Source organism: Lacerta agilis, chromosome 14, assembly GCF_009819535.1.
Source record: "Lacerta agilis isolate rLacAgi1 chromosome 14, rLacAgi1.pri, whole genome shotgun sequence".
Taxonomy (NCBI): Eukaryota; Metazoa; Chordata; class Lepidosauria; order Squamata; family Lacertidae; genus Lacerta; species Lacerta agilis.
Window position 1 is genome coordinate 32792692 of NC_046325.1, and position 72089 is coordinate 32864780.

At 46.4% G+C, this 72089-nt stretch overlaps 1 protein-coding gene across 1 annotated transcript; it reads left to right on the forward strand.

Moving 5' to 3' along the window:
* Positions 1-28275: 28275 nt before the first annotated feature.
* NXPH3 (neurexophilin 3) lies at positions 28276-48231 on the forward strand. The gene is made up of 2 exons (XM_033170974.1): positions 28276-28502; positions 46905-48231. Exons 1-2 carry the CDS (start codon positions 28446-28448, stop codon positions 47646-47648), a joined length of 801 nt encoding a protein of 266 aa, XP_033026865.1. The 5' UTR covers positions 28276-28445; the 3' UTR covers positions 47649-48231.
* Positions 48232-72089: the final 23858 nt, after the last annotated feature.

Consider the following 72089-nt stretch of genomic DNA (forward strand, 5'->3'; position numbering starts at 1 on the left):
ATCGGCCCTGAGTGCTCACTAGAAGGACAGATCCTGAAGTTGAGGCTCCAGTACTTTGGCCACCTCATGAGAAGAGAAGACTCCCTGGAAAAGACCCTGATGTTGGGAAAGATAGAGGGCACAAGGAGAAGGGGACGACAGAGGATGAGATGGTTGGACAGTGTTCTCGAAGCTACTAACATGAGTTTGGCCAAACTGCGGGAGGCAGTGAAGGATAGGCGTGCCTGGCGTGCTCTGGTCCATGGGGTCACGAAGAGTCGGACACGACTGAACGACTGAACAACAACAACAATGGAACCAAGAGGGGGCGTGGAGGGATGCCGACCAAAAAAATTATGGTTTAATCTGGTTATGGTTTTATAAGGTGGTTCAGTGATTGCTCATGAGTAACCAGCCTGACTCAGAGGTTCCTAAACTAAGTTTCTTCATTGTGCAGATATGTACAGTGCAGCAACAAAAAGTAAGCCTAGCTCATCCTTCGGCAGAGTCCGGGAATGACCCCTTCCGGTTCTTTGCCCAGCATAAAAGCCGCGGGATGCGGAACCCCCGCCTACCCCCTCTGCGTCCTTCCCCCCTGCGCAAGTGGGGAGACGGAAGAGGTGTCTCCCCTCCAGCCTCTGCTTGGTGTGCGGGCTCTCCTTCCCTGTTAGAGCCCTGACTCCTACTTCCCCGTCCCGTCTCTCCCTCCCCACTAGAGAGATCACTGCCTTCCTCACTGGAGGAAGATGAACTGCTAAGCAGTTGGGGCAGGGGCTCGCGACACCGATAAAGCCCTGGCCACTCTTTGCCTTGAAGTGAGGGCAGCACCCTGACAGGTTTCTTTCGTTTTGTTATTTTGGGGAAATCAATAAAATGTTACCAAGGATTAGGAACAGGTGACAAATTGACCGTTTTGGTTTCTCTCAGTTTCTCCTTCTCCCATCCAGCCTGCTGCTGCATCGCATGCCTCCAAGCTCAGAAACAGAAATGATTTCCTGGAGAACAGGGGAAAGATGGAAAAGCAGATCCAGCTCAGAAGCAGCTATTCTCCCACCGCTCCTGAGAGCATTCCTCCCCACCAACCCTGGCGCACATCGGAAGCGGTCGGAGATGGAAGGCCTTTGCCCCAAAAAAACCATTTCCAAAGAATATAAGCGGCTCAGATGACTTATGGGTTAGAAGTAGAAAAAAAAATTGCAGCAAAACATGGGAAGCTTGCCTTCTTCGCTCTCAAATTTCTCAGCCCATTAAGCCAGGCTCATGTTTTTCTCAAGCTGTCCGGCCTTCCAAAACCAACTCTGCAAGGAAGGTAAAACAAAAATAAAAATCAGCCGAAAGAAAACGTGGGAAGGAAGGAAGTTTGGGGGGGGGGAGAAAGCTACAAAGGCCCTTGAAGACGGGTAGCTGCTGGGTTCAGGCTCCTTGGAGAATTTAGGGACTCCATCCATCCCTGTTCAGGGAAGTTTTTAATGAGTGATATTTTCATGTATTTTTAATCTTTGTTGGAAGCCGCCCAGAGTGGCTGGGGAAACCCAACCAGATGGGCGGGGTACAAATATATTATTATTATTATTATTATTATTATTATTATTATCCAGGTACAGCATCTCCTGTCACTGCAGAACTGGACTGGAGAAAACCAGAGTTTGGAACTTCTCCCTTATGGCCAACTCTGCTGGAGACTTTGCAGTGGCTGGATCTGGCCCACCTGAAAGCAAGGAAGCTGGCTCTGAAACAGAGGGAGGAGCTCCAGATAAGCTGGCGAGAAGATGTTGGGGGGGGCGGAGGAAAGAGCGGAGGAAAGTAATCACCCACACAGCTGTTTTCGCCATATGCCACGGGGAAAGAGAAGGGCAGTGGAGGGGGTGAAGCAAAAGAACGAAGCAGCCCACGCCCAGCCCATTTGCAGGGAGCCAACACAATGCAAAATACTTTGTACAGCTCAAAGATAGCTCAACTGTGTTCCCTTTACCAGTGGGATGGTGGCTCTCAGGAGGATTCCAAATTACCACTGCTTGCATTCCTTTCCCGGACTCTGTAGGAACAGCCAAGGTCCATCAAAGCTCATCCAAATAGAAGGGCTGTAGCTCATTGGCAGAGGATCTGCTTTGCCTACCGAAAGTCCTAGGTCAGGGGTCAGCAAACTTTTTCAGCAGGGGGCCGGTCCACTGTCCCTCAGACCTTGTGGGGGGCCTGACTATATTTTGAAAAAATATATGAAGGGATTTCTATGCCCCACAAATAACCCAGAGATGCATTTTAAATAAAAGGACACATTCTACTCGTGTAAATACAAGCTGATTCCCGGACCGTCCGCGGGCCGGATTTAGAAGGCGATTGGGCCGGATCCGGCCCCTGTGCCTTAGTTTGCCTACCCACGTCCTAGGTTCAATCCCAGGCATCTGCAGGTAGATTTGGGGAGGGTTTCCTGGCTGAAACCCTAGAGAGCCCCTGCTAGTCAGTGCCCTAACCCCTAACCCCATTGCCACTTTACAGACCCTCCAAGTGTCCCTATTTTCCAGGGACAGTCCCGGGTTTACAGAAGCCCGTCCCTGTTTCTGATGAGATCCTGGAATGTCCTGCTTTTCCGTAGGACGTCCCTAGGTCCATCGGAGAAATGCCGGAGGGTATGCACTTATTTATGTTTGAATCAGAGAGAGGATGGAATTTGAAAGTGCAAGCAGCAGAGGATAAAATCCTGGCTGCAGTTTATTCATATGTTATTGGAACAAGAGGGTGCAGGGTGCAATGAATTCATTTGGTTGGCTGGCTGGCATCCGTCTGCCTTTGGAGGGTGAAGTCAAACCACCTGCTGAGGCTGTAGAGATTGAGACATGTTTTGTTGTGGCTGGGGCAGATGAAGGCATCAGGATGTGCACTGTGGTGTTTCTTCTTTCTGCGCTCCTCCAAGTGGTCTTCGCCAGCCTTTGTGTCACATTTGCAGACGTCTTTGTGACACAGACTGTGCTGGATTTACGTATAAGCTAAACAAGCTGTAGCTTAGGGCCCCACTCTCTTGGGGGCCCCAAATATATATATAGTTTCTCCCATCCTCAGCCTAAAAGAATCCCTCAGTTTCAAAATTCCAAACACAAAAGAGGAAAGCCACAAAGCTGGACAGCTGCTGGATGCTGAATTCTTGTCCACATTTTCATTTCAGCTATAGAGGTGGAAGCCCTTGCGATTTTAAGGCCTTGTGCTTATTCCTGCCTGGTTTCCTTCAAAGGGCAAGTCGCTTCCCAGGTCTGAAGGATTAACAGGACACAGACCCCCCCAAAGTCCGTTTTTTTTTTTTTTTTTTTTTTTTTTTTAATGAACAAGGCAGGCTGCCGTGCCTCACCAAACACACGTTTCACAAATCGCTCCCCTCTCCCTCGGCTCGAGGAGGAAAAACGTGACCAAATAAAGCCATCAGCTGTTGTGGCCTCCACCAGCTTCGACATCACCTGAGGGAAAGCAGACTCTGGGACGGTCTCTCGATTCCACTCTGGCTTCTGTAGAGGGATCAGGGCCGCCGGTGTCAGAGCGTTTATTGGGATATAAAAGTCTCCCGAGCAGCAGAGAGGAGGAGGAAGGTGTCCTGGAAAACATCGCTGCACAGAGCGTAACAGCTGACACATTTCCAGGGTTGGTGCGCAGAGTGGATGCCCGATTAAACTGACTCAGCCCGAGCGGGGGCCACTGGGAGGTGAAACAGCCACAGAACCGGGGCACTGTGGGAAATTTAGATCCAAGCTGCCCAGTCCCTATCTCAGCACGGCTATGGCTCATCTCCGCTGCAGGCAAGATCGCTGGTGCCCGCTGTTGTAGGAGAGGAGCCACCAAAGGAAGCGTTCGTGAGGGCTCTTTCGGACCTGGGGCTGGCCCTGACAAGCATCGTCACAAGCTCCTGGATGCACTGACATGGATGAGTGTGGCAGGATTCAAATTGCATTAAAAAAGAGAGAGAGAGGATACTGATTAGCAGAAAATGTGCACGTGCTAATTCAGGAACAGGGAATCCTTTTTGGCCTGAGGGTCACATCAGAGACAGATTTAGGGGAGTGTTGTGTATTAAATAAGATATTCTGTCAGCCGGGTAAAGTAATGTTATTGGTCAATTTGAAGAGTACAATCACAATCCACAGCCTGATTGTGTCCCGCCGGAAAGTTTGAATATTATTGGTTCCCGCTAAAATGTATCTTTTCCCTCTGTCCCAATGTGTCTATAAATAGAGCTTTCCCTACCCCCTATTCCCCAGTCTTGTCTTATCCCTTATAATAAAGAGCTGTTCACTAAGAAGTGTTGCTGGACTTATTGCTACCAGAACCCACGACACAACATGGAGCACAATCAATTCACCCACCCTGGGCACTGTGCCGAGGGGACACTTCAAGAATGACAAATGACGGAAGGCAAGAGGCTGAATTTTGGTGTTGCACAGGGCGGTGTTGAAGTTTAAAAGGCCCAAGTGGCCACTGGCCACCTACCCTTCTGCGAGATTGCAGCCTGAGGGGGGGGGGAATGCTTTTTGATGGGGGAATCACACTGCAAAATTGCAAGAGAGCATGGCAACCAAAATGCCCACCGTTATCTCATGATTACAAAAAGAAGAAGAAGAATGTCTCTGTTTTTCTGGGACACTTGCAAGGTATGTTTTAAGGATTCGGTCCACCTGCTTTGTAGGTTTCCGTTAAGATTTTAGAAAACCCTACAAAACTAATTGAGTGAGAGGGAAGCCAGAATGAGACCAAAGAACTTAACATCCACACATCCCACAGGGGATGTTAGCACCTCCAGCTATGTGCTGCTCCAGCCAGAGAAAACACAGCAGTTTCTTGTGCTCATTTACAGGTTTACAGGGATGGCGGGGAAACACACAGTGCTAATTTCAAGGCCAAACCACATTCGCTAGAGAACCAATTTTCTTTCTTTCTTTTTAAAGAATCAGATCAGGCTACTTCTGCTAAGCCTCTGGTTCCTGCCTCCCACGCAGCCAGGCCCAAATAATTAACTTCTTTGCACCTCCAGGCCTGCAAGATAATTCAGACCAAATTTACATGGTAACGAGGTGTCCCCTCGGAACGAAGCCATGCCACTGAAACAATTCGGCGGACACCTCCGCTCCAACCATTCCCTGCTCAAACGTTTCAGGACAACCCAACAGCCACATTCCTTCTAAGGCTGTACAGAATATATATATAAAATGCATTTTTTTACCAGCCTGAGGGTTTTTGTTTGTTTTCTGTTTTGTTTTTACAATTAAGCAGTATTTAAATTTTATGAAACAAAAAAAAAATAGAAACGAAGGGGTCTGGGGCATGCAGACATTTTTTCCCTATTTTGTGATGTTTCAGTTTATCATAATTGGAGGGGGGGTTGAAGCAAAACTGACATTTTACATGCCAATGTAACCTGCTTCTTCCTCTACTTAGCTTATATTCATTGTCTTCTTGGAGAAAAAAATATTTATTTCCTATGTGGAGGACTGGCAAATAGCACCCCATCAGATGGCATCATTGCTGCAGCTAGGAGATAAACATTTCATGGCAATGTGAGATCCGTTTTCAGGGCGCTTGCGGCGATGACTGGCAAGGTGGAGTTTCCTGGCAGTTCTCGGAATGCTGTGCCCAGTTCGGGTACCTCATTTTTTAAAGACATTGACAAACCTGGCAGAGGAGGGCAGGCAGGATGACAAGAGGGGTGTGGCAAACAAGGCCTACGAGGAACGTGGGTGGCGCTGTGGTCTGAACCACTGAGCCTCTTGGGCTTGCCGATCAGAAGGTTGGCGGTTTGAATCCCCATGACGCGGTGAGCTCTGGTTGCTCTGTCCCAGCTCCTGCCAACCTAGCAGTTGAAAGCACGCCAGTGGAAGTAGATAAATAGGTACCACTGTGGCGGGAAGGTAGACAGCATTTCTGTGTGCTCTGGTTTCTGTCACGGTGTTCTGTTGCGCCAGAAGTGGTTTAGTGCTGCTGGCCACATAACCCAGAAAGCTGTCTGTGGAGAAACGCCAGCTCCCTAGGCCTGAAAGCGAGATGAGTGCCACAACCCCATAGTCGCCTTTGACTGGACTTAACCATCCAGAGGTCCTTTATCTTTTACCTTTTATAAGAAACGGTTGAAACAGCAGGGCTTTTTCAGCCTGGGGAATACTGGATTAAGGTGTGACATGAAACCAGCTTCAACAATCTGAAGAGTTCTCCTGCAAATGACAGGGCAGACCAGTTCCATCTGTTGTCCCAGAGGTTGGAACCAATGGGTGGAAATTGCAAAGAAACAGATTTTGCAGAATGGTTACGAGAAACTCCCTAGCAGTGGGAGGTGTTGGGTAGTAGAACAGATTGCCTGATAGGCGATGGTGCTCTCCTTTGCGAAAGGTGCTTAAGCAGAGATTGGAGGGCCACCTGTCAGAGATGCTGCAGTTGCACAGTTCCTGCACTGGGCAGAGGATGGGTCTAAGGTCACTTCCAAACCCATTAATTCTAAGTGATGCCTTTTATTCATTGAGCCTGTTTGGCGTTCCCATACACTCCCAACTGTCACTATTTATCGGGGTTCACCCCTTTTTTCTGGAAAGGTCCCCGGAAGTTCTCCATCCCTGGTTTTTGCCATGTTCAAACACCAGCTGAACCACAGGTGAGATGTTCAAGGAGCCCAGGAAAGATGTCGAACACACGCCGCAATGAAACTCACCTTGAAGGCTGAGAAATCAGGATAGATGGTGGTGTGCATGTTTGGGACATCCTTTGAATGCTTCAACCTCAAGCTGGAGCCATTGTTGTTGTTGTTTTTAACAAGAATTTATTGGTTTTCCACATCAAAACAAATACAAATACAATAAAAAACAACAACAACAACAAATACAACAAGAAAAACAGAAATAAAAGAAAATACATACCTGGAACACCAACACTTCATACATTTAATTAAAATCTTATTTCAAATCTAATTAAGGGGACTTCCCCCGTTCTCTCCTCTGCTTCCAGTTCTAATTTACTTTAATAACTTTCTATCTATTTCAACAATTCATTCACCTAAATTCATAATCTTCATCTCTAAAATTTAAGTCAATTAACATCAAAATATCAAAATATAACTTCTTAATACAAATCTTAACTTCTTATAGCCTTATCTATCTCTTATTCCACTAAAACTGTTGCTGGTATTTCTAATTCAAACCTTATAAAATATTAATATTCTTCTTTTAAAACAGTCCAAGTATCTCATCTCTAATCCAAAACAAAAATTTTAACACTCTGACTTCGGGGTACCATGATGAGCCATCCTGATTACACATCTAAAAATTTTCACCCTACCCCTCTTCTTCAAGCTGAAGCCATTGTTTTCAAGAAGACCTGAGAAGATGTTGGACCACAGACCAATATGATATGTGTATATGTGTTTTGAACGTGGAAACAGAAGGAAGGGAAGTTCATGTGTATGTTCAGAATTAAACCCTCCTGGAAGGCAGAAGTGTGTGTTCTCTCTCTCTCTCTCTCTCTCTCTCTCTCAGCTTTTGGGTAGAATATTACCAACATCCTTCTCCTTAGGGGACCACAGGACTTGATCTCCTTCCGCAGGGCATGTAAGACAGAGCTATTCTGCCTGGCCTTCAACTTAGCCTGATCCTTCTTCCTTTTCCCTTCCCCTTTTTCTATGAAGAAACCCTACTGAGACCCCACATTAATTTTCTCCCCGGTCTCCTTGCTGTCCCTAGCAGGATTAATCTGGCCAGTTAGCCCTGGTGATGCCACATTTATGTTGTTCTTAAGCTGTTTTTAAACTCGTTTTTAATCAATGTTTTTTATGTTTGTTGTTAGCCATCCTGAGCCCGGTTTTGATCGGAAGGGCGGGGTATAAATAAATTATTATTATTATTATTATTATTATTATTATTATTATTATTATTATTATTATTATATCTTCGCAAGTGAAAGTATTGAGGGTTTCGCTTTAAGAAGAAGAAGAAGCAAATCTTCTATTTAGACCAGGGATGGGGCAACCTGTTGTCCACTAGATGTTGTTGGACAACGGTCCCAATTGTCCATGATTGTTGGCTATGCTGGCTGGGGCTGATGGGAGTTGGAAGAGCCACAGGTTCCCCATCCCTGATTTCGGGAGGAGGAGGTTTTCAGAGGGGGCCCCACCACAGCCTGGGAAAGTGAGGGAGAGAGACAATGAGAACCATATGGAACCACGGAAAGGGGAACTATATAAAAATGGTGGAGTGATTATTTAGGGGAGGTGGCAGACAGCTGGAAGAAAGCAGTAGTGGAATACAGGTGTCGCCCTTGGCAGCCGTGTTTGCTGCGTTAAGCTTAGAGACGCTTTTCAACGGAGGGAGTCAGGAAGCCACTTCCACCACGATGCAAGTATGGGGAAGAGAAGGAGATGTTCTGCAGGATAGATGGACTGAACCTTGCTAAGGGAGTCAGGTTTTTAATGGAGTTGGACTAGGGACATTTCAAGCATCCTACCGGAAGACAACCGCAAGGAAAGAAAACGGGGTTTTCCACAAATCAAGTAAGTCAGAATAGTTTTAAGAGCCACTGGATTTAAAGAACATAGGAAGACCCCTGATAGATCCAGCCAATGACCAATCTAGTCCGTCATCCTGTTCTCACAGTAGCCAATCAGATGCCTGTTGGGAAGCCTGCAGACGGGACCTGAGTACAATAGCACTCTCCCCTGGAAAGCACTTGCCCGTTTCTGGCTACCACAAGAGGCAGTTTGCTCTTCCTGCTCAGTTCCTGTTTGCACTTGTTCAGCCTCTTCTGCATCAAACACACCCCATTAAACATAAAATAGTTTGGAGATTGTATTTAAGCCCAGATTAAATCAAATAAACAAGGAACATTCGGTGTTACGTTGGAGGGAATGCCAGGAAACCAGGAATTACATTCACATGTGGTGGGGGTGTAAATATGTACAATTTTTCTGGCAAATGATTTTTAAGGAGATAACAGAAATCACTGGGTTAAAGCTGACCAAAAGTCCAGAGGTAGCATTATTATCAATTTACGATGGGGTGGAAAGTTCGCAGGCTAGGAAGGACTTGCTCACAAATTTGACAGCTGCATAAATTATGATAGCTAGGAAGTGGAAGGGGCAAGCAGAATATAAAATGGAAGAATGGTATAAAGAGGTGTGGGATATAGCCATTAATAATTTAACATGTGCCATTAAGGTAAGGCGGGGAATACACAGGAGAAATTATTTTGAGGAGATATGGAGGGTGTTTGTAGAATTTGTACTGTTAAAACAGAAAGGTATCAAACCATTGCAAGAGGTGTTGAAATTTTGGGAGGTTGGATAGTTACAATGGAATGGTCTCAGTGGTGGGGAGCACATTTTAATTCTTATTTATTTATGATTATTACTTTGTCAAAATAAAAAATAAATAAAATAAAGAAGAAGCAAAAACATGCCTCCATGTACCATTTTGCAATTCTGTCTCTTCTCGCTCTTTTAGATGTGGCAACCATTTTGTGACTGGCACTTTCTCAAAATTAAAAATGTGCCCACTTGTGCCCAAAGGTTGGTTGGGCTAATGATTCATAATATCTCCCTGGTTGTCATCGTCTCTGGTGCCTCAGATCTAAAGGGCGACAGAAGAGAAAGAGAGACGAAGAGAAATTCCTTTTGGACACCCCTTCCCAATCCATCCATCTATCTATTTATACCTGCACAAACAAAACACACATAATATGGACTGTTTCAAATCTAATAAACAGGATTGCTTTTAAACCATCAAGATGACTGCACAAAGTGCTTTAGGGCAATTACAGGGGTTGTGAGATTTAGTCAATCCCTGGACCCTGTTTTGCAGTTGGGTCAAAGAGATTAGCCAAGCTGGGCAGGCAGCTTTGAAGAATAACCAGGGGGGCGAAAGGTCTTGTGTCAAAACCATGGTTCCAATTTGTGGGTCTCCTCCTAGCATTTGTTCAGTTGCTCCCGCCCACCCAACCCGCACTGATCCTGTATCGCACATGTGCACACCTCTCACCTTCACCGCAATCACAGGCTCAGACCGAGGCTTAGAAACCAGACTCTATTGATTAGAGCTGATTTGCTGATTTGCAACTTCTGACCTCTCGGGGTTAGATCGTGAACTCTAACCAAAAGCGAGTGCGTGCATCTGCGTGGGAGATTAACAAGAAGCCAAAGGGTTGGGGGAGGCAGAGGCAGAGAGAGGGGGGCGGGGATAGTTGAAAGTTAAGCAAGAAACTGTTTATTACCAAGCAGTCCCATAGCAACTTGGAAACAAAACACTTTGGTAAGCAGGTGAAGATGGTAAAGTGACTCTTCGATCAGATTTTGCCTGTGGGCATCTCTCAGGACTGACCAGGGATCTGCAGTTACAATATGTAGGGTACGCCCACAGGGATATCCTGCCTCACTAAGAACTAGGGGTGAGGGAGAAATTCATTTCAGTTCACATTTAAAGGCAAACTAAATTGCACTTTCCAGAACAATGCACCAAACTTCAAAATTTGCACTTCTCTGAATTTTGCGATACCATTCTCCATGCATGTAATGTGTACAGAAATGTGTATATTGGAGTATAATGAGTGTATATAAATGCAGGTGGCGCTGCGGTCTAAACCACTGAGCCTCTTGGGCTTGCCGATCAGAAGGTCAGCGGTTCGAATCCCTGCGAAGGGGTGAGCTCCTATTGCTCTGTCCCAGCTCCTGCCAACCTAGCAGTTCGAAAGCACGCCAGGGCAAGTAGATAGATAGGTTCCACTATGGCGGGAAGGTAAATGGCATTTCCGTCACAGTGTCCTGTTGCACCAGAAGCGATTTAGTCATGCTGGCTACATCACCTGGAAAGCTGTCTGAGGACAAATGCCTGCTCTCTTGGCCTGAAAGCGAGATGAGCACCGCAACCCCATAGCTGACTTTGACTGGACTTAACCATCCAGGAGTCCTTTATTATCTTTATTAATGCATATACCATTGAAAATAACATGCATAAAGAAACACATTATATTAGGTGAGATTGCTTTGCAAAATGTGTACATTAGGCAAAACTGCATAGAATAATGTGTGTCCTGGGATGAATTCACAATAAAGAAAAGAAGAGGAGGAGGAGGAGGAGGAGGAGGAGGAGTTTGGATTTGATATCCTGCTTTATCACTACCCGAAGGAGTCTCAAAGCGGCTAACATTCTCCTTTCCCTTCCTCCCCCACAACAAACACTCTGTGAGGTGAGTGGGGCTGAGAGACTTCAAAGAAGTGTGACTAGCCCAAGGTCACCCAGCAGCTGCATGTGGAGGAGTGGAGACACGAACCTGGTTCACCAGATTACGAGTCCACTGCTCTTAACCACTACACCAGCACTGATGAATATTCACAATGGGTCCCCCCCCCCTAATGCAAACTGATTTGGAAATGTGGAGAAGTGAATTTAAGATTGAAAAATGAGAATCTTGAGAGAAATCAAGATTGACAGATTCACCCATCCCCACTGAGAACAGAGGATTACATCATTTAACCAAGCATTACCTTTGAGCTACGGCTTAGTCTCAAATAGGTTATGGTTTTCAATGCCAGGGAGCCAAACATGATGTATGGAGTGAATTTTTCAGCAAAGGCAGGCTGTTTTCCTGTTCCATTGGATAACCACAGCCTACTAGGTCTGAGTGTGGCGGGCAGGCATCTTCCAAGTCAGAAAATGTGTTAATTGGAATCAAATTGACACTTAGAACACATGCAGCACCTCTGAGCATAGAGGGCCCCTGAGCATGTGAAGAGTGCTTTTCCCTCACACCAAAACAAAGCAAAGCAAAAACAAAACACACACACCTATGCAAACATGCGCCCCATCCTCATTACAGAACGTTATTTTTAAGGTTAAACAGTGCAACTTCCAGATGTTATCAAGCCTCTGCAGGGCTTAGATTTGCCTATGTTGCTAAACAAATTAACAACTGGCTATTTGAAGCTTTACAGATACAGTAAGTTGTCTGGGGAGAAGCTAATACCAAGCACTTGATGTCCCCGACGCCTGCAAGAAAATATGCAGGTTTGCAAAGGGGAGGTGAAAATGAGAAGGGGAAAGGCCGGGTGGGGTTTTAACATCGACCCTAATCTCCTTATCTAAGGGGCCAGCCAAGGAGGTGTGAAAGTTCAGTTTCTGGGACCCACCTCTTGGCGAAAGGGAAACGAAAACTCATTAGAGTGTTTGTTCTCAAAACAGCCCTCTGGGCCATCTCTGCTCCGCCAGAAAACTGAGACTCACAAAGCTGATCCCCACAGATCAGAAAAACGTCCATGTCACTTAAATGGAGGCAGATGGACTGTGTCCGTCCGTCGGGCCTCTCTGGGAGCCCCAGAGCCCCTGAAGCTGACAGGAGTCAGGAGCTTTGGGGAAGAGTGACGGGTTGAGCCATACCCAGGTTTTGAAAGCTCAGGCTCTTGTGAGGGAGAACAAGCCAAGGCAGTTTTGTGCCTCAAACCGTACCCCAAAGTGGTGGCTGGCAGGCAGTGGGGGTGGAATTGTGCAAAGATGCTCTGACAGCTCTGAACAATGGTCTAGGACATGGGTAGGCAAACTAAGGCCTTCTCAATCTGGCTTAAGGACTGTCCGGGAATCAGAGTGTTTTTACATGAGTAGAATGTGTCCTCTTATTTAAAAAGCAAACTTTTTCAGCAGGGGGCTGGTCCACTGTCCCTCAGACCTTGGGGGGGGGGGGGATGGACTATATTTTGGAAAAAAGAGAGAAAAAATCCGTCCGCCCCCCAACAAGGTCTGAGGGACAGTGGACCGGCCCCCTGCTGAAAAAGTTTGCTGACCCCTGGTCTAGGAAGAATGAGATCCAAGCAGTGCGGCCAACAATCCCAGCACACTGCCAAAAACATTTAATTGACAGGCTTCCTCGCTGCCATGAGAATGTGCAAACGTAAAGCAGGCTCTCGCCAAATAAAAACGAGCGCTTTCAACATACTGTCAGGGAACTGTCCCCGGCGCAGCGCAAGGTGGTGGAAGGGCTCTCGGGATGCTGCAGAGAGCCCCGGTCCCACCTGAACAGCAGCACCTCCTCTGGTAGCAGAGGGAGCAGCGAGGCTTCCAGCGGGGAGAGGCAGGCTTTTCAGGGTATGGAGGGAAAAGGCTCTGAGGATGCTGGAGAGACCCCGCACTCCTCTTGCTCAATGGGCGATGGTGGAGACACGCAGCTTCTGGCGCCCCAAAAGCGCCGAGGGGTGAAACGAAAGGATGGGAGGTGGGGTTTCTGTATACCGAAGCTCTTTTGTTGGGTTCAGAACCGGAAGGGGCCATTGCCGGATTCTGACGACGCTTGATACAGACATGAACTTATTAGCTCTGCACTGTACATAGTTTGCACAATAAAACTCTTAAAGGAAACTTGGAGTTTTGCCTGCTTACTCATGAGCAACTAACAGAGAACCTTACACATACCTTAAACTTTCTCTTCACTTAAGGGTTGTTTAAAAAAAAAAAGATGTGCTGAACCAGAGGTGGGGAAACCTGTAGACCCCCCAGTTATTTCTGGAATGTAACTCCCCCCTCCCTTTCCCAGGCATTAACACAAATTGGGCTTAAATAATTAAAAATAAATTAATTTATAATTTGAATTATGGTGCTGGAGGAGACTCTTGAGAGTCCCATGGACTGCAAGAAGATCAGACCTATCCATTCTGAAGGAAATCAGCCCTGAGTGCTCACTGGAAGGACAGATCCTGAAGCTGAGGCTCCAATACTGTGGAGAAGAGAAGACTCCCTGGAAAAGACCCTGATGTTGGGAAAGATGGAGGGCACAAGGAGAAGGGGATGACAGAGGATGAGATGGTTGGACAGTGTTCTCGAAGCTACCGACATGAGTCTGACCAAACTGCGGGAAGCAGTGAAAGACAGGAGAACCTGGTGTGCTCTGATCCATGGGGTCACGAAGAGTTGGACACTACTAAATGACTAAACAACAATTTAAAATGATTTTTTAATTTAAAAAATCAGCAGTTAAAAAAGCATACATTATAAAACAAAATTACATATTAAAATGCACATCAACTTTACGTATCGGGGCTTTGACATGCACACACCTGATTTATCTATTATGTTGGGTATGTTGGTGGATGCATTTTAAGTTTCTGCAGCTAATAATCCGAAACCCAAAGAAGAAGAAGGTTTGCAATCCAGCATGTGAAATTCAGAAGAGGTTGAGCCAGAGATTCACTATCTACTACTGTGCCCAAGATCAATGGAAGTAAATTTCTGCTGCCCCCCAAAAAATCCTACAAGAAGCATAAATTAATAATAATACCAAAGTGCCACAGAGAATTGCTACTAAAAAAAGGAAAGAGCATAAACAGGCAGGTTTCATACAGAAAGGGCACAGCTGGCAGCTGTGTGTGGCACCGCAAGGGATGTTGTGAAATGGGATTGGTCTCTACAAGCCTTTGGTGTGAAGCCAAGAGTTTTGACCAGGTTCTCTCTGTACCGGAACTTAATTTAAATTGGGGCTCCTTAGGCCGCAGAATCTGTTTTCAGTGCCAGACCTCAGCGTTGAAACAGACAATGGTTAATGTGGGGGGTAAGTGGGAGCAAGGCCCCCTCCATCGGCTGGGCTGAGGGAACCAGCTCCACTTGGTTCCTCCTCTTCCTCAACTGTTTGCGAACAAGTTGGTCGTCATGAGAACTTTGCAACTTTAAGAACCAGTGTCTCTCAGTTTGCTTGTTTCCCTCTCCCCTCCTCATCCCGTTTTCCTTTCGCGCCTGTCCTCTAGATAGTCCTTGCCATCAGATCTATTTCATTTCTTACTGGCCTTATGCAAACCACTTGGGAGACTGAAAGGTGTGGTAAAAACACTTTAAAGAAATAAATATGTTCCATTTCTTTTGCATAATCCAGTTCTGGGGTGTGTTTGTGTGTGTGTGTGTGTGTGTGTGTGTGTTTGGGAGGGGAGTTGCCTAATTCAGCCTTCTGCCTTCCAAACAACCTTGTGTGGACTTCAGAAGCTGGCAGCCTCTCAAAGCTTCTTTTAGCCCCTTCCCTATTTCCCTACACATCCTGGTTAAATAGAGTGGCTTTCTGCTGCCCTCTACTGTTGTTCTTATCCAAAAACCAAGGACAGGCTGCATTTTTCAGTTGCAGCTAGGGTTTGGAGACAAAATCAGTTTCCGTTTGCGTTTCAACATGCACCAAATAATTGGTACTTTCCAAAACAATGTGCAAACCAAAACGCAGCTGTCCTTCGTACTTCTCCAAATTTTGTGGTACAGTTCTCCAACCTAAAGCACGTCCCTGTGTACGCTAGGGGAAAGTGTTTGTAAGAGGTGCATATTAGTAAAAAATAGCACACACCAAAGTGTGTGACATCTGGGGCAATATTTTGCAGGGTGAGTATGTTGACGAGGCCATTTCTCTACACATACCTGTAAGTAATTTGCAAACGGATGCAGGAATACTGAGGAGCAGGAAAATGAGAAGGTGAAACGCACAGCCTCGTCCGCCCCGGTTTGCAACACAGTGGAGTCAGGGGGTGGTTTAATCTGCACCATATGGGATCTGTGCCTTTTTCTCCTACTAGGCACAGAGGGCATCTTCATCTCCTGTTGTGGGCAGAGCCGGCCCACGCACGAGGCAAGGTGAGGCAGCTGCCTCGGGCGGCAGGATCCACAGAATCAGCAGAGTGGGCCTCCTAGGAATGCATCTACTGCTGCTGCCACTGGAGGCTGGATCTTCCACTTCCTATAGACCCCAACACTGCCTCTATAGTAGACTCTTGGTGAACAGGAGGTGCTGCTGCTCTCCTCCCACCCTACTTCCCAATATAGATCCCAATATATATCCCAATATATTTTTTCCCCATTCCCTTGTAAGATTTTTAAATTATTTCCCCCCATAATACAGTAAAATTTGAAATAGAAAAAGAAGGAAAAGGGACAACAGAAGTAAGGAAAGAAAAGAGAGAAAGATGAATAACATAAAGAAAAGAAACATCAGAAAGAGATGCAAGAGAAGAACTTCCGATTTTCAATCTGCTGGTTATATATATATAAAACCAGCAGATAGAATATATATATATATATACACACACACACACACACACACACACACACACACACATACACACACACACACACACACACACACACACACACACAGAGTGGTGCCTCGCAAGACGAAATTAATTTGTTCTGCGAGCGCTGTTGTATAGTGAAAATTTCGTCTTGCGAAGCACCAACGGGGGAAGAGCAGTTTGACCGGGGGGGGGGGGTAATCGGAAATTTTTTCGTCTTGCGAGACAGCCTTCCGCTAGCAAATGCCTTTCGTCTAGCGAGTTTTTCGTCTAGCGAGGCATTCGTCTAGCGGGGCACCACTGTGTGTGTGTGTGTGTGTGTGTGTGTGTGTGTGTGTGTATGAATATACACACACACATATACACCTTCTGTCCATGTGGACATCTGTCTTCTCCACTTTCGGTTAAACAATATTTCTTTTAAGCCAAGGTGTCTCGAAATCACTCATTTCTTTTTCCTACGGAAAGTCCAAGGCAGGTTCCCTAATTGCTAATATTAATAATAAATGCTAACCATATTTTATCTTTTAACTTTACCTCTGTTAATCCCCACCACCACCAGCATTACTCTATATTGGATAATACTAAATTCTTCCACCCGTATCCCCATCAAAGCCTCTCCACTGTGATCACGCATTGCGTCAGTATTCAGTTTTTGTTTCTCGTTATAATCTGCTAGTTCATGTCCAGTTCCGTAGGTTCCGTTTCATTTCCTGTTGTGTTTCATTTCATAGAATCATAAAATCGTAGAGTTGGAAGGGTACCCCCAAGGGTCATCTAGTCCAACCCCCTACAATGCAGGAATCCCAAATAAAGCATCTATGACAGATGGCCATCCAACCTCCAAGGAAGGAGAGGCAACAAATGCATGAGGGTCTTGTTTCACTGTCGAACAGCTCTTGCCATCAGAAAATTCTTCCTGATGTTTCGCCAGAATCTCCTTTCCTGTTGCGTTTACGACAGCATCCCGATCTCTTCCTCTGGGACCTTTCATTTTCATTTTTTCATTCTCTCTTTCCAGAGAGAGCACCATCACTTTAAGAGCATCATTCTCTGGATCCACTCCGGATCGGATGCAATGTACTTACTCTCTGCTAGAAGTAAAGAAAAGCCAGGACTGATTGAAAGGAGTTGGGGCTTAAAGTACAGTGGTGCCTTGGTTTTCAAACGTAATCCGTCCTGGAAGACCGTTCGAGTTCTGAAACATTCAAAAACTGAAAACACCTAGGCCTCAGAATCTTGCCCTCGGTGGAAGCCGTATGGCATGGGTAAATCAGTATACAATAAGCAGCACAAAAACGGCGCATACAAATCTACCAAACCATTCCATGTATTGAATTCTGTGCGTATCATCTGATTGGACCTATTCTCATCTATATCTACAGGAGCCTAGCTAAAGGCATTTAAAGACTGAAATTGTCCTGTTGTACTAACTTGAATGAGTTTTCTGTTTGTGGCTTCTTTGTTTGACTTTTTGCATTGCTCTCTTTTTGACTGGACTACCAATATAGGATTCAATACGTGGAATGGTTTGGTAGATTTGTGTGCGCCGTTTTTGTGCTGCTTATTGTATACTGATTTACCACGAGTATTGGCAGCACAGGTTTATTTTTCCAGTATGACATGAGTAGGCAAACTAAGGCCCAGGGGCCGGATCCAGCCCAATTGTCTTCTAAATTCGGCCCGCAGACGGACCAGGGATCAGCGTGTTTTAACATGAGTAGAATGTGTCCTTTTATTTAAAATGTATCTCTGGGTTATTTGTGGGGCATAGGAATTCATTCATCCCCCCAAAAAAAAAAATATAGTCCAGCCCCCCACAAGGTCTGAGGGACAGTGGATCAACCCCCTGCTGAAAATGTTTGCTGACCTCTGCCATATGGCACGTTCGACTTCTGAGGCATGTTCGAAAACCGAAGCATGTACATCTGGGTTTACGGTGTTTGAAAACCGAAATGTTCATCGACAGAGACGTTCGAAAACCGAGGTGCCGCTCACTGTACCTGAGAATGGACCTGAGACCATATAACTCTGCAGTCACTGTTATGACCTACTAAGTCAGGGGTGGGAAACCTGTGACTCTCCAGTTGTTGTTAAAACTATAATTCCCATCAACTCGGCTCACCGACCATGCTGACTGGGAGCTGATGGGAATTGTAGTCCGACAACATCTGAAGGTCCCCAGGCTCCCCACCCCTTCTCCTAGTAGAAGAGGTTAAAAAAAGAGAAAAGAATGTACAATGTATATTTAAAAAATATATTTAAAGGAATAAATAATAATCCTATATAATAAAGTCCAAGTGTCTCTGCGTCCAGTCCCTGTGTCCGTGGGTTTGCGCTACTGCGCATGTGCCCCACAGACAGCCCTTGGGACTTGGAACGCAGAGACACTTCGGGACATGCCGGCTGCGGAGGCTGCGCCAGCGCTGGGCACGGGAGAGAGCAGGAGACTGAGCAGCCACTGCGTCATCGCGCTGCTAGGGACTCGCAGCCACTGAGGAGCTCACGGCGCCAGGGCTTGCGGGCGGCTCTCGCCTTGCCGCCCTTTCTCCCGCTCCCGGGGGAGACGCAGCTTCCATCTCCCGTTGCCAAGGAAACGGTCCGGGGGAGAGACGCCAGAGCAGAGGCGTCCCCCGCCTGCGGATCCTGCATGCCGCCCGGCTGTTGCCACCGGCGAAAACGGCAATGCTTAGCCCCTTCCTCCCCCATGCGAGAGGGAGTAATGTCGTCCGCTGGCCTGGAGCGAGAGGGAGGTGGTGGTGGGTGTGGCCGCGGAGAGGCCACACCTCTCCTCCGGGGATCCCCGCCCACTTTCTTTGTCCATCTTGAGGTCCTGTGAGGGGGCTTCGAGGGCAGGGAAAATGGGGGTGAGGAGCGGGGTGAGGGGAGCCCTGTTCTAGTGCCCGTTAATTTAACGGGTTTAAACCACAAGTAAGTAAATAACAGTGGTGAGCCAGTGGTGGCTGCAGGGTCCTTCCTGGGAAGCACAGCACCAAAGCTGTTCTGGGCTAATTTCTAGACCCTCCAAGTGCCCCTGTTTTCCAGGGACAAGCCGTCCCAGTTTCTGAGTTGATCCTGGAATGTCCCCCTTTTCCTTAGGACAGGGGTCAGCAAACTTTTTTCAGCAGGGGGCCAGTCCCTCAGACCTTGTGGGGGGCCAGAATTATTATTTTTTTAAAATCAACAAATTCCTATGCGCCACAAATAACCCACAGATGCATTTTAAATAAAAGCACACATTATATTAATGCAAAAACGCCAGGCAGGCCCCACAAATAACCCAGAGATGTATTTTAAATAAAGGGACACATTCTACTCATGTAAAAACATGCTGATTCCCGGACCGTCTGTGGGCCGGATTTAGAAGGCAATTGGGCCGGATCCGGCCCCCAGGCCTTAGCTTCCCTACCCATGCCTTATGATATCTCTGTTTTCAGTGGAGAAATGCTGGAGGGTCTGGAGTTATACAACGCCTGAGCCAAGGAGATGAGTAACTATACCACCTTTTGAAGAATTCTGACGGCAGCCCTGGATAGGGAAGTTTTTTTATTAAAAAATTAATGGTTTATCGTGGTTTTTATATACAGTCGTACCTTGGATCCCGAACGCCTTGGCTCCCAAACAAATCGGCTCCCAAACAATCAAAACCCGGAAGTTAGTGTTTCAGTTTTCGGAAGCCGAACATCCGGCACGGCTTCCATGGCTTCTGATTGGCTGCAGGAGTTTCCTGCAGCCAATCAGAAGCCGTGCTTTGGTTTCCGAACATTTTGGAAGTCGAACGGACTTCCAGAACGGATTGTGTTCGACTTCCAAAGTACCACTGTATTTTGGAAGCCACCCAGAGTGGTTGGAGCTAACCCAGTCAGATGGGTGTGTGTAATAATCATCATCATCATAATGGAAGAGGACGGTCCTATTTTCATCGGACAAATGGGGGGGGGTATGCAGTTTGCAACTTTAACCATGAAAGTGTTAGGTTTTAAAAAAAAACTTTTCCATCAACTTTGCCCATAAGAGGGCAGCACCATCCCAAGGAAAGTAGCGGCGGAGGAAGCAAAGGGGAGATTCAGAGGGAGAAAGGGAAATGGGGAGAGACAGGGAGGGAGAGAGGGAGGGAGAGAGACTTGGACACGGGTCAAACAAGCATGCCAAGCTCATTCTGCCATAACTGGGGCACCTCCAAGAGCATCCTTGGCCATTTGCTGCTGAGCCTTCAGTCATCATAACCACTAATCTCAGCCTTCCTTCACTTCCTGTTTGCTCTCGTCTCACTAATGTCTCAACAAATGAAACTGATATGTAGAAAATGTAACTTGAAAAAAGAGACATTGCACATACTTTTGTAAACCAAGAAATCTTTAATAAAAAAAACATGTTTTTATGTTTTTGTAATTAAGGAGGTCCCTCCAAAACCCAAGCAGAGAACACAGAGCAATTCCTTGCAGAAAGAATGGTAGGGCAGATGCCCCGCGCTGAGAGGGGCCACAACATGGCGCCCGTGGGCACAGCGTCAGCCTCAAGGCCTCTGACTGGTGCCTATGGAGCCTCTGAACTCCCCAGGCGCGCTGCCCCCCTTGGTCATGAGGCGGTGAGGGTAGGTACAATGTTCTCCTTTGAAAAGTGCATAGGAGGAGGAGGAAGTTGGAAAAGCGACACTCGGTCCCACTTCCTCTTTCAGCTCTATGTACCTTTCGGGGTTCAGATTAATTCTACCAGATCCAAGTTTTACCAGATCCCTCGGGAAAGCAGAGGGTGGGAGCATGTGTGGTGTAGTGGTTAAGAGCGGTAGACTCATAATCTGGGGAACCGGGTTCGCGTCTCCGCTCCTCCACATGCAGCTGCTGGGTGACCTTGGGCTAGTCACACTTCTCTGAAGTCTCTCAGCCCCACTCACCTCACAGAGTGTTTGTTGTGGGGGAGGAAGGGAAAGGAGAATGTTAGCCTCTTTGAGACTCCTTAGGGTAGTGATAAAGCGGGATATCAAATCCAAACTCCTCCTCCTCCTCCTCCTCTTCTTCTTCTTCTTCTTCTTCTTCTTCTTCTTCTTCTTCTCTCGCTCTGCCTCTTGGAGGGAGGGTGAAGAGACAAGAAGGAGTGATACCTATTGCAATTCACTCAAAAATCCAAAGGCGATCCCCGGGCATAAAAAAAGGTTGGTGACCCTTGTGCTAGATAAGCCTTGAACATCACAACTTGTTTTGGATCTTGGCTTCATGATCCCATCTCAACATTATTTACCTCAAAACAGCCAGCCACTCTCTCAAGCCACAATTCCCAAAGTGCAATAAAACCAAGGAACATCAAGTTGTGTGTGTGTGTGTCTTTTAATTGCATAACTTTCTGCAAACGTCACAGAGTCAGGTTGGAAAGGAACCCACACGGGCCTCAAGGCGGGCAATCCTTCTTCCCAGGGAATTCTGGGAATGGTAGTTCTGTGGGGGGGGGGGTATCCTAACTGCTCCTAGCACCCTTAACAAGTTACACTTCCCAGGATTCCTTGTGGTGGGGCAGGGGGGGGAGTAATGACTATTTAAAGTGGTATAATACTGCTTTAAATGCATAGTGCGGATGAGGCCTAAGACCCAGTTGGCTTCCTAATGTGGAGCAGGAAGAGGATGCCATCTTCTTCTCCTTCAACTCAGGCAGCAAAATGTCTTGGGGCTGGGTGACAAAGCAACTTGACTGATCCTGGGTGCTATACAGTGGGGGGGGGGCTGCCATTTGCTGCCTTGCTTCAACAACGAAATGTACTGGGGTACCCCTGCCAGCATGTTATCCCCGAAGAGAGAGAACCGCCAACCCTACAACACTCTCTTCACCTTAACAAAACAGCACTCTGTCTGCGCTCATTAATAAATTTAAAAAGGAATCTTCTTATTACTCTGCATGCCTCAAGCAAGTTTTAGCACTCGGGCTGAGAGTACAAATTAGAAAAATTTTGAGGAGGGAGGGAGGGGGGAAAGAGCTTTCATAATATTATATATTTCCAGCACTTGTGAAAGCATTCTTAGAGGAAGGCTGAGGCTGCAAACATACCATTTCAAGCACATTTGACACCACTGCCTCCCTCAAAGGTGCTGAGAATGTGTTTCCAACAGCATGGGCTCATTTCTGACCATGTAGAACGGTGCCCGTCTGCCCTACTCTCACGGAGCCCAGTCCTTTACTTGAAAGGCTGCCTGGTGCTAAAGAACAGGAGAGATCAGGAGCCTTGAAGCTGCCCAACAGCAGCATCCGAGTAGCAGAATGAGCAGCCACAGAGGTCCAAGTCCTCTCCAGTAGGGATAAGATGCCTCACCGTTTCTATTTAGAGTAATTGCATTCATATCTGAAGCTATTAGCACATGCAGGATTTTGCAAATCCTCTGGCCCACCGAGCCAATCTTGGCCCCTCGGGGGATCCAAGCTGACCCATGAAGTCATTTCCTTCCCCCCCCCCCCCAAAAAAAACTACGCTCACCTGCCAGTCAGCTGGTGTCACTGGGTTATGACAGCTGATGGGCAGGAGGGCAGAGTTCGGTCCTGCTGGGGTCTGCTTCACCAGGGCTTTTCCTGCTGGGAACGTACTGGCAAAAAAGCAGACCCCTGCATTAAACATGAAACGAACCCTCTGATCATCAGCTGATGAGCGGAAGGTTCAATCCTTTCTCTGCATGGAACAGGCTGGCACGAAGCCTCTCTCCTCCCAACCCCAACTTTAGCAAGCAGGCGTGGCCACCTAGCTGTTCTCAGATGATTCACCCAGCTGTCCAACTTGTCCCATGAGGCTGGAGGGGGGGGGAGATAAATATCTGGCCCGCCAGGCCAAAATCGTGCCCAATCCCTGCGGTAAGGAGACTGCTGGACATCAAGTCTCTGTTCAGGGCATGGAGAGAAGATAGCAAGCTATTCATTGGCGTGGGAAGGGGTTGGTGTGCTGTCTTGGTGTTCCTTTCCCTCATCCCTGCCTGCAAATGATCAGTGTTGTTGTGACACGTCTGAGATGGCCGGGGGGGGGGGTTAGTTTAGATATCTTGTTCCCCAAAATAGGAGCAGCCATCCTGCCTCCATCTGAGCCAGGAGCCTTATTATTTATTATTATTATTATTAAAATTATTATTATTAAAATTTGTATACCCACAGGTCTCAGGGCGGTTACAACATCACCACAGAGTCAATTTCACAATCCTAGCCATCTCTACTCAGAAGTAAGTCCTGTTGAATTCAGCGGGTCTTGCACCCAAATGAGTGGGGCTAGGACTGCAGTACGAAGCTCTTTTGTTCAGAAAACAAGGGAATGTGGGGTGGGGGTGGGTGTGAAGTGTTCCTGAGCCTGTGCAGAGTATCTCTGGTATACAGCTGAAAGCTACATACACACAGAGAGAGCTGGGCTTCAGAGGCTTCAGGCATTGTTGACTCCGTATGCTCTCATTAAGAACAGCCTCCGAATTAAGAAACGTCTCATTTCCTCTCTCATTTCAAAATTCCTTTTGAGAGGAATGAGTTAAACCCCCCTCTCTCTTTCTCTCCCTCCCCACCCCTATTTTCTGTTTACTATATACCAGTTGAACCCGGTCACCACTGAACGCTTCTCCGAGCTGAAGAGCTTTAAAAAATCTCTCTTAAGGCCACCCAACAGGTGAAATGGTTTGTGATGAAATATTGCACCAGCCGCCGTCGCTGGCTCCCTTTCCAAAGTCTATCTCTGGGGACCATCTGGGGGGAAAGAACAGCAGGTGTAATAGGCCAGCTAAAAATGGCAGACAGGTATTTGTGTGTTATTTCTGTGACCGTGCCGACATAAAATTAAACCTTCCAGAAAAATAAATAAACCCTCGCCAGCTGATATTTGCCGGCAAAGACAGAAAGGCTCTGGTCAAGGCCAGCTTCGTCGTCAAAATACTGCCTCCTTCTCTGCAGTCTCATTTCTAAATTGGTGTTATAAACAGACTTGCCAACATTTTGCTGGTCCCTTTAGCACACTACCAATGCCCATATATCGATGGGGAACCTATACGTCCCCCAGGCATCCCCATCAACCCTGACCATTGGTCATGCTGGCTGGGGCTGATGGGAACTGGAGTCCAACACATTTTGAGGGTCACAGGTCCCCAGTTCCTGCCCTAGAGTTCACCCCAAGCTTTTCCTTTTCCGGTACTCAGCCTTGTAAGCTGCGATCTCAAACCGGAGACCTGCCTCTAAGCACGTGCAGAGTATTTTCCAGCCCTCGCCAAGGTAGCAGCGAGCAACCCACCGCTCCCTTCCACCACTCCAATATCTGGGATTTACGGGCAAAAGCTCCCAAAATCAGAAGGCAGAGGTTGAAAACGTCGAGAGCTTAAGCAACTTTGCGGTGCAGTCTGGTTTTTTATTTGCGCAATTGATGTGCACGTCTCCAACTGAAAAGGGTTTCTGAGGCTTAGCGATGGGGCCGGTTCAAAAACTCAATGAGCGCATTTATTGAAAAGCAAGAGTGATGAATTGGTTTGGATCTGGCGTAGGCCAAACCATTTGGGTTTGTATTACCGGTATATGCTTTTGACTGATTGTCTTTGTAGCGCCGCAAAGCCCTTGGCCATATAATAAAACTTGACTAAATTAAACAACAACAAAAATGTACTATCAAGCTGTGAAGTCATTTGTAATATTCAACGGTCTCTAGAGGTGCGACGCAATTAGGCTGCAGGTAGTTTGTCTGGCTGCTCTAGGAATGCTCTCTCTCTGTATTCCTCTTGCAGAGAGTCTTGTGCATTTCACAGCTGCACTGCAGGCAGAAATTAAACAGGGACATCTTTCTCCTCTCCCCCCCCCCCAAAAAATCTCCATGTAGGGAAAGGGTCCACCTTCTGAAATTTCACCTGGAATGCAGCTGGCAAAGAAACTAAAGCCTCTGCCGTACAAACAGGAAGCTGAATCAGGTCATTGGTCCATCTAGCAGAGCTTCTTCTGCACCAGGGATGGAGAACTGGTGGTCCTCTGGATATTGCTGACTACAACCCCCACCAGACCTTCCGAGTGTCCCTATTTTCCGAGGGCAGTCCCAGATTTACAGAAGCCATCCTGCTTCTCCCGGAATGTCCTGCTTCTCCTTAGGATGTCCCTATTTTCATCAGAGAAATGTTGGAGGGTGTGGAGTTATGCAACCCCCCGAGCCAAGGAGATAAGTAACTCTACAACCTTTAGAAGACATCTGAAGGGCAGCCCTGTATAGGGAAGTCTTTTAATGTTTTATAATTTTATATATATATGTTGGAAGCTGCCCAGAGTGACTGGGGCAACCCGGTTCGGATGGGTGGGGTATAAACAATAAAATTATTATTATCATTATGGAATAAAAGGTAAAGGTAAAGGACCCCTGACAGTTAAATCTAGTCGCAGACGACTCTGGGGTTGCGGTGCTCATCTCGCTTTACAGGCCAAAGGAGCCAGTGTTTATCCGCAGACAGTTTTTCCGGGTCATGTGGCCAGCATGACTAAGCCGCTTCTGGCGAAACAAGAGCAGCACATGGAAACACCGTTTACCTTCCCGCTGGAAGTATTTATCTACTTGCATTTTTGGCGTGCTTTCGAACTGCTAGGTTGGCAGGAGCTGGGACCAAGCAATGGGAGCTCACCCCGTCGCAGGGATTCGAACCGCCGACCTTCTGATCAGCAAGTCCAAGAGGCTCAGTGGTTTAGACCACAACGCCACCCGTGTCCCATCTGTCATTATGGAATAGGATGTATCTATTTTCATCGGAGAAATGTTGGAAGATATGCCCCACCATCCCTGTCTGGGGCTGATGGGAACTGGAGTCCTGCAACATTTGGATGGCCACAGATTCCCTAATTTCCTATCTGCGCAACTGTTTCGCAGCAACTCTTCAAGATTTCAGACTGAGGCCATTCCCAGGCCTCCCGGAGGACGCCAGGGATTGAACCTGGGACTTCTGGCATGCAGAGCATGTGATGCACCTCTGGGCATAGCTGTCAACTTCCCCCCTTTTTAAAGGGAAATTCCCTTATTCTGAATAGGATTCCTCGCAAGAAAAGGGAAAAGTTGACAGCTGTGCCTCTGGGCTATGAGCCTTCTCAGCGATAGAACATCTACCTAGTCAAGACGGTCGCTTCATCTGATTATGCCGATCCTAACCTAGTGGGCATTATGTTATGTGGTGCAACTCTTTGTGGCTTTAAAGGAAGATTAGACAAAATCATGGAGGCTATCAATGGATACAAGCCATGACAGCTATGTTCTACTTTCTCTGTCAGAGGCAATTTGCCTCCGAATGACAGCTGCTGGGAATCACCATTGGGTAGAGGGACTGTTGAACTCTGGCCCTGCTTACAGGCATCTCATAAGCATGTGGTTGGTCACTATGCGAACAGGTGGGCTCTTATGTGGAGGGCAGGACTCGAACCATTGACTTCAATTCACAAGAAAGGAGATTCCAGCTAAACATCAGGAAGAACTTCCTGACAGCAAGAGCTGTTCAACAGTGGAACGGTCTCCCTCGGGAGGGGGTGGACTCTCCTTCCTTGGAGGTTTTTAAGCAGAGATTGGATGGCCATCTGTCACGGGCACTTTAGTTGAGATTCCTGCATTGCAGGGGGCTGGACTAGATGACCCTTGGGTTCCCTTCCAACTTTACAATTCTACGATTCTGATCTTACTAGGGTGTGTATATACAAATTAATCAGCACAGTCCCTTGGGACAAGTGGCTATGGGGACTTTCACACTGAGCTTCTGAACTACTTCTGAAAATGTACTACTCCACCACCACTGGGTTAAGGGCAGCCGAAGGCAAAGGCTGGTCTCACATCTTCATATAAATTCTTTAAGAAAGTCCATAGGTTGCCTTCCGATGGAGGTACAGTGAGGGAGCTAGAATCACGGAATTGTACACAAGGGTCATCTAGTCCAACCCCCTGTGGTATAGGAATCTTTTGCCCAATGTGGGGCTCGAACCCACAACCCTGAGATTAAGAGTCTCGTGCTCTACCAACTGAGCTATGGCAAACAAAACAGATCTGGCTCCCTATTATTTACGTGTATTAAAACACAGACACTTTGTCACTTGCAAAAGGATGCTGAACCAGGCGCGGTGATGTGGGGGAGGGGGGGGAGACGAGGGACAAAAACACAATTAAAAATCAATGCAATTAAAAGCCAGCTTAAAACATTAAATGAGAACAGAGCAGAACCTTGAGCGGGAGGAAGGCAGGGGCTCAATCAATACCAGATCAATCAATCTGGGGGAGCAATTAATACTGGAAGCACATCACATATGGCCACAGCCTAGCGGGAAGTTCTCCTGCATAAGCTCCATTGAAATGACTGGGAGCTGTGGTATGAGGGCTAACCTGGGAGATGGATCGGGACCCTCTGTTCAGAAGTGGGAGGCAGAAAGCAGTGCTCAGATTTTCCCTCGCAGATCCCAGGCGCTGCATAAAGTCACCCTGGGATTCAAGATGGGCAGGATGCAACCGGGATACATCATTTTAAAAATAAAAGACTGGATGTGGCAGATCTGAAGCCTGCTTGTGAGTCATACAGTCTGCCCCAAGGGCTCTTGTCTTTAACCTCACACCCAGAGCAGCTTTGCACATTTTTAAAAGGTACCTCCCCCCCCCCCTTTCCTTCTTTTATCTTTGTTTTTATCGAAAGGTTTTCATGGAGACAAAGGTACATAGAACATCTCTGTTTTCAGGTCAGCTGCTTTGAACCTTCCGAAACCAAGGACACAGCCTTGCCCTTGAAAACAGCTTCTGGAGTCTGCCCCTGACTCAAATTAGGAAGTTCTCTTTCCTCCTTGCCAAGCATCACCTTGCAACAACACGGCCCCCAAACCCCCTGCTTTCACATCCTAAAAGCAAGCTCCGGCCACAAGACCCTAGGGCCATCATCACACACACGCATACATACACCCGCACCCTCCTCGCTCTTGACCTACCTCCTGAAGCTGTTCTTTCCAGGATGCTGGCCTAAACTGGGCAGGGCAGAGTCTTCTCTAGGATGCTGTTGCCAACTTTGGAGCTCTGCGCTGAGTTTCTAAGTTTGCCAGGCAGGCAGGCAAAGGGTTAAGGCAGGGCTCGTCGGCTCCAGTGGTGGCACCTGTCAGTGGGAGGGAGCTAGTGGAGAGAGGGAGAGAGAAAAAGAGCGAGGGACTGGAGTGAGTTTTGCCAGAGTCTCCGGCAAAGCAGGGAGCAAGACGGGAGGCAGCCCCATGGAGGTCTCCAGCAGCTGCAGAGGTTGAGAGAGAGGGGGGGCTGCCACCGGCTCCTGCTTCCTTTTCTCTTTTGCCCATCCATGCCTGGCTGGAAAGAGGCGGCCAGATGGAACCTGGAAAGGGGGGGTCCTAGGAAGACAGAGGCCAGATTATAAGCAGCAGCAGCAGCAGCAGCAAGGAAGCACAACAAGATTTAGCCAGATATCGATAAGAGGAGGGGAAAGGAGGAGGAGGAGAGGCTGAAAAGAAGATGCAGCTGACACGGTGCTGTTTCATATTCCTCATCCAAGGGAGTATCTATCTGCTGGTGAGTGAGCAACGGGCAAGGGAAGGAGGTGAGGTTGCGGGGCGGGGTGGGGGGAGAGAGAATAAGGATAGTGCCATGCCCTTGGCGGTGCCTGAGAGCAAAGGGGGCGGCTTGTGCAAAAGCGACGCTTGAAATTAGTATGTTCCAGCAGTTTTGCGGTCTGCTGCTTCCGCGTAGCACTTCTTAGCATGCACTGTGGCTTTGCCTGGGCTTAACAATTGTCCTCGCATCAACTTTGCCAGGCAGGGTCGGGGCACAGGAGATTTGGGGAGGGGGGTCGAAAGGGCATCTAGTCAAACCCCATAAGGCAGGACTATCCATCCAGATCTGCCTATCAATTAAAGGTTGCCATTTTCCTTTTCTTTAAGGTCCTGATCTAGGGTTGTAAACAGGTGCCTGGTTAAGAAAAGCGTCACCTGCTGAATCTCTTCCTTAATTGCTTGTCTGTTTGAATCTCTCATCGCTTGTTGGTTTAAATTGGTTAAGCACCCCGGAGGAGAGTTCTCTGGGCAACGTGCAATAAAAGTTCAAAATGAGTTATTTTAAAAAAAATGACAAGGAATGCAGTAAAAAAAATAAATACCGCAATAAAACACAAAACAGCGTTTAAAGATAAGAAATAAATCCTAACAACTCCATTTGCGCGCACCTAGTCATTCAGAAAGCTTGCACAGTCTTACAAAGCTATCTGATCACTTTTTGTCTCATTCTGGGGTCAGATTCTGCTCAGTAATAGCTTTGTGGCTTTATGTCAGGCTGTAGTTAAATGCACTGCAGGGAGGAGAGAAACGGAGAGAGAGAGAGACAGAAGACAATTTGGCTACCCCTGAAACAAACAGATACACCTTGAAGAGGCAAACAGGTTGCACACCCAAATAAATAAGCAATTCTAGCTGGCTCAAGTAGGCGAGCCAGGCTGCAAGTAAGGAAACCACACATGACAGGGGGAGAAGGCTATGTCATATATTCATTCGCAGGCAACCTGGTCCTGGGGAGAGAAGTGCTAGCAGTGGCAAGCTATATCAGATCCTAATTACAAACAAAATCCATCCTGCAAGTTTCCCCAAAGGAAACTGGAAGGCCACCAAACAAACTAGCTCTACTTATGGCAATCCCTTATGGGGCGAGGAAGGCAGAACTCAGGGGAGTGAAGATTCCTCCCAAATCCAATGGGGACACAAAGGGAGGCAGCTGAAGAGAAAATAATAAGAGATGGTTGAGGTCACCCAAGTGAGCTTTCTGACGATGGAAGGATCTGAACACAGGTCCAGAGTCTGTGCCGAACCTGATCGACTCTGGGCTGGTAGCAAATGATCATTCCCCCGCGCCCGCAATATGGGCAGGTTCCCCACTGACCCCTGTTTAAAACGGTTGCCAAAACTTACGAAAACTAATTAGCAAATCAGGCCTCGGAAACGGCATGGGTTTTAAAAAACGATGCAGCAGGCTTAAGAAGATTTTTTTTTCTGGTCACGCTATCCCAATGCATGTCTGCAAGGTTCTGGTTGTTGTTATTGTTGTTTAATCCTTTGCCCGGGGCTGTGGAGCTGTGTGTTCAAGAGGAGCTACTCACCCTTTGGTTGGCAGGAAGGGTCTAAGAGAAAACCTCTGCTTGGGTGCCCAAAAGGTGATTTCTTATATCATTGTTACCATGCCCTGCAAAAAAACAAAAATAACCTCCCCCCCCCCCCCCGATTCTGAGATTTATGCAAGTAGCATTTATATTTAAGAACCTGGCAGGGTGGATTGGCATAGAAGGGTGAATAACAATTGGTTTCCAGCGGGGGAGCGGGGAGCGGCAAAAATAGACACACCCTCCATTTAATCTCTGAGCCCATTGAAAAACAGAAGTTTATCTCACTGGAATAGTGGGTGGCCACATGTAGCAAACCTCATCTCCTGGACAAGATACCAGGAACTCTTTCCATTGCTCTTTGGGGTACTCAAAGCTCCTACCAGCTCCCCCGACTAGTCATTTTGTTGTTCTCTGCACAGAGGGGAGGGGGGGAAACCCCACACATTTCGTGTCCACAGGGAAACAAGTCCAGAGTTTTCTTTGGCAGCAGAGTGCCCTTAATCCCTGCCGAATTGGCACAGACGCATCTTCCTCCAAATACTGTGGGCATGGGGGCTGGCAGCTGCTGGGCTGAACCGGGTTGCCTTGTCTAGAAGGATGCTGTGGTTGCTCCTCGCCTGGTTTCTTCGCCATCCAGCCACCCCACCCCTCGTAATGCATTTTCCTTCCTCTCTTAAAAATAAAAAATAAAATGGTTACGCCCTATGCCAGTCAACAGGGCACTTAAAAATCCATATGCTTGTCAAGATATCGAATTAGGACGGTTCTGTGGTCCTCTCCTCCCTACTTAAAAAGGCGGTTGTGTTTGTTTGTGTTAATTACAGAAATCAGAGTCGGCAGGCACCAGGGGTAGGTTGCCTATTATGGTGAAGCAGAGGTTGGAAAGCTTTGGCCCTCCAGCTGAGTTACAGCTCCCAGCCTCCCATCAGCCCCGGCAAGCGTAGCCAATGGCCAAGGATGTTGAGAGTTATAGTTCAGCAACAGCCAAAGGCCTTATAGGCTTCCCCATCCCTACAATAAACATACAAAGCTGGCAGGCGGTTGGTATATTCAGTCAAGTATCATCTGCTCTGACTAGCTCAGCGGGTGATGTGTTTCCTTTTCCTTGGGGAGGAAGAAGAAGAAGAAGAGTTTGGATTTGATATCCCGCTTTTCACTACCCGAAGGAGTCTCAAAGCGGCTAACATTCTCCTTTCCCTTCCTCCCCCACAACAAACACTCTGTGAGGTGAGTGGGGCTGAGAGACTTCAGAGAAGTGTGACTAGCCCAAGGTCACCCAGCAGCTGCATGTGGAGGAGCGGAGACGCGAAACCGGTTCCCCAGATTACGAGTCTACCGCTCTTAACCACTACACCACACTGGCTCTCTGGAATTGTGGTGATCCAAAATTCAACTCCCATCGCTCTCGATCATTGGCCATGGTGCCGGGGGCTGATGGGAGCTGTAGTCCAGCCATATCGGGGAGGGCCACTGGTTCCTCCCACTCCCTGTCCTGTACACCTTACTTGCCTCATATTGAACCTTAATCCAATTAGCAAAGTACCGTCTCTACCAACTAGCATTCGCTCTCCGGAATTTCAGATGGGAGACATTCCCAGCCCAGTACCCTCCAGCATTCCTCAGATGAAAATAGGGACATATACGACATGATGAATAAACTGTATTAGTTGATAAAGAGAGATTAATTCTACAGTGGTACCTCAGGTTACAAACACTTGGGGTTACAGACTCTGCTAACCCAGAAGTAGTACCTCAGGTTAAGAACTTTACCTCAGGATGAGAACAGAAATCGCGCGGCGGCAGTGGGAGGCCCCATTAGCTAAAGTGGTACCTCAGGTTAAGAACGGTTTCAGGTTAAGAACGGACCTCCGGAACGAATTAAGTACGTAACCTGAGGTACCACTGTATTTGATCAATTGGGAAATGGTTAAATAAAAGTCTAAGCAGGAATTGAACATGCACAGTCAACAGAAAGAGAGAATGGATGGGAAAGTATTAGAAATTAAGCAAATGTACTTTATTGTGAGCAGTAAAGGAGGGAGGGGAAAGAAGCGTCTTGAAAGGGTGTGTGTGGAAAGTCCATTTTAAAATATGTGTTAAATTTGAATTGATTTGATGTTAATCTGTTAAAAATTGGGAAATTAATAAAAATTAATAGGCAAAATAATAGAAAATAGGGACATGTTCTACATTAGTGTGCCCACTCCCTTGCATCTCCCCACTCTGAGGCTGGGGCAGGGATGCAGATGCAGCAGCTGAAGGAAGGAAGGAAGCCGGAGTCAAGTGATCAGCAATCCCTTGGTGCCCCTCACAGCCATGGTGGCGGCCTTGCAGACAGGCCCTGCCCCCTTTCCTCTCCCACCCGCCACTTTCTTGATGGAAGAACGACCGACTGAGTAGTGGGGAAACAGTAGGAAACTTTCTTCAGGGCATTCCAGTGACCCGGATCTTGTTTTTTTCATAAAAACAGGAAGTGACGCCATATTGAGTGTGGCGGGATGGGGGCGGGGAGCAGGGAGCATAGATCTAAGAGACGTGTTAGAAGGATGCACAGATCTGAACTTCCAGTATCACGTTGAAACGTTGGACTGAAGGGAAGGCCCCTTGGGAATTTGGGGCTCCGTGTGAAAAAGTGAGAAGCAGGGTTTTCGTGGCGACATATTCGGGGAAGTTAGAGGGCGTGCAGCCTTGCCTGGAGATACTAGGGGCTGGACCCCAGGGCTTTCTGCATGCCCCCTTCCCTGATTCAGAAATATCCATGTAATAAGAGCTCCGGCTCCCGGTTTGGATTTGATATCCCGCTTTTCACTACCACAACAAACTCTCTGTGGGGTGAGTGGGGCTGAGAGACTTCAGAGAAGTGTGACTAGCCCAAGGTCACCCAGCAGCTGCATGTGGAGGAGTGGAGACACGAACCTGGTTCCCCAGATTACGAGTCCACCACTCTTAACCACTACACCACACTGGCTCTCGGTTTATATAGAGCCCTCTTACTTTCCCAGATCTTGGGGCGAGGCCCTATGCTTGGTGCCCTCTCTCATACAGGTGCAGTGAGTTACCACATAAAGGAGAAACAGGGGGGGAAATTCCTTCCAGTAGCACCTTAGAGACTAAGTTTGTTATTGATGTGAGCTTTCGTGTGCATGCACACTTCTTCAGATACATAAAGGAGGATATTTATAGGAGAGGAGAGTCAGTCCTTTGCCCTGGAATTCTCCCATCTTTGCCAGCTTCTAGAATCTAGAATCAGTTGGGAGGGATCTTGGAGGTGATTGAGGCACAACCCACCCTGATCAATGGTGGATCTACAACACAGGATCCCTGATAGGATGACCGCCTAGCCTCTGCTTAAATACTCTTGGTGAAGAAGAACCTGACACCTCCTGCTCCACCGTCAAACAACTCTTGCAACTAGGAAGCCTGACACTCCATGCCATGCAAAGAATCCTGGGAATTGTAGTTTCCCCCTCACAGGGCTCCAAATTCCCAGGAACCTTCACAAACTACATTTCCCAGGGTTCTTTGGGGAAGTAAAGGTAAAAGGTAAAGGGACCCCTGACCATTTAGGCCCAGTCGTGTCTGACTCTGGGCTCATCTCGCTTTATTGGCCGAGGGAGCCAGCATGACTAAGCCACTTCTGGCAAACCAGAGCAGCGCACAGAAACGCTGTTTACCTTCCCACTGGAGCGGTACCTATTTATCTACCTGCATTTTGACGTGCTTTTGAACTGCTAGGTGGGCAGGAGCTGGGACCGAGCAATGGGAGCTCACCCCGTTGCAGGGATTCAAACCACTGACCTTCTGATCAGCAAGCCCTAGGCTCTGTGGTTTAACCCACAGTGCCACCCGCGTCCCTCCTTTGGGGAAGTAATGTGCTTTAAATATGTGTCAAACATCCTTCAAATTTATGGTGTGCGTCTGCCCAATGTTTAGTTGAAATCTGCTTACCTGAAAGGTGATCTAATTCCAGAAGTTGTTATCATTTAATCTGGCGCTTACAATTCCGTATTCTGGTTCATCTAAACAGACAAAAAGAAGCATGAAGGAAGTGACTTCAAAGCAATCCATTGCAATCTTTAGAAAGGTAAAGGTATAGGACCCCTGGACATTTACGTCCAGTGAAGGGCGACTATGGGGTTGCAGTGCTCATCTTGCTTTCAGACCGAGGGAGCCGGCGTTTGTCCACTGACAGCTTTCCAGGTCATGTGGCCAGCATGACTAAACCGCTTCTGGCACAACGGGACACCGTGACGGAAACACCGTTTGCCTTTACCTTTATTACAATCTACTGCGGCCTAACAGAATGGCCCCTCTGGAAGTTGTCACACACACACACATGAATTCGTAAATCTGTCTGTGCTTGGCTACCCAGAGCTCAAATACATGACCTTTCAAACACATGCATTGGGAGAGTATCCCAAACTTGGCAAAGAGAGAAAGAGAATAGACCTGAAATACAGGACTAAACTGTATCAATGCAGGACGCAGCATTTTACACTGAAATATAGGACAGGTGGCAGCCATGCCCTCAGTTGTTGTTCGTGAGTCACTTAGAGAATATTTTGCTGTGAGCAATTAATACGTGAAATAAATGTGCGCAGCTTGAACAGAGAAAAACCAGTGGGGGGGGCTGGTCAGAGTGTCGGACTAGGGCCTGGGAGAGCAGTTTCCAACTTTGCCATGAAGCTCACCGGGTGACCTTGAGCCACTCCCTATCTCTCAGCTGGGTAAGACACCTCACATGGTTAAAATGGGCTGGTGGGCTTTCCACATCTGTCTAGGGAAGCCACCATCAGAGCCAACTCCTAGAGCCAAGGTCCCTTTGCAATTGATTCTACAGGGCGGGGCTTATACTTGCCCCGCCTCCAAACTGTTATTCAAGTTGGCACCCCTGGTGGCCACTGTGAGAACAGGATGCTGGAGTAGATGGGCCACTGGCCTGATCCATTTGGGCTCTTCTTTATGTTCTGATTGATTGATTGATTTTCCCTGCATGCAGCTTTTCCACAACGAGCTGCGCCCAAAGCGGTGTGCGGCAAGCATTCAAAACATCTAGAGAGCAGTGGAAATACAAATATACAAAAAAATACAAAACGGTTCAGCCGATTCAAAGTAACAAAAACCAGCAATTCAGCATAAATTCAATATTAGGGGGAAAATAAAACCAATACAATAAATTTGTCAAACAATAAAGTTTCTGATCCTGGTCTTCCTGCAGTCCAAGGAACCTGGCTTAAATGCAGTTCGAGGAGGGGATGTAGATGACATATTACAGCCTCCCAGAGGTGGCTGACACAGCACCAAAAGACTAATGTCAGGGAGAGCAATGATGGCAGCTCTCTTTCCCAGCCTCCTGGAAGTGCCAACTGTTGGTGCAGGTCTTATGGCACTTTGTTGTTGTTTAGTCATTTAGTAGTGTTCGACTCTTCATGACCCCATGGACTAGAGCACGCCAGGCACTCCTGTCTTCCACTGCCTCCCGCAGTTTGGTCAGACTCATGTTGGTAGCTTCGAGAACACTGTCCAACCATCTCGTCCTCTGTCGTCCCCTTCTCCTTGTGCCCTCCATCTTTCCCAACATCAGGGTCTTTCCCAGGGAGTCTTCTCTTCTCGTGAGGTGGCCAAAGTATTGGAGCCTCAGCTTCAGGATCTGTCCTTCCAGTGAGCACTCAGGGCTGATTTCCTTCAGAATGGATAGGTTTGATCTTCTTGCAGTCCACGGGACTCTCAAGAGTCTCCTCCAGCACCATAATTCAAAGCATCAATTATTCGGTGATCAGCCTTCTTTATGGTCCAGCTCTCATTTCCATACATCACTACTTATTAGGTGGAATATCCATGGCACCTTGAGATCCTTGCAGCAAAGGTGGGGTATAAATTTAAGAATGAATGGATGGAATGGAATGGAATTGAAAGTAAGCACAATTCAGCAGCAGAGCACCTTCTTTATCTTAAGGGCTCAGGTTCAATCTGCAGCATCTCCAGTTAAATTGATGAGCTGGCAAGGTAACGGGAAATAAACTTCTCCCTGGGTCCTTACCAACCTGCTGCCAACCCCAGTCAGGACAGACATTATAGGGCTGGATGGTCAAATACACCAACCCTGGTACAAGGCAGCATCCTAGTATGGCATTAAGATAAAATATATCCCAATTGGGAGATGTTAGAGGGCAGCTGGCCATGGGGCACATTTCGCATAACTTTACAATATATCAGTTCTGGAACAAAACCTCTCGCATGAGACTATTTGAATATTTGCAATGTTTTACGTTTTCTTTTCCCTATATATATATTTTTACTCTGTTAAAAGAAAACCAGGCAGGTGCTCCCCCCATGCAGAAAATCGAAGACATTTGCACCAGAGGGGGTGGAGATATAGAAGAGGAATCTGAATCGGTGCAATGAGCCTTTTAAAAGTGTTGGTGTTAGAGCAGTGTTTTTCAACCACTGTTCCGTGGCACACTAGTGTGCCGCGAGATGTTGCCTGGTGTGCCGTGGGAAAAATTGAAAAATTACTTTATATATAGTCAATATAGGGACAGAGTTAATTTTTTTAACATTTTCTAATGGTGGTGTGCCTCGTGATTTTTTTCATGAAACAAGTGTGCCTTTGCCCAAAAAAGGTTGAAAAACACTGTGTTAGAGAGTGTGTGTGTGTGTGTGTGTGTGTGTGTGTCCGTGTCCTATTTGAGTTCCGTTCCAGGCAGGCAAATGTCTTCAGATGTATACAGTACAGTAAATGTCAAATGGGAAGGGTATGCCATCTCTGTTTTAAACATCGATGTTAAAAAGACTTTGAAAAGCCAACTGGGAAGTGTCAGAACCCTCTTGATGAGTATTGATCCTTTTCTTTCATCCTCTTTCTAAACTGGTCATCTTTTCCTGGTTTAGACGATGATGGTGATGAAATTTGGTCCCTTACCAAGGGCACTGGCTTGTCCTTGAGACTTACCAGTAAATAGCAGTAAATTTCCTAACGGCTCAGCCCTTATCGTGCAAACAGCTGCACACAGAAGCAACATGTGGAGACACTGCAGCCACCAATCGGGAGAAATTGCATACTGTGTACGGCTCATACACAGGAAGGCTCTGTTCCGACTACAGTATAGGATCGAGTCACAGAAGTTACACGCTGAGGCTGCAGCGAGGGTATGTTCATGCTCTTTCCTCTGTGTGTTGCTTCTATGCACATTTGCAACGAGACAAACCTGTCTAGTGGCTTCTCAAAAACAACCAAAAATCCCAGGACCAGTAAATGTCAACATTTACCATAAGAAATAAACTCAATGTTACTACATATGGAGAGCCAATGTGGTATAGTGGTTAGAGTGTCAGATCAAGACCTGGGAGAGCAGAGTTCAAATCCCCACTCAGCCATGAAGCTCACTGGGTGATCTCAGGCCAGTCACTGCCTCTTTGGCCCAACCTACCTCACAGGGTAGAAGAGTTTGGATTTGATATCCCGCTTTATCACTACCCAAAGGAGTCTCAAAGCGGCTAACATCCTCCTTTCCCTTCCTCCCCCACAACAAACACTCTGTGAGGTGAGTGGGGCTGAGAGACTTCAGAGAAGTGTGACTAGCCCAAGGTCACCCAGCAGCTGCATGTGGAGGAGAGGGGAAGCAAACCCGGTTCACCAGATTACGAGTCTACCGCTCTTAACCACTACACCATATATACAGAGCTTGATTTCTGAATTTAGGCTTCTTGCACATAACACATTTATAGCCCATCTTCCCCATGAGTATTCTGGGAACTGCAATTTGTGGAAGGTGCTGGGAATTGTACTTCTGTGGGGGGTAAACTACAGTTCCTGGGAATCTTTTTTTTTAAGGGGGTGCTTTGAATGTGATTTATGAGCATGGTTTATTTGCAGCCCTGGAGAAAGGGAGGTTTGGGGCTCCAGGCAGTCTACCAACCTTGCTTTCTTGTGCAGAAACTCCCTACAATAATACTTAGCACTGTATAGCAATTTCTGGTACAGTCGTACCTTGGTTTTCAAACAGCTTAGTTCTCAAACATTTTGGCTCCCGAATGCCACAAGCCTGGAATTGACTATTCTGGTTTGTGAACTATTTTTGGAAGCCGAACGTCCGGCAGGGCTTCCGCGGCTTCTGATTGGTTGCAGGAGCTTCCTGCAGCCAATCAGAAGCCGTGCTTTGGTTCTGGAACAGTTTCTGTTCGACTTGCAAGGTACAATTGTATTCTAATTGTAATCTTACAGCATCCATGCTAGCAGGGTGGGTGGGGTGGAGAATCTGTAGCCCTCCAGATGGTATTGGTCTTCCCTTCGCCCAATAAATGTGGTCCAAAGTCAGGAATGGTGAGGTATGTCTCTGCTATAAGGTAAGACTGTATTATCCCCCCCCCCCAAGTTGCAGACGGTAGGACTGAGACTGGGAGGGAAAGAGGGGAGATTGCAGAAGACAGCTCTGATGAGTTCATGGAAAAGGCAAGATTTGAACCAGGAGCTTCCAGATTCCCAGCTCAATCTCTTAGCCACTACACCAGCACTTGGGGGGTGGGAGGGTATGTCCCTGAAACCGAACCTGGTGGGGGAATAGACACTGAGACTAAGAGGTTCTTCCTGCTAGACTTACTGCAAGAGCAAAACACCAGAGACTGCAATGCCTTTTCCAGCTCAACGGATTAAGCAAATACAGTGCAGTGACTAAGTTAAATACTCTCTACACTCAGGTGCATTTTGTAAAATCCCAGAAGGAGCTAAATGCGCTTATTTCTCAGTGCATATGGAACTGAACTTCCAGGTTTCTAAAGATCCCATGATTTCGTTCTATTTTGTTCGATTATGGGAATGGATGAATCTATCCATTTTGGTTTCTTTCAGTTTCTCGTCATTCCATGCTTAAATGCAGTTCATATTTCTGCCACAATTTGTTTGACAAAACCTCATGATAATTTATAACCATACTACTGTTGTGATATTATGACATGACGAGCTGCGAACGCTGCAGCAAGGTCACAAGACTCAAGAGTCATGTTTCCTCTCTGTGGGAATTACACTGGGCATACCAGCTCCCACACATGTGATGTCATTGTATTTTACTATTGTACTTTCTTCTTTCTGTTTTGCATCAGGAGATGCAAGACGCATTAAGACACAGCTCTGAATTATGAGCTGCTACGCAGAGACATTCTGCTCTAATTCTACAATAAAGTAGATCTTAGCCAAATGGCTTGTGTATGTTGTTTTCAAGCTGGGAACAACTGCATATTACATTGTGCCCCTGGACTCTAGGAGCCAGAGGGCACGGAAGCTTCGTCCGTCTTGGGGGTCAGTCTCTCAACTTGCCCCCGCGGGAAGTTTTCATAACATTGGTAGCAGAGGATGGTTTCCGAAGACATCGGACCTCTGATGACTTCTGCCTGATGTTTATCTGCCGGCAAAGAAAGCAGCCTTAAACTGTGTGCTTCGTTCCGGGGGAGTTATTTCGTGCTGAAGACGGCCGTTTCCCGCTGTGAGAAGAAGACGCGTTAATTGGACTGTGAGTAGTACCGGACTGATTTACGAGGCAATAAACCTCAGAAGGCTAGGTTTGTTTGCTTAAATTGCTTTCTGAAGACAGAGAGTGAAAAGCCTGCTTTTTCGCCAATATGGCAAAGGATAGCAAGCAGAGCAGCAGCTCCCTTTGTCCACTTCTCACTGATGAAAATTATCAGACATGGCGTATTAAAATGGAAGCTGTGCTTACCAGGCAGAATTTGCTTGATGTGGTCACTAATGCCCCTCCACTGCTCCCTGGCCCTCGATGGCTGAACAGGGATAATCAGGCGAAGGCGACCATTGTTTTGCATCTTGACCAATCTCAGTTAATACACGTCAGAGATTTGGTCCACGCTAATGATTATTGGGTTGTTTTGCAAAATGAACATTTAAGGATTGCGGCAGGAAGTTCCATGCTGCATTTCCAACGTCTCACCAACCTAAGGTTAAAGGAGGGAGACAATTTGCGTTCGCATCTTAACCATATGAAAGAATTGCGAAGTGAACTCGCACAACGCAACGTGCAATTAAACGAAGATGTATTTTGTTTCATGGTTTTGAATAGCCTCCATGCCGGTTATAGTGCTATTGCATCACAGCTAGGTGCCCAGGATGCTCAAAACTTAACCGTTGCCAGAGTCTTCTCAACTTTGCTAAATGAGCAAGATCGTTGTGCTGCTCAAAATGAGGCTAATGGAAGGGGGAGTGAAGCAAGAGCGTCCTCAACCCCACCTAGTGGTCCAACTGAGCATGTGCAAGCTCTTAAAGTCATACGCTGCACAAACTGTGGAATGAGAGGACACAGTTTCCAGACCTGCAGAAAGCCCAAGAAAGGATCTAACCAACAAGCAGGTGGATCTACAGGCAAGGCGCAAGCCAAAGTCTACAAAGGGCGCACATTTGCATTGCTTACACAAGGCGTGCAGGAGCAGGATGACATTGACATTGACCTGGCTTTTGTTATTGACTCAGCTGCCAGTCACCACATGACCGCAAACAAGCGTTTATTTAAGACTTTTAAGAAGCAAGAATCCACCGTGTCGCAGGTGAGTGGAACACACCTGAAATCGACTGGAGTTGGAACTGTTTATCTTCAAAGTCTCCAGCTGTCTATCAGCAACGTGCTATATGTCCCAGAAATTGCCTACAACCTGCTAAGTGCATCGCAGCTTACCGAGAAGGACTGCGAGCTCAGGCTGCGCAAAGGACTTTGCACAATTTTTAAAGATGGATAAGTTATCCTTACAGCTCAGAAGAACAAAGATGGACTGTTTTTACTGTCTTTTGATTCAAATGACTGTTGTTATGATGTTGTTGACTCTTATTTTGCAGGTGCTGCTAAGTCCAAGGAGACTACCAAACAGCCACGCAGAGAAAAGGTCACAAGATGTTTCCAGCAGGTCTCTGCTGATGTAATAGGACTTCTGCCAAAATCTAGAGGCGGAGCTACCTGTTATTTATTGCTGTGTGATCAATTCTCTAAATTCTCATGGATTTACACTATGAAAAGTCCGCAGCAAGTCTTGGCCAAGTTCACTGAATTTTGTGCTAAGATAGATTTCATGCATGATGGAAAAATTGAATGTTTGTATACTAATCAATTACCAGTGTTTGATTCACAGGAGTTCAAGGACTTTCTAAGTCAACATTGCATTCGGCACAAAGTTGCTGTCAGCCAATCATCATGGAACAAAGATTTGTGTGTTAAAATTAACACAATACTACGTGAGGGTATGCAGGCGCAATTGCTAAGTGCAAAGCTGTCTGACCAGAATTGGGCTGAAAGCCTATCTGCCTTCACATATGCTTGGGTCAGGAGTGTTCCAAAAGGAATGGAATGCTCACCTTATGAGATACTGTTTAACAGAAAACCTTCTGTTAAGCATCTTAAGGTTTTTGGTTCTCAAATGTGGGTGGAATCACTTGAAGGTGCAACCATCCAAGGCATTTTTATGGGCTATGAGAAAGGTCAATACAGAATTCTATTGCCTTCCTCAAACACAGTAATTCTTACTCAGGAGGTAGAACCTACTGTAAAGCCGGAGACAAAGATTCTCCAAAGCTTTCCCATTGATGTCAATACATATGAGGACACTGACACCAGCAGTAGCAGTGCAAGCTCAACCACGGCTAGTTCCGACACAGGTGAAACTGTCATTGAGAGAACTCATGCTATGACCAGGCCATCTACAGATGATGATGTGCTAGAATCTTTAGAGCCACTGTTTACAATTGGTAAAGTTTCTCCAAAAAGTCCTGTTCAGGAGAAACTCAGCAAAGAAGATCTACATCTTGTGCGTAGATCTGAGAGAGTAACAAAGGGTCAGGCGCCCAAACGCTACTCCAAAGAGTTTGCAATCTCAGCTGTTGCAAATGTAGCTGTAGTTTGCACTCAAGACAGAGACACTCAGGCTCACTTCACAGGTGTGAAAAAGCCACCACAACAGGTTGCAAAGTTCAACACTGTTTCTGCCAACACACACAGAGCAAGTGCTCTGGTCCCCTGGAGAGTTGGTTATCAAAGGCTTCAACTGGTAGAACCAGTCTCAGAGAGTTCCAAGGGTGGAACAAAGACATCAGATTCATACTGTGTATATGATAACTGTTTGTTTACTTCTGTTAATAATGCCTTAACTTTCGCCGCTCTCACATTGTCTAATATCGGGGGAGGATGTTGTGATATTATGACATGACGAGCTGCGAACGCTGCAGCAAGGTCACAAGACTCAAGAGTCATGTTTCCTCTCTGTGGGAATTACACTGGGCATACCAGCTCCCACACATGTGATGTCATTGTATTTTACTATTGTACTTTCTTCTTTCTGTTTTGCATCAGGAGATGCAAGACGCATTAAGACACAGCTCTGAATTATGAGCTGCTACGCAGAGACATTCTGCTCTAATTCTACAATAAAGTAGATCTTAGCCAAATGGCTTGTGTATGTTGTTTTCAAGCTGGGAACAACTGCATATTACATTGTGCCCCTGGACTCTAGGAGCCAGAGGGCACGGAAGCTTCGTCCGTCTTGGGGGTCAGTCTCTCAACTTGCCCCCGCGGGAAGTTTTCATAACAACTACTGCATCCCCCCCCCCCCGAGATGCACCTAATTTTGCAAGCAATTTAATATAATACATTTTTGGAAATTGTTTTCATGAATATTACAAACTTCTATGTACACTTTTCTTTAACTGTATGCATTATGTACACATTCCTTCGCTGGGGAACCGCATTGCAAAATTCAGAGAAGTTGGAAATTGAAAGGGTTGCTGTTTCGATTAATGTATTGGTTTGAGCATGTGAATTAGGCAGTTTCTCATTAAAACGCAAACAAAATTAAACATTTCCCTTAGCCCTAGTATTGCTCCTGAATTGGCTGATTCTAGTAATAAAATAATAAAAATGATCATATGGAAACAGAATCATAGACAGAACCATTTTCCACCAGATTATACAGCAATGGAGGTAGAGGCCATTGAAGATACCTGGGTCTTGCATATCATTTTGGGGTGTGCATGTTGTGGCTGATAAGTGATACTGAACCTGTCCATAGTACACTAATCTCTTTACAAGTTTTAGGGATGAGGGACTGACGCTGAACACACCCTGAGGGAGCTCACATTGAGCCCTATTCAGAAGAGGATTCACAATCACATGCATAACACCCCTTCTTGGGACATACTAAAATGAACAGGAAGGAACGGCCATTGAAACAGAGCGGTTCCTTCAGGGTAGCCTTATTGAATTTCAAAAATAGCCATTGGAACATGTTAAACACAGTGTGGTTGGGTGCTTACATGGAGTGGGGGCTAGGCAATGTTTTGTTTGTTTGTTTGTTTTTAAATCCTGTGGATTTATTTGTGGGTTTGATACCCAAGAGTTTGGATTTGGATTTGATATCCCACTTCATCACTACCCGAAGGAGTCTCAAAGCAGCTAACATTCTCCTTTCCCTTCCTCCCCCACAACAAACACTCTGTGAGGTGAGTGGGGCTGAGAGACTTCAGAGAAGTGTGACTAGCCCAAGGTCACCCAGCAGCTGCATGTGGAGGAGCGGGGACGCGAACCCGGTTCACCAGATTACAAGTCTACCACTCTTAACCACTACACCACACTGGCTCTCCAACCCACCTTGATGCAGTTGGATGGCCATTCAAAATACACCATCCTTTTTGTGAGGAGGGGCTATTTGTGGACAGTTCCTAACAACTAAACCATTAAGGCAGAGCAAGACAGCTGTCTCTGGCAGATAATTTTAGGTAAAGGTAAAGGCACCCCTGACCGTTAGGTCCAGTCGCGGATGACTCTGGGGTTGCGGTGCTCATCTCGCTTTACTGGTCGAGGGACCCAGCGTACAGCTTCCGGGTCATATGGCCAGCATGACTAAGCCGCTTCTGGCGAACCAGAGCAGCACACGGAAACGCCGTTTACCTTCCCGCCGGAGAGGTACCTATTTATCTACTTGCACTTTGATGTGCTTTTGAACTGCTTGGTTGGCAGGAGCTGGGACCGAGCAACGGGAGCTCACCCCGTCGCGGGGATTCGAACCACCGACCTTCCAATCAGCAAGCCCTAGGCTCTGTGGTTTAGACCACAGCGCCACCACGAAAAGGCAGCAAATTGATAGTCGTGACTATCTCCCAAAGATTTATGAGATTTGTATGTTGTTAACGGTGATCAGAGCTGTTAGGAGACCCCCTGTTCCCCTCACAGAGCTACAGTTCACAGAATTCCCTGTGGGGAAAAGGGTTGATTGCTAAGCCACTCTGTAAATTGTTATTTCTGTGAGGGGGACGCGGTGGGGGGGGGGTCTCCGAACAACTCTCGGCCCCCTTAACAAACCACAGCTCCCAGAATTCTTTGGAGCAAGCCATGGCTGTGGCACTGTTTTAAATGTATGGCATGACTGTGGCCACCAGCAGTGGTTTATGACACACGGCACGGCCCATTATTTCTGTCGCTTCGCAGCTTTCAAACCATTCACTAGAGCCGTCAAGCTATTAGAGGTCTTTCAATCAATTAACTGCCTGGCCTTTTACTGATTAATTGAATAAATGTTAGCGCGCCTGTGGCAAAAGCTCAGTGGTGCGCCTGTCTGAGGAAAGAGGCCGTTTCTCTTAACTGTGACAATTCAATAAACAAAAGTCGCGATCCGCCGTCAGAGGGAATGCTTCCTTTCCCTTTCCAACGTGGAGGGTGGGCTGCATCTGACTGCAGTGGTATGTCAAAGCCAAAGGAGAAGCTTGGAAAGATAAAGCGGAGATACATATCCATAGAGAGGAGGATGTAAGCTTTATTTTTTAAAAAAATTAAAGGAAGGTTGCTGCTTATTGTTTCACTAAGCATCTTCCAAGTGTCCTGCTGAGCATCAGCAAAGTGCCATTCAGAGTGGCTGGGGCAACCCAGTCAGATGGGTGGGGTACTATTATTATTATTATTATTAATAATAATAATAATAATAATAATAATAATAATAATAATTTATTATTATTATTACCTGAAAAGAGGCCACAGTTGTCTCATCCTGAAAGACACCAGGGTTCAAACCCCCACTCAGCCATGAAGCTCACCAGGTGACTTTGGGCCGGCCACCACCTCTCAGTCGCAATTAATCTACACAACAACCCTGTGAGGTGGGTTAGTTAGGCTAAACTGTGGTTAACTGAAACAAAATAGAAAATTCTTTCCAGTAGCACCTTAGAGACCAACTGAGTTTGTTCTTGGTATGAGCTTTCGTGTGCATGCACACTTCTTCAGATACGATTATGGTTAACTGGAAGCAGTGTTGGGTAGGGGGAAGGGGAGAGCATACAAGCTTTTAGCAAGACTAGGCTCATTCCTAACACAATAAACCATAGTTTATCCTAATGTCTCTTTCCAAATGCATTCTATGCAGCATTTATGTCAGTCTTCCACCCCCCACCCCCCCATCCAAAGTGCTTATTCTTCTTCCATGTCCTTTAGCTCTCCCTTTTGTATGTTTCTTGAGGCAGGGACCTGACTGCCATACAGTGGTACCTCTGGTTACGTACTTAATTCGTTCCGGAGGTCCGTTCTTAACCTGAAACTGTTCTTAACCTGAGGTACCACTTTAGCTAATGGGACCTCCCGCTGCCTCTGCACCAACAGAGCACAATTTCTGTTCTTATCCTGAAGCAAAGTTCTTAACCTGAAGCGGTATTTCTGGGTTAGCGCAGTATGTCTGAAGCGTATGTAACCTGAAGTGTATGTAACCCGAGGTACCACTGTATATATACTGTATAGCTGCAGGTCCTTCAGCATTCCTGAACTTAGGAGTTTAAACTTGCCGAGTCATTAATATACATGAATTGCTCACAGGCTACAGCCTAAACTTTCACTGTCAGTTGCGCAACATCTTTCTACATGTGTAAAATGGCCATTCAAGAAAATTTCCATATACAGCTGGAAAGCAAAAGCCCACTGCAGCTCAATGAGGCAAATCCTCTAGATCAGGCATCCCCAACCAGCGGCCCTCCAGATGTTTTGGAAGCTAGTTGATGGATTCATTAGAACCATTTGAGTTGAACAATCCAGTCTGGCTGGTCCAGATTGGATTCTTCCTGGTAAATCCCCTTTACTTCCCTCTTAAAAACAATAATGACACAACAGTAATGAATGTTACTTGCATTCAGTTCACAGTATGGTCCTGAAGGCAGGCTTTAGCTTGTAGTTACAGTTATAGAGAAAAGTGTAGGTTCATCCTCTGTGAAGGATGAGCCCATGTGCTGCTGGCTGAGAGCCAGCAGACAGCAAAAGGCACCAGGAGAGTCAAGAGAGTAAAGAGGAAGATGGCTGTGTGACTACTCCCTTTATAGCAGGCATCCCCAACCTTCGGCCCTCCAGATGTTTTGGACTACAATTCCCATCATCCCTGACCACTGGTCCTGTTAGCTAGGGATCACTGGAGTTATAGGCCAAAACATCTGGAGGGCTGAAGGTTGGGGATGCCTGCTTTATAGGGTCTGCCAGCGTCACCCCCACCTACCTGGTCACACGCAGGGGGAGGATGCACCAGACCAGGTGTGACAGGAAGTCCTCCTGCCTGGAGCAACCTTCCCCTGCGTGTCCACTCTGGACAAACAGGAAATGTTGTATTTGACTGATTCTTCAGTGATGTTACATCCCATAGCAACTAGCCAGGCCGCTGCAGCAGATTGTGCTGGTGCCCACAACAGATTTTCAAATAGCCAAAGGTGCCCACGAGCCCATAACGAAAGGCAGGGGAAGTGGTAAGTAAAACAACAACTACCAAAAGAAAAGGCAGTGCTTTGGGAGATCATGATCTCTTCTTGTTCCATACAGGTGATTTGTGGCCAAGACGAGGCAACAGAGGAAGAGGAGGAGGAAAGTGGGAAGTCGCCCAAAGAGCAACCAAGATCCCGGGTACAAAAGAAAAAAGCCCAACTCTCCTTGAAACCTTCTGCAGCCCAATCTCACTTCCAGAACACCAGTCTCCTGGAGTTGGCCTCCAACAACGCACAAGAGTTTTGGGACGTCTTAGAGAGCTTGTCCAAGCACAGCCAGGGTGTGCAACCCCGCAACCGGAGGGACTCGGTTGGCAACCCCGGCCGGCTCAAGAAAATATTTGGCTGGGGTGATTTCTACTCCAATATTAAGACGGTAAAGCTGAACCTCTTGATCACAGGGAAAGTGGTCGACCACGGGAACGGCACAGTCAACGTCTTCTTCCGGCACAACTCCACCGGGCAGGGGAACATCTCCGTCAGTCTGGTGCCCCCAAACAAAGCTGTGGAGTTTGACCTCGAACAGCAGATCTTCATCGAGGCCAAAGAATCCAAGATCTTCAACTGCCGGGTGGAGTACGAGAAAGTGGACAAAGCCAAGAAGACCACCCTGTGCACTTATGACCCCTCCAAAACCTGCTTCCTGAACCACACGCAGAGCCAGGTCTCCTGGGTTTGCTCCAAGCCCTTCAAGGTCATCTGTATCTATATCACCTTCTACAGCATAGACTACAGGCTTGTGCAGAAAGTGTGTCCCGACTACAACTACCACAACAATGTTCCTTATTACCCCTCCGGGTGACCACGTACCTTTCCCATCTCAGAAGCGTCCTGTATCCCAAGTACAGCTTTGATTTGGGGTTGGGCAAGGAAGGAAGGGGGTGGGGCTGCAAGCAGGGAGGAGGACCTCTGCAGCACCAGACACAGTGGCAAGCCCCCAGCATCTGCTGAAAGGCAGGGGAGTTTGGGGGGAGTTTGAGAGTACCCAAGCAAGCATACCATCCTGGAAACACCTTCCCCACCTGCTCACCTGTCCACCAGCTTTCATGCATTCAGGGCTAGCCCAAAACATGCAAGTGCTCCAAGCGGGAAACCCAAGTTGCACTCCTGCCCCAGTCCCTGCTGTTTAACAAGTGGGGCATTTCCTCCCAGCAAGGGATTCTGCTGTGCGAGCCTCAAATGGGGCTTGCGCCGGAGGAAACCGTTCCCTGCTCCCAGAGCAAGGCACAGCCTCTCTGTTCCTCAGCCGATGGGTGTCATGGTCTTGCTGCTGAGCAACAACGTGCAGAGCTTAGGGGAGTGGGAGACCAGCCAACCAGAAGAGCCTCTTAGAGGGGATTTGCCTGGAGGCAGAGTCAACGTCCAAAGTCAGGTCGAGTCCTAGGGTTGGGGGAACAGCAATCCACGTGGTCAGACAGTCCAGGGGTCAGGGAACCCGATGATCAAGTGTGAAGATGAGCAGCAAGGCAGGGCCAGGAACTACAAGTGTTGTTTCCGGCATCTGACTGCTGCTGGAAGCTCTGCTTAAGAAGGCTGAAGCCAGCTGGTTCTCATCAGCACCTTCTTCTGTGTCCTGGAAGGCTGGTCAGCTGCAGATGGAGTCACTCTGCCTTCTCCCCCTTCAGGCTGCCGTTCAGCAGGTGAAGCTGGCTCCTGGCCCATGATACTGGGCAGTGGGAGAACGCCCAGCTCCAGCAAAGGGTAGACTTAGGAGCTCACTTTAAGCTCCTTCAAAGTTACATCCACCCCACACCTGAAATCACATATGATGTCAGATGTATGGTGGATGGGCGTGGTTTCAAGGGGAATGGACTTGCAAGCCAAATTGGGATTCCCGGTGAGCCACAGTTGGCCCATGGTCAGAGGTTCATCACCCCTGGAATAAAGGATGGGTCAGATCACTTAAGTTTCCTAGTCTGCTGACCATAATGGCTCGCAAAAGACATCTCTTCAGGCTTCATGTCCCTCCACCCACTGGACTGGAAACAGGGAAAGTGGGTTGAATTACTAGAACATTCTGGGTTCCAAAAGGGCCCTTGCTGAATCATACACTGCCCATTCAGTTCCCTGGTATATAGATGGGAGAGCCTGGCTTCCTTCTTTCCCCATTTAATTGTCCCTAAGCCCCCACTCCTCCCCTGACCTTGCTATGGCCAAGTCCTAGCCACCTTGTCCGGTAAGGTTTTCTAGCAGAGGCCTCTGAACATAATTTATCTGCTTCTATAGAATATCCATCAAGCAGCCAAGGGCTTGGGGGCAAGGAGCAGCGCAGGAAACAAATGCGACCCAAATAAATTAGTAGCGCTGTCACTCAGTTTAGAAAAAATCTCAGTTTGTTTAGTACACAGAACTTAAAACAAATGGTTGGCATTTGCATAAAGCCAAGTGGGACAAAGGCATTGAGAGGTGGGGCAGGAATCTCAGCGCTCCAACTCAGATCTATCACCCCCGAGGGCCCAGAAAACCCCAAATCTAATTTCCGTCGTGATGGGGGGGGGGAAGCAAGGAAGAAGGCAGCTCCTGGTTCTGCATCCTCATGCTGGTTGGCAGTTTCCACTTAAAGGAAGGCATATGCTTCCTCCTCTCTGATGCCTACCAGAGAGTTTGCCTTTTCAAGATTTTGCCACCCTCCTCTATTGCTGCTGGGTGATGTTGCACAGACCACAGCAAACACCATCTAAGGTAAAAGGTAAATGTAACGGACCCCTGGATGGTTAAGTCCAGTTAAAGGCAACTATGAGGTTGCAGCGCTCATCTCGCTTTCAGACCGAGGGAGCTGGTGTTTGTCCACAGACAGCTTTCCGGGTCATGTGGCCAGCATGACTAAGCCGCTTCTGGCACAACATAACACTGTGACGGAAACCAGAACACACAGAAACGCCGTTTACCTTCCAGCTGCAGCGGTACCTATTTATCTACTTGCACTAGTGTGCTTTCGAACTGCTAGCATGGCAGGAGCTGGGGCGGAGCAATGGGAGATCACCCTGTCGTGGGGATTCGTAGAGGCTCAGTGGTTTAGACCAGTGTTCCTCAACCTTGGGTCCCCAGATGTTTTTGGCCTACAACTCCCATCACCCATGACCACTGGTCCAGATAGCTATGGATGATGGGAGTTGTAGGCCAAAAACATCTGGGGACCCAAGGTTGAGGAACACTGGTTTAGACCACAGCTCCACCCACATCAGGGGAAAAGAGGAGCGCGGGTGGCACTGTGGTCTAAACCAGTGTTTTTCAACCTTTTTTGGGCAAAGGCACACTTGTTTCATGAAAAAAATCACGAGGCACACCACCATTAGAAAATGTTAAAAAAAATTAACTCTGTGCCTATATTGACTATATATAAAGTAATTTTTCAATTTTTCCCACGGCACACCAGGCAACACCTCGCGGCACACTAGTGGTCTAAACCACTGAGCCTCTTGGGCTCGCCGATCAGAAGGACAGCGGTTCAAATTTAGCCGAATTTAGGTCAAACTTAACCATCCAGGGGTCCTTTACCTTTAAACACCATCTAAAAGCAGGGGGTCACCTGTGGCTCTCCAGATGTTGAGGGACTACAATTCCCATCTGCCCCAGTCAGCAATAGCCCATGGTCAACAGCTGGAGGTGCCACAGGGACCCCATTCCTGGTGTAAGGCATGAGGCAGCTGTATTAGAAGAGGCATCCCTCCTTCTCGGAGAAGAAATGAGAAAATGCTTCTCCCCAGTTCTATCTTCCTCTTCTCACGTGGTGCCTAGTGTCAGGGTTGCCTCCAGGAAAAGTGGCAAGGTGGGGCATTTACCAGCCCCCCACCCTGCCAAGACAAGCAGAAGGCCCTCCGCCCTCTCAGTGCTACCATTTCTAGCTGACACAGAGTATTCAAAAGTTGCCTACAAGAACTCAGTTTGCACAACTCAACTCTACCAAGTTAGGAAGGCCAACTGAAGATGCCATGCCAACCCACTGGAGCTCATGCTGTCTGCTGCCCTCATCTTTTAACTACGTGTATTTGATTTTAAAAACCACCCTGATGCTATTAAAATAATTAATGGACTGGGTGCCACAGCTCTATAAAAGACCTATTATTATTATTATTATTATTATTATTATTATTATTAATTACTCATCCTTCACCCTAAGGTCCCAGGGTGGGTTACAGCATTAAAAACAATATCAAAAACTACTTAGAACCATAAAAAGAAGGTGGGTCCTACAAACATACGCCTCAAGTGTTAAAAAGCCAGGAGAAAGAGGTATGTCTTCAGCATTCTCCGAAAGCTGTATGATGAAGGCAACAGATGCACCTCTGTGGGGCGGGAGGGGGCTCCAACGCTTGGGGGTTGCCGCAGGGCAGGGATGTCCAACGGTCGATTGTGGGGCGTTCCTGGTCAATCACATGATAGTGATGGATTGGCTCCCCCCCCCAAAAAGGGAAAAGCTCAACAACTTTGGGTCTGACTCCCCAAGAAAAGCTCAACAACTTTGGTCAATCCAATGGGTAGATCACTGCCAGTGTTTTTACAATGGGAGTAGATCACAGTCTCTTGGGAGTTGGACATCCCTGCCGTAGAGAATGCCCGCTCCGAGTCTCTAAGGGCAGAGGAAGCAGCAAGAGCGCCTTCTCTGTGATCTCAACACCCGAGAGTTAGATCAACTTGATTTAATGCCAGCAAAACCCAAACACTGTTGCCTTTGAGCGTGAGCAGGTAGCTCGGGCTCAAAGATTTGGCAAAGTCTCTGGCAGAAGGAAGTGGCAGCGCAACCCTTAAGAATGCCCCCCCCCTGCATGCTCTTAGCCTTGGCTCAGAGCACCCCCTAAGAGCACATCCTCCTTCTCACGGATGGATTGGGAAGGACCACAAGGAAAGCAGGCACTCCATGACTGAACCAGAAAGCAGGCAATGGGTGCAGCATAGCGCCTGCCCAGGACGGTCGCCAAAGTCTCTAAAATTTGTGTTCCAAAGGAAGCTAAAAGGATCGTGATGTACCGAGGACCCTCTCCCATTATTTCCAGTAGCAGCGTTCTCTTTTGAATTGTTCTGTCCAGGCCACTATAAGCAACCACCGATTGGTCAACCACTCACTCAGGCATCTTTGGAAGCTAGCAAGGCTGCTTTGGGGGGTGCCAGCCTCATGTATTTGCCAGTAGCTGCAACCAACATGGAGAAAAAGGGAGGTGAGGGAGGAGGACTCGCCCTGATGGCTCTGCCAGTAAGTGGCTCTTTGGTGAATCTAGTGCAGGGTTCCCCAAACCTGGGACCTCCAGCTGTTTTTGGACTACAACTCCCATCATCCCTAGCTAGCAGGGCCAGTGGCCAGGCATAATGGGAATTATAGTCCAAAACCAGCTGTTTACGCAGAATGTGAAATTTGTAAGAGGAGGGGAATACGAAATTTCAAATGTGAATGCCTGCGCCTTTCTAAGCTGGAAGTTCGCCTGGGTAAATTCTTCTGTGGATTTCTACTTTGGATAGCGCCAACTCACATTCAATGGGAAGAATCAGGGTTTCCACCCAGTCCAAAAAGAGAAGTGTTTCTGGTCCTCAAATAATTTAAAATTTGAAACACACATTGGGGAAAAGTTGCCAAATTCGGCTGAAATTTTATAGCCAGCATTGTGACGCTCTCCTGACATTCGCTGATGTTGACAAAGTGTCTCCGCTATTGTGCCCTGGAATCTGAGCACATGGGGGTCCATACAGGGAAGCTGTGTGCGCATTGCCAGGTTGTTGGGTGTGGTTCTCTGTCAATTCACACATGCTGGGTGAGTGGGGAGTCCACACCCAGCACAGCAGATCCATGCATGGAAGCCTATTCCCAGGTGGGTTTTGCGGTTGCAGGATTGGAACAATGGACTTCGATGCAGAAAAGCAGGGTTTAAATCCTAGCTTCTCTCTCCGAACCCCCTGGGTTGCTACAAGCAATTCACCCTCTCCCCTGCAAACACTAAGGACCTACCTCAGAGGGTTGTTGTGATGATGGATGAGAGAAGGATTATAAAGCATTCGGTGCTATAGATATATAGTATATAAATGTTTCATAAGGGTTCCTTCTCTCCCGCATTTTCCCGAGTTTCTCTGCTTGTCTTGTCGCCTCGCCACCTTTTGCTTTCTTCTGCTCTCTTGTGCCAGATCTTTCTCCTGCCTCCACTTTGCTCCACACTTCCCTCTTTCTGATTCAAGGATGGCCACGTCTCTTTGCATCATGTATTTATTTTTAATACTGCCCTTGAAATGGAGAATAAAGTTTCCCTCTGCATTATGGAGGGGCAGAATGATGAGTGGCTTCTGGTTTTGTTGTTAGACATCAGAAGAATGTCTTTTTCTCTCCGTTAATAACTCTTGGAAGGGGAGGGGTGTTGATAATAATATTAATAATTTATTATTTATGCCCCACTCATCTGGCTGGGTCTCCCCAGCCACTCTGGGCGGCTCCCAACAGAATATTAAAAACACAATAACTTCCCTAAAGAGGGCTGCCATCAGATGTCTTCTAAAAATCAGTTGGTTGTTTATTTCCTTGACATCTGATGGGAGGGTGTTACACAGGGCGGGTGCCACTACCAAGAAGGCCCTCTGCCTGGTTCTCTGTAACTTCACTTCTCGCAGGGAGGGAACCACCAGAAGGCCCTTGGAGCTGGAACTCGGTGTCTGGGCTGAACGATGGGGGTGGAGACGCTCCTTCAGGTATACAGGACCAAGGCCATTTACGGCTTTAAAGGTCAGCACCAACACTTTGAATTGTGCTTGGAAATGTATGCAGTCACTCAAATGCTTCCGTGAATGAACAATCCCAATGGTGAATTGGCAACAGACATGCTCACAAATCCACAGTTACCACCCCCTGCATTTGAAAGCTCCCCAAAATGATGGTTGACGGTTACAAAGAGATGCTAGGATCGTTTACATACACATCTCCCTTTGGTTTGCTTTCAGTTTGGCTCAGGAGTGTCTGAAGTAAGGATGGAGGAGAAATTTGATTCAGTTCACTTTCAGAGGTGAATCTACATCATTCATGCTGTCTGAAACGATAGGTGAACTGAAACACAATCACCCCTTGAAATTTGCACTTCTGATTTTTCCGGTGCAGTCCCCCAACTAATTAACATGTACAAGAATGCATATGTTGGTGTAAAGTGTGCATAGAAGCGCATATATTAGTGAAAGCGGCGTACAAAATTGTACTATACAAGGCTTTGCAAAAAAAAATGTGCACACGAGGCAGAATTGCAAAGAAGCATGCATATATTAGGAAAAATTCACATTGAAATTTCTCCTAATGAAATTTTAGCAGATGTCAGGGCTGGTTCAGCTGCAGATCAGCACAGAGACTCAAGAAGCGAGCAGCAAAGTTAATTCTTTATTCAAGGAAGCAGAATATAAACAGAGAAAACTATGGCGAGACTGGCCATTGTAAAGCAGTTGCCAGAACTGATCTGGGGCCCCCACTTCCCCCTAAGTCTCGTCAGCTACATGCAAAACAGAAGGACAGGCAGGCTCCTGTGAATCTGTTGCCTCCTCAGCTGCCTGTCCTGAGTCTGCAGTGCTTTCTGCCTCTCCTTCCTCTCTCACTCACTCAAGCCTGTTGCTTGTTCCGCATCCAACCATTCTGCCCCACCTTCATTCTCTGACCTGTCTTCCTTGTCCCACCACTAGTCCTCTGGCTCAAAGCCTTCCTCTTCTTGGGCTTCCCTAGGGGGTTCTCCCGCTGGAGCCTCCCATCACTCCTCATCGTCCAGCCAGTCCCTGACAGCAGATGAATATACACAACTACTATTTAGAAAGTGAAATGATGTGGAAATGTGGAAAACTGAGGATTGGGGGGGGGGGAATGAGAAACCAAAATGGACAGATCTGTCAAACCCACGCCTTTCTGAAATGGGTATTTCCTCCCCAAGATTTCCTAAAACCTAGAGTTTTCAGAGGAAGCTGATCAGAGAGGATCCTGATGACTTCAGTTCCTTTACCAATTAAATGACAAATAGGTTTGCTGAAGGGTGAGCAACCAGACCAAATAAACTTATTGCAAGTGGGAAACCCAGCCAGATGGGCAGGGTATAAATTATTATTATTATTATTATTATTATTATTATTATTATTATTATTTCTTTGCAATTAGGGAAAAGCCATTTACAGCTTGCAAAAGGTCCAAAGAGCAAGAGTGGAAACAGCCAGAGATTAAAAAGAAACGCAAGCTTACTGTTCCTGCTTAACAATGTCCAGTGCTTTTTTTTCTTAAAAAAAAATAATGTTTAGGGGTACTCTCATTTTGACTCAAGAAAAATCACCATTTTATGGTTCAAATTGGGGGAAATAAATAAAGTAAATGGACAAAAGTACCAAGAACATGCACTACCTCATAAAACACCACACACCCACATTCCACACTGCTTCACACGTTAAATGCTCGCTTCCGCCTGAGATTCAGGAAACACCGTGACAAGAAATGAGGCCGCCATCAGAGGTAGCAACAGAACTGATGATTCACCATGCTAGAGAAGAAACTATAAATTTTACATTTTTTAGTTTCTTCTCCTGTTATGATTCACAAAATGTTTAGGGGTGCGTGTGCCCCTGCGTGCCCCCAGAAAAAAACCAACACTGACAGTGCCTACCTTCTAAAGAAAAATTCTAGCTGGGCTTCGGCGCCATTTTAGCATAGCATTGCTCTTGGCCACCAACCTGGATGGATTCTGAAGAGGATCAGAACAATCCGTGGAGGGTATCACCGTCAATAGCTACTAGCCTTGACACACGATAAGATAAGGAGAGGCTGCTGGATCAGGCCAATGGCCCATCTATTTATTTATTTTTTATCAAAAATTTATTGGTTTTTACAATTTTAAGCACATTTCATAACAGTTAAATTTTTCCATACTCCCCCCTCTCCCACCAAGGGGAGCAATTATCCAACCCCTCACCCTCTCACAGGAGCACATATTAATACATTTCAAATTTAACTAATTAACATATAGGAAATCATTGCTTAAGCCTGGCCCTTCTCCTAGGCCAAACATTCTTACTTTCTCAATGTCATTATCAATTGACTTCCTCAGATCCCCCCCCCCCCGTTGAATTCAAAACCAAACCTATTTACCAGTTTTTCAAATTCATAGTCAATTCTAATTTTACATCACAACAAATTTTCTCCTTATCTTTTTAAACAAAAGCATACATCAAACTTAATTGCTAATAATATTTTTACTCAACCTCAGACTCTAAATACTTCTGAACCTTTCTAAAACCCTTATCAAATTTTACCTATTCAAACTAATTTTATAGACCTATTTTTTCTTTTCTACCCCCTTCCCTCCCTCCGGTCTCAAAAATTTTGGCTAATATTTCTTAACATTTCTCCATTAGACCAGCGTCCAAGTCCGTCCGTCTTAACCATATAGAGAGAAAGATTGTGGGAATACGTTTTCAGGTGCTCCTGCACCTTGCCGCAGTTCAGGTAACCTTCCGCGCTACCGCGGAAGGCAAAAGGATCCGGCAGAGTTTTGCTGCCTGGATCCCTCCGCGCTAGCAGCAAAGCGCGCCAAAAACAGCCTCAGTAACGGTCAGTAGAAAGTTTCCCGCCCGGAAACTCACCCAGATACAGCGTTGTGATTGGTTGTTGATAATGTTATGACGTTGTTCAGTTTACTAATAAAAGGCCCCTGCTCTCTGTAGCGGTGTGTAGAGTGTGCGAGACAAGCCAAGAGAGAACAGCCGTGCGAGACAAGCCAAGAGAGAGAGAAAGCGAAAGGAAAACTAAGACGCACAGAGCAGTAGCTGGGAACTTGCAACTCCACCATTGACTGCAGTCTCTTATTTCATTTTATTTCAAAGTTTTATTTGGTCGCTTAGTTTTGGCCACCTCTTTCATCCTTTTACTTTTTGGAACCTCAAGCCTTCGTAACTCCAGAGGAGCCTTCGTGACTCCAGAAGAAACCTTCAGAACTCCCAACAACAATCTCACGACCTTCAGGTTCATAACCAGCGGACCCTTTCACAGCCAGTGGGAGCAGGCACTCCGGAATTACTGGCTGTCCCAGATGCTGGTTATCCCCACAAAATATTTCAAAAATATGTCCTTTTTAGCCCACTCCAACCCTCCCAAAAACCTGAACCCAAAAGTTAAAGCACGCTGTCTTCTCTTTTCGTCTTGTCTCTTGCAAAGTAATATTCCATGTGGCATTCTCATAGCAGAATATAAACCAAGGTGGTTGCACCTCGCCAATGGCCCATTTAGTCCAGCATCCTGTTCTCACAGCGGCCAAGCAGGTGACTCTCCCTGTCAGTACACTGTGGCTTCCAGCAACTAGTATTCGGAAGGATTCTTGCCTCCAGTTGAGGAGGCAGAGCACAGCAACCATTGTTAGCCCTCTCCTCCATGAATCTGTCCAATCCTCTCTTAAAGTCGTCTAAGTTGGTGGCCGTCAGCACTTCCATTGGGCAAGGTGGGTTTGATTTAAACCACGATTTAAATCATTAGTCAGTAAGACTCGATTTAAATCATCATTATTATTTTTTACAGAAAGACTCATTCTTGCTGGTATAATCTTCATATTTACAACCGGATTAAGGTTTCATTTTTTGGAATAATAGGTTTTTCCCCCAGTTATATCAAAAATTACTGATGTGGTTATACTATTTGAAATGCATAGATAATTATGAAATTACTGTGAGGTTTAATAAGTTAACTGTTTATATTTGGACAACTTTTCTGCTGTACTTTATTGGAAGGAGAAAAATAATAATTTATTTAATAACAATTTAACTAAAACAATAACATTATAGCGTATGTATCCATGTTTGTTAACTGATGCGGTTAAATGGTTTTTTAAAACAACAACAACTTAGACTGAGTTTTAGCACACATGAAAAACTTAAAACAAATCCTTATTTACTGATGAATAGCCTTCAGTCAGGGACGTGGATGGCGCTGTGGGTTAAACCACAGAGCCTAGGGCTTGCTGATCAGAAGGTCAGTGGTTTGAATCCCATTGCTCAGTCCCTGCTCCTGCCCACCTAGCAGTTCGAAAGCACGTCAGAGTGCAAGTAGATAAATAGGTACCGCTCCGGCAGGAAGGTAAACGGCATTTCTGTGTTCTGCTCTGGTTCACCAGAAGCGGCTTTGTCATGCTGGCCACATGACCCGGAAGCTGCACGCCAGCTCCCTCGGCCATTAACACGAGATGAGCGCCGCAACCCCAGAGTCGGACACAACTGGACCTAATGGTCAGGGTCCCTTTACCTTTACCTTTACTAGCCTTTGGACTATAATGTAACTTAAATAGAAAACTATCTTTAGAAAGAATTTTTCCTTCAAAAATCTGATTTAAACTTTAAAAATCATTGATTTGTAATCCACCTTGCCATTGGGACATTAAAATGGTGGCCAAACGCAGCCCAGCTAGTATGGTTCAGAACGCTGCCGCCACCAGGTAGTCTCTGTAGGTTGGACAAAGGTGGTCCGTAAGTGTATAGTTAAACCTGAAGCAAAGCCTGCATTTGAGACCCTAAAGAGGAGAGTGCCTGCTGCTGACCAAGGATTTGCATACTGCCAAGGCATTTTGGTTTATAAACATAATATATATGGCCGGAGGGGGTGGGCAGGAGGAGACAACTGGCGAGGGGAGGCAATGATTTATAAGATCGTTGTCGCAATCCAATTCCAGAGAGCGGCAGAAGGCTGCACAGATGCTTGGACACCGTGGCTAGCTCTCAATTGTGCAAAAGCGACTGCACGGGAAATGTATTCGCTTTCGGATTTGATGTGCATTATGCCATTGCTGAATGCAGTCTGGTGTGTACACACACACACACACACACAGCAAGCAAATTGTGGGGAGCCTGGAACAGCAGGCCCTTGTGTTACATCATGGTGCATGAAAAGCACAATGGGGGGAGGGAGGAAGTCAGGAGAAATCATTCGCTCTCTAAAGACAAGAAACTGGGCCATCTAATGAACTTTGCAATGCAGAAGACTTAACACAAAAAGCATAAAAAATGTAAGGTTAACACTACTGGATGATGATGATGATGATGATGATGATGATTATTATTATTATTATTATTGCTTTAAAAAAAAAGAGGTGCCAGAACTCACCATGAACATCTCCCTGGTTTTCTTAGAATGGCAATTTGAGAGGCGAGTTCCAGCTGGGAAAAAAGCCCTGATGATGATGATGATGATGATGATGATGATGATGATGATATTATCTTATATTTATTTACACTCTGCCTTTTTTCACCTGATGGGAACTCAAGGCAGCTTACAGCTAAAAATCAGAACCTTTAGAAACATGGGGAGGGTAGGGGGGGAACCAATTAAAACTATATACACATATAACAACTATTAAAACCGCATCAGTTATTACAATAAAAACAGCACAGCAGCAGTCCTTGCATTAAAAGCAGCCAGTTTTCCAAAACCTCTTTGGAGCAAGAAAATCTTCAATTTCTGGCAGAAGCACAGCAAAGAGGGAAACAGTCTACCAAGATCATGCCGGGTCAGGCCAGAGGCCCAACTAGTTCAGCTAACCCATACCGTCCAATTTTTTTTTCAGACCCCAAACTGGGACATGCTCCCAGGTGAGTCACATGACCTATGCCTCACACTCACCCAGCACAGAGCGAGAGTACAGCACCCAAAATGGCCACCACATGGGCGAGGGGGAAGGTACTGGTATGTCCTTTTTTTCGGGACACTTGGCAGGTATGCTAACCAGATGCCTATACTGGAAGCCTCAAAGCAGGACCCAAGTGCATCAGCAGTCTCTCAACTTTAGGGTTGCCATGCATCCGGAATTTCCCAGACACAGCCGGCAATCGTTGAAATGTCTGGGGAAATCTAGACAAGAATGGATTCAAAAATGGACTGAATACGCTGAATTAGACAATCTATCGGGGAAGAAGAAGAAAATAAACCGAGAACTGAATTTGTATCAAAATGGGAGACCTTCAGAACATATCTTAAACAAAATTATACCATGTTAAGGTCTGTATCAGCTTTTGAGTGATCCCAGCAGTTTTTAGCAATTGCTTATATAAACACAAATATTTATAAATTGTGAAAATATTAACACAAAAAACAGTATTTTGGTATGGCAGTAAAGATCATAGCTGTCAACCCTCCCTGCTGTTCCCCACTGCAAAAGATATGTAAAAAGAATTAAGGAATAAATGGGAGGTCGTGTATAAAAGATAATGAGATTTTTATTTTTATTGTAACATGAAATTGTAATCACATATTTATGTCATACTTTTTATCTTAACAGATTGTGTAAGTTTCATTTTATTTTTATTTTTCCTTCCCCTCTTAAGTTGTACCCTTGTTCGGTATTGTTTTTAGTATTATATTTCTTGGTTAATAATATTTTTATAATAAAAATTATAAAAAGGAAAAGGAAAAGGAAATGTCTGGGAAAATCTGGACGTATGGCAAACCTATATCGGTGGTGTCATTTTTGGCAATTTCCCTTAAAAATAGCTCAAAAACTTCAATTTTTGGTTTTTTTGAAAAAAGCTCAGCAACGTTTCCGTCTGGATTTTCACTTTTTGACATATGGAAACCCTACTCTACTTGCAATTCCCAGAAACTGGTATTCAGAGCCACCTAGCCTCCGCCATACCACTTGGCCTACAGAACTCGTTGCCCAGGGATGTTACAGTGTCTTCTGGCCGTTCACCAAGAAGGGACAGAAATTGCCATCGTAGGCAGAACATGAGTGATTTATTGGTTGGACTTTCAACAGCTGCTCTCATGAGTAATTCTACAATTTTAGCATTTGTTCAAACAAGAGTCCCATTTCTCCCACCGTTAGGGAAGGCAATCAGTGTGAAAAGCAGAGCAGTTCTGTTCAGAGAATTCAATCCCCCAAGCTGATGTGACCGGGCCAGTGCCGGATTTACACATAAGCTAAACAAGCTATAGCTTAGGGCCCCACTCCTTGGGGGCCCCCAAAAAATTTAAAGGGAAAAGAAACCAGGATGTACATTTCCAAAATATAAGATAAAAAAACAAATAAAATAAAACCTACATACAGCAACAGTGTTTTGTGTTGTGTAGGCTCCTATGATGTAAGTCAGGCTTCCTCAAACTCGGCCCTCCAGATGTTTTTGGCCTACAAGTCCCATGATCCTTAGCTAGCAGGACCAGTGGTCAGGGATGATGGGAATTGTAGTCTCAAAACATCTGGAGGGCCGAGGCTGAGGAAGCCTGATGTAAGTAATGGGCCCCCAATCATTTTAAGTTAGAGCTTAATAATTATTTCACTATTAATATACTTCTTAATTGTATTTCACAAATAATATACTTTGGACGCGGGTGGTGCTGTGGGTTAAACCACAGAACCTTGTGTTATGTATTGAAGTTCTCACCCTAGGCCACTAGGGGTGTTGTGTATATAGTTTCACTCTGCCCACCGTGACTGCAGTTCTCACTCAGGTCCACATGCAAATGAAGGATTGAGAGTGCCGTTCACGGATTGGGTAGCTAGAGAGAGTTGTTACTGTTGCATGTTACTGAGTACTATATAAGCCGGCTGGTTCAGCTCTTCAGTTCAGTTCTGTTCCAGCCTGAGAATAAACAGAGCTGCTTGGAGAATCACTGTGTCGTCTGCTATGTCCACCCACTACTTAATACCTAGGGCTTGCCGAGCAGAAGGTCGGCGGTTCAAATCCATGCGACGGGGTGAGCTCCGTTGCTTGGTCCCGGCCCCTGCCAACCTAGCAGTTCAAAAGTATGAAGTGCAGGTAGATAAATAGGTACCTCTCTGGCGGGAACATAAACAGCATTTCTGTGCGCTGCTCTGGTTCGCCAGAAGCGGCTTAGTCATGCTGGCCACATGACCTGGAAGCTATAAGCCGGCTCCCACGGCCAGTAAAGTGAGATGAGCGCTGCAACCCCAGAGTCATCCGCGACTGGACCTAACGGTCAGGGGTCCCTTTACCTAATAATATACTTCTTCTTAATTGTATTTCAGTTCAACAATTACTTTGGTAAAATACCTATTTTGTTAGGTGCAAATGGCTTTAGATACCTATTAGGTCCGTAAATTACCATATAGCATATATTCAACACAATTTGCTGTTGGCAAAGGACAGCTGGACATATAAAGGCCCCATTACCTTCAGTAGCTTAGGGCCTCATCAAACCTAAATCCGGCCCTGCACCGGGCATCTGTGAGGAGAATGGCTTGTCACCTTTAACCATGTCACCAACTTCCGTTTGTACTGAACACCCAAAAAACAAAACAGGGGTTGGACACAGGGTAGGAGAGTTCTTTGTTTACACATCTGGAATAAAGGGCTCCTACTATAGATGCCCCCAACTCCTAGACATATGGAATCGTAATTGCATCTCACAGGGGAAAACCACTTTTTCTGCACCTTAACGCTACCTTCTCTAAAGGGGGGGACGGGGACGGGATGGGACACAACAGTCATGCCTGCAGGGTTGCCGAGAGCGAGATACAAAGTACAAAGACAGCAGCCTTCCCGGGATGAAAAAGAACAGTAAAGCTAAATGCAGCAAAACACATTGCAAAGACTGAGAGGTATATTAGGGTTTGGGACTCACAGCTCATTAGAGAGAGAGAAAAAACTGACCTGCTGCCCAAGAGGGGCGAGAAGAAGAGACAAGAGAATTTGGTCTCCAAAATTGAAAATGTCAGGGCTTGATTGCCTCTCTGCTGCTCTGATCACACCATAAGCAGGGGGCGAATTTACTTCCATCTACAGAATATGATGCTTGCCAGTTTTGCTAATAAATAGATTCCCTCGTCTCACTAGGAAAAAGAGGGGGGGGATTTCCTCCTCTAATTTAAATTTAATGAGCCTCAAAAGCTTGAGCCTCCAATAACCTTTGCTCCTGCACATCCAGAAAACCAGCCACTTAGAACAAACACCCAAGTCAAATCTACCATGCTTAGCTGTTAACAGCGAAAGGGAACGGGCGCACCTGCCCACGCTGCAACCATCTGCCTGGCTGAACTCCGCATAAAGGACGAGGAGAAGGAACAGAAATGAGAAACAGCCAAGAGACCAAAGAGAAAGATGCTTGTGTACAACAGATGACTTATTTTTGTGCGGGCAGAAAAATAAATATAATTACGCCGAATGCAAAAATAAAAAAAAATAAACATCATTTCTATTAGACCAGATCTTATATCCTATACTCACAGGAATGGGGTGGTCCGGTGGGGCATGTTTAGGGATCTGGTGCAGGGCCCAGTTGTCCTTCCTTTAAAGAAAGGGGCTAGAGAAGGCGCTAGTCCTCACAGCTACTGACAAGAGACCGAGAACGCGTAGATCACGTCCAATCAAATCTCAGAGCCAGTGGGTGGTTCAACAGCAGTTTCAGAGTGGATCATCGAGCCTTGGCACACTTGGGGTGTGAACTGTGGGTTGCCTTCAACTGGCTTAGGAGAAGAACCATTGAAGTTAATGGCTAGTCATGGCTATTCATGCCAATGGGTCAATTGCAAGCAGGTGTCTGTGGACCTCAGTGCTGCGTTCAGTTGTGCAGAACTAAAGCAATGCAGAATTAAGAACAGAGAAACCTGCCTTATACCGAGTCAAGCAATTTGTCCGTCTCTAGTCCAGCGGTTCCCACACTCCAATGGTCCACTCGAAAATCACTAATGATCTCTGTGGACCACTTCAGACTTTTCCCTGCCTATTGCAGCAGTTGCAATGCACTGTGCTAAATGCTGCATGATTTTTATTTGCATTTGTATTGCTGCTTCTATCTCCTGCACATTGCGTTTCGTTGCCCTACAAGAAATAAAGGGAGCAATAAAACGCAATTAAAAAATCAGCATGGATATTTAATTCAGACCATAGTTTGGGAAGCCCCAATTTAGTCCAATACAGTCCACACTGAGTGGCAGCAGGCAGCTCTCTTGGGCAGAGGCATCAGTTCTATGGAGCCTACATGATGGGACACGGGTGGCACTGTGGTCTAAACCACTGAGCCTCTTGGGCTTGCCGATCAGAAGGTCGGCAGTTCGAATCCCCGTGACGGAGTGAGCTCCCGTTGCTCTGTCCCAGCTCCTGCCAACCTAGCAGTCTGAAAGCACGCCAGTGCAAGTAGATAAATAGGTACCGCTGCGGCAGGAAGGTAAATGGCGTTTCCTTACACTCTGGCTTCCATCACAGTGTCTCGCTGCACCAGAAGCGGTTTAGTCCTGCTGGCCACATGACCCGGAAAGCTGTCTATGGACAAACGTCGACTCCCTTGGCCTGAAAGTGAGATGAGCGCTGCAACACCGTAATCTGGACTTAACCGTCCAGGGGTCCTTTAGCTTTTACCTCTACGTGGCCAAGGTGCCTTTAGCCCCCTCAGTACCTGTTGGGAGGGGACCGGGGCCCCTCAATATTGAGGGGGTGGAGGAGGCCGAGCGTGGAGCTGGGCACAATGTAGCTCCAATGTCCAGTTCTTCCTGAGTGTGAGAGAGGAGCGGCTGGTCAAGGAAGTCATGTAACACTGGGCTCTGCCTCCTCCTGATGATGCAATGTCCCATATACAGTGCATGCTGTGAGCATGACATTACACACATGTGATACGTGTTGCACGATGTCACACAGGTGCAATGCATGCTGGACCCTTTCAATCTTGGGTGCAAGTCGGCACCTCTGCTCCTGGGTTTAGGGCAGAGGGTCTTTTTCCATCACCGGTTGACTGATCTGTTCAGGGTGAGATGCTAGGGATTAAATCTAGGACCTTTTGAACGCAAAAGAGTGTGTTCCACCTCTGAGCTGCAGAACAAACAATTTTTCCCGGATCAATCATCCGCCCGTTAACTGATTGAAGTTAATTAAATGCAAATAGATGTGCATGTTACCAAAAACTTAATATAGGTGGATTTATGAGGTACTGAAGCGGGAGAGATAACTCAAAAGTTTAACAAGCAGGATTGTTTCCACTCACTGCTAGAGAGAAGAAAAACAGCCATCTTTGATTTCCCCCCTTCCCCACTACCTGTATAACACACCAAAAAGAGACAAGAGCTGTGCAACATCACAGTTGGCAGGTAGTAAGCAGCTCTTTTTGGGGGGGGGGGTTAACCAGGACTAATAACCCATGAGATCTTAATTCACCATCCCCGGTGATTAACTGCCAATAAATAAACCAACCACAGCTTGATTTATTCACTTGATAAATCAGTAGTAGCCAATTCAAGCTCACAAGTTCTAATCATCTTAGAGCTGAACCATATTGTTGTTGTTGAGCATGGACTGTAAGATTTCTGTACCTCCATTAATTCTCCGCTATCCATATGGTGGTCTCCTCCAAATCACTGCCATCAAACACTTTCTCCATCCCGCAATCCAGATTTTCTCATACCACGGACGCATCAAAAGCGAGAGGATAATAATAATAATAATTTATTATTTATACCCTGCCCATCTGGCTAGGTTTCCCCAGCCACTCTGGGAGGCTTCCAGCAGAGTATTAAAAATATGTTAACATCAAACTTAAAAACCTCCCTATACAGGGCTGCCTTCAGATGTCTTCGGGCTGCCTTCAGATGTCTTCTAAAAGTCAGATAGTTGTTTATTGTGGAGGGCATTCCACAGGGCGTGCGCCACTACCGAGAAGGCCCACTGCCTGGTTCCCTGTAACCTCACTTCTCACAGGGAGAGAACCACCAGAAGGCCCTCGGAGTTGGACCTTGGTGTCTGGGCTGAACAATGGGGGTGGAGACGCTCCTTCAGGTATATTGGGGTGAAGCCGTTTAGGGCTTTAAAGGTCAGCACCAACACTTTGAATTGTGCTCGGAAACGTACTGGGGCCCAATGTACTGGTAGGTCTTTCAGAACCGGTGTTATATGGTCTTGGTGGCCACTCCCAGTCACCAGTCTAGCTGCTGCATTCTGGATTAGTTGTAGTTTCCAGGTCACCTTCAAAGGTAGCCCCATGTAGAGCGCATTGCAGTAGTCCAAGCGGGAGATAACCAGAGCATGCACCACTCTGGCAAGACAGTCCGCAGGCAGGTAGGGTCTCAGGATATTCCTAGATAGCCTGCAAAAAGCCTCTTCCAATTTATAATCCCTTCCCACAGACACATTCCCAAAAGGTTAGGAACATAAGAAGTTACCTTATAGTGAGTCAGACCATTGCTCCCATCCTGGTCAGTGGTGTCTACAACTAGCCGACAGCAGCTGTACAGGATTTCAGGCAGGGTTTTTTCCCAGCCCTACCTAGAGATGCCAGGGATTGAACCTGGCACCACCTGCAATTGAAGCAGATAGTTTTCCACTGAGCTATGACCCTTCTCCATCTGCTATAGGCTACATCTGATTCACCTGCAAGTCTTGCACAAAATATTGGCATTGTCTTTGTAATATAGATTTTACCCTGCAACATCAAAACATCAGCAGAGCAAACATTTTTTAAAAAATATTGAAAAACACCCACCACCAACCCAGACTCAAATTGTTGAACAGCTGCGAAGTGATATTTAGAAGCCAAGATGGATTATAACTGGTTTTTAACAGCACCTATCTATCTATCTATCTATCTATCTATCTATCTATCTATCTATCTGGCTGAGCCTCCCCAGCCACTCTGAGCGGCTCCCAACAGAATATTAAAAAGACATTCAAACATTAAAAACTTCCCTAAACAGGGCTGCTTTCAGATGTCTTCCAAAAGTAAGGTTGTTATGTACTCAGCTAGGCTAAGAGACAGAGTCAGCGTTGGTTCCAAATGTCCTTTATTATTCACAACAGAACTAGACCTCAAGAACAACCCATGCTGCATGTGAGCCTGCCCGAGCCAGACTGACTCGCTCCCACCAAAAACTGTTTTCAGAGAAGAAGAGTCCTTACTTAGCTTGTTTCTGATAGGAGTGTTCGCCCTCCTAGCTCTTCTGTAATTGGCTAGGTCGTGCCAGGAGGCGGACCCTGTAAAGTGGTTGAACAGCTCCTATTGGTTCCCATACATAACACAGGTAGTTGTTTATTTCCCTGACTTCTGATGGGAGGGCATTCCACAGGGCGGGCGCCACTACTGAGAAGGCCCTCTGCCTGGTACCACCACTGAGGAAGTCAGATCTTCTACGGGTGTGGTTATTTTGTGTTCACGTGTCTTCATTTCCACACCAGAATTCAGATTTACCTGCACCCCATCAAAGGAGTCGCTTGCATAGCATTAAGACTGACATCTGCTGCAGCCACTCTGGGAGGCTTCCAACATATATAAAAACATAATATATATTTTTTTAAAAAACTTCCCTATACAGGGCCACATTCAGGTGTCTTCTAAAGGTTGTATAGCTACTTATATCCTTGGTTCAGGGGTCACATAACTCCATACCCTATAACATTTCTCCAACGAAAATACAGACGTCCTAAGGAAAAGCAGGACATTCCAGGATCAAATCAGAAACTGGGATGGCTTCTGTAAATCCGGGACTGTCCCTGGAAAATAGGGGCACTTGGAGGGTTTGGGTGCACACTAGAGATATTGGACAATCCCACCGGAAATGGAAATGTGAGCAGAAATTGCTGCAATTCAAATGTTTGTTGGAGGTCAGGAATAGAAATCATGCCGGCAAATACGAGCAGTCTTTGCTATGTCATTGGTTTGCTTTTAAAAAAGAAAAGAAAAAAGTCTTCTGCAAATGTTATGTATATTATTACATTATTGCCTGCATTGTTTTTGACACTTCCTTGTCATCAAAATGCAGCCTAATTAATCACACGACTAATTTCAGCCATAGCCGATAGTGAGGTGAACAATGTCAGTTTTAGCAGAAGCCGAACTGTAGTGGAATGCAAACGACGCTGATTGTGATGAACAGAGGATAGGATGGAAAGCATTGCCTCTTACATCCCTAAGTGCACACTCACAATCTTGAAAACAAATATCCGAAATGCAGGTAGCAGAAAGCAGGAACTGCCCTTGGTGCAGAAAGCGACAGATGGGCAAACTTTGGGTCGGCAGGATCTATTTTGTTTTTCATTGACCCCAAACCAAAGCCAGAAGCAAAACAGGAAGGCAAACATGGGATTGCGGAACAAGATGCCTGAAAGCATATGCTCAACCCAGGAACTTGTTTTCAGCACCAGAACTCAAGCTCAATCCACTCCTATTTCACCGCAACATTTCTTAATTTCAGCAGCCTTATTTAGGTGAGGGAAAGGGTGGGTTTTCTGTTTTTGGTTGGTGCTACTACTGCTACACCATTCAGAATTGAAAGCTTTTGTTGATCTACTGCCATTTGTCTGGAGGTCTACCAGGACATCCCAACCCACCTTCTGTCCACCCCGGAAGAGGGACAGCTGGAACGTAAAGAAACTTGCGCATCTCAGAGTAAGCCAGTCTTTGATTATACTGGGGCAAGTCAAGGGATAATTCTCCCATCATGCCCTGCTTGTGAGCAGATCCAGGGCCATCTGGCTGTCCGCTGTTCTGAGGCAGCGCTGGAATATATGGAGTCTGGATCTAATTAAAAAAAAAAAAACTTGTTTGAGCTACTCCCTGAATAAGAAGCTGTTGCCAAAGCGATATGTCACATTTGCAGAGGAGAAGAAAAATATTATCCGCCTCCACATCTGGAACTTTTTTTCCCTCTTCGTTTCTGCGGAAAGGCCAAGGAAGAGCAGGGCACTGGTGGGTCCGCCTCTGCGTGCCTCAAAATTGACGAGACCCCCTCACCTCTCAGAGGGTGGAATTGGTTAGCCGCCGTCTCTTACCTTGCACCAGTTTGCCTGCACCTATTCCAGCTTGTGCAAACTGACCCTGAAAGGTCACTTCCCCCAGAGAAAATGCTAAGACAGAGAGTTGTGGGTTGGTTTTGTTTTTTGTTTTTTTGCTTTCTTTCTTTATTACTCTCTCACGCTTTTGTAACATGAGATTACAAAATTTGTGCAGCATGCAAAAATGGGGGAACGGCCATTTTGAATTCTAGTGAGGGACTCGGCCCGGCCAAGAGATGTTGCTACTATATCTAACTCAGTGCTGAGGAACCTCTTTTGGCCTGAGGGCCAAATTCAGATGTAGCTAACATTCCGAGGGCCACATTCCAATGGTGGGCAAGACCAAAGGTGGAAGTGGGCAATGGCAAAGGCAGACAAATAAATTTTATATATATTCAGGGCTTTTTTCCCCAACTGGAACTCGTCGGCACTCGGTTCTGGCACCTCTCAGGTGGGCATCATTGCCATTATAAGAGAACAAGGCAATCGTTCATGGTGAGTTCCGGCACCTCTTTTTCTAGAAAAATAGCATTGCTATAAATAATAAATAGCATTCCCTTCAGTGGAATTAATTCAAATAAAGAAAAAACAATGCCCTCCAGTGAAACAATCCCTTTGAACAGATCCCTTTTTCACCCCCCAAAATGTGCTGTGGTGATTTAAAAGCCTCTCTGTCAAGTGATCTCGCCTCCACCAGGCTGAACTAGCAAGCAGGTGTTTTCTACTGTTGCAAAAGAAAAATATAAGATGTAGAAGGAGAATTCCTGGATGCCAAGACCCAATTTGGGGGCAAATACTCTTTGGCGAGAGAAACCCAGCAGAGATTTAAAATCACAGAATATACTGCAAAGTAAAGGTTGAAAATATAGGCTGTTAGACCTTTTAAATATGCCTTTGTGAGTTCCAAAACTTCCCTCTTTGCCACCCAGATTGGCTGTGGCAACCCAGTCATATAGGTGGGGTAATAATAATAATAATAATAATAATAATAATAATAATACGCCTTTATTTTCATCAGAGAGATGTTGGAGGGTGTGCATGTTGGAGGGTGCTTCCAGTTCTCTTCCTCCTCCTAAGCAAAATGAAACAGATCAAATAATCTTTGACCTGAGAAAAATACAACCATAACGATAAAAAGAAATGGTGGCTCCAGAGTGCATGGCTATTGCGTTTCAGTCAGCTTCTCATACTGGAGCTGGAACGAGATGTAAGTGCATTTCAGGACACACAGACAAAATTCAAAATGGGAGATACTACTACTACTACTACTACTACTACTACAACTTATTTATACTCCACCCACCTGACTCGGTTGTCCCAGCCACTCTGGGTGGCTTCCAACAGAACAGAAAAAAACCAGAGCAAAACATCAAACATTAAAGACTTCCCGATACAGGGCTGCCTTCAGATGTCTATGGGAGATCATAAATTTGTTTATCTTTTTGACATCTGATGGGAGAGCATAACACAGGGCAGGTGCCACTATCGAGAAAGCCATCTTCCTTCACTTCTCGAAGTGAGGGAACTGCCAGAAGGCCTCAATGGCTGAACGATAGGGGTGGAGACGCTCCTTCAGGTATACTGGGCCGAGGCCGTTTAGGGATTTAAAGGTCAGCACCAACACTTTGAATTGTGCTCAGAAACGTACTGGGAGCCAGTGTAGGTCTTTCAGGACTGGTGTTATGTGGTCTCAGTGGCCACTTCCAGTCACCGGCATAGCTGCCGCATTCTAGATTAGTTGTAGTTTCCGGGTCACCTTCAAAGGTAGCCCCATGTAGAGCGCATTGCAGTAGTTAGTACAAGCGGGAGATAACCAGAGCATGCACCACTCTGGCGAGACAATCCGCAGGCAGGTAGGGTCTCAGCATGTGTACCAGATGGAGCTGGTAGACAGTTGCCCTGGACACAGAATTGACCTGCGCCTCCATGGACAGCTGTGAGTCCAAAATGACTCCCAGGGTGTACACCTGGTCCTTCAGGGGCACAGTTACCCCATTCAGGACCAAGGAGTCCTCCACACCAGCCCGCCCCCTGTCCCCCCCCAAAAAACAGTACTTCTGTCTTGTCAGGATTCAACCTCAATCTGTTAGCCGCCATCCATCCTCCAACCGCCTCCAGGCACTCACACAGCATCTTCACCGCCTTCCCTTCAGCTTCGCCGGCGTGTGATTGAATCCCACACCCAAAAGCAACAACTGTCTGGAAGCGCCACAGTGAGGGAATTTGTGGAAGGGGGCAGGGAAGGAATTAGGGAGATTGCAAAGCAAGCTTAAAAACAGGAGAGGGAGAACGAGATAAATCAGCAATTAAAATGTTTTCATCCCCTGCAGCTGCACTGCCCAAACCTGGTCCAAAAGTCCCATTAGATGCCAAGCGAGAGGGGAGGCTTCAGTCCCACAGGGGTGCTGTGCTGGTAACACAGTGTCCCGAAGATAAACCTCCTCAGTGGGCAGAGAAGGACAAGCTTTCCCTACTTGATAGATTTCTCTGTGATCACCCATCTGCTCTGCTACCAGCTTCTGCCTCTCCTGGGACCAAGGAGGATGGAAGGAAGCCTGGATACGGTTGTGTTTTGGGGTTGTTGTTTTTTAAAAAAGAGGCCTGTATATAGAGCTTCCCCTGCCCACCTCCATATGCCCTGAAGTAAAAAAGGAACAAGCTTTATCTGTTTAACATGTATAAATAATTTGTCAAGGCCTTATCAAGAGATGCTTTCATATATCTCTGTACTGAGAATTTTCCTATCATCTGTCTGTCTGTCTATCTGTCTGTCTATCTATCTATCTATCTATCTATCTATCTATCTATCTATCTATCCAGTGCTTTTTCCCCTTTTAAAATGTTTAGGGGTACTCTCATTTTGACTCAAGAAAATCACCATTTTATAGTTCAGATCGGGGGAAATAAATACAGCGAATGGACATCAGGGGTAGCAACAGAACTGACAAAATGTTTAGGGGTATGTGTACCCCTGTGTGAACCCCCCCCCCCCCACACACACACACTATCTATCTATCTATCTATCTATCTATCTATCTATCTATCTCTATCCAATATCAGAGATTAGGAAACTGCCAAGATGGAAGAAATCAAGAAAGCAAATATTTACAAACTTGGTTGTCCTTGCTGAATTTGTGTTTGAATCAAAGAGGGGAAGACAACCTTTTATTGCCTTAAAAACCAAGAAAGAAATAAAGAAAACTGGCAACCAGTTATTAATTACTGGAAAAGACTCAGGCAGCTTTAAATATCGATTGCGGACTTCAATATGCAACATCTGTGTTTTTATGAAGGACGAATCACTGAGTTTTATTTTAAAAAATTATTAAAAGGGTCAAGCCGTGCAACACATACACACACATACCCCGCATCCTCCAAATCAATGGCAAATTTTCCACTGATACAACTGCATCTGCACATAGACATCCTGCCACAGGCAAGCTGCCAGGAACACAATTTTTTACCACTGCTCCAGCATCTGCTCTCGTTCCTGCTCATCTTCTAGCTTTGACCTTAACGGCCAGAACGATTTGGGGTCAGCTCACACAGACATCTCATTGAAGTTTCT

Excerpts from the sequence above, each read along its gene's own strand:
- NXPH3 (XM_033170974.1), top strand. The coding sequence starts at position 28,446 with ATGCAGCTGACACGGTGCTGTTTCATATTCCTCATCCAAGGGAGTATC. Across the intron at positions 28,503-46,904 it reads AAGGGAGTATCTATCTGCTG|GTGATTTGTGGCCAAGACGA; the intron begins GTGAGTGAGCAA and ends TGTTCCATACAG.